Consider the following 72,089-nt stretch of genomic DNA (forward strand, 5'->3'; position numbering starts at 1 on the left):
AGTATCCCGACCAGAGCCTAGCTGAGAGAGCAAGATCCGAGGTATACAGAGGCCCACCAGGTTTTCCGAAATCCCGACGTCCAGAGGGTCCGATGTCCGCAGTTATCGAGTCCTGTCCATTCTCTGAGGCCTTCCGTTTCAAGGAGCTACTCGGTGAGTACCATCGCCGGGGAGGCGTGTTGACGCGCACATAGGTTGTGCCGGTCAAGACGGATTTGGGTACACAAATCCGGTCTGCACTGTTTAGCAGTGTATATGTACTGTTTAGCAGTATATCAAGTATTCCGAAGTATTCAGTTATTGTCAAGAATTCAGCGTGGTGATTAGTTAAGCAGACTGTCATCATTGTCGACCATTGTTATAATGTTTAATGTTTAAAGTTTAAAGTATTCAGAAATGTCTTGCATATTGTGGTATGAATGACTGTTCATTGTTCACTGTTCATTATTGTGTTTCTCGTATTAAGCAAGTTCAAGAGTAAGTATCAGATCAGTTGTAAATATGCCGCTCTTCTCGAAGTTAAGACAGATTACTACCAGAAAAGGGGTGCTTGAAGAAGCAGTTCCTATTCCTCCTAGGGATACTCCAGGGCATTTCATGTACCATAAACATGGCTTAGATGCCATATTGTTTCTTGATCTATGGGTAGATTATACCAAAGGATTACCGGAAAGTCAAAGGTGGCCCATAGCGGGAACCTGGGATGCAGAGTGCATCATGAAAGTGGAGGAAGAGTTATGGAAAAGAAAGGTCAGACAGTCACAGAAAGACGCTGTTGAGTTATGGCGTAAAGAATCTCATAGACGAACAGAAAAAGCACGTAGACAAGAAGAGAGGAGTAAAGAAAGTTCAAATAAAGTTCAAGAAAAATCTATTAATTGAGGAAGGTATCCGAGTGAAATCAGAACAAGTGAATAGACAAAGAAATGCTCTCATGAATGGTATGTATCCCCTTCTAGCCGAAGGACTACCTAAGGCTGCTCCAGAGATACCAAAAGACTTGCCACCCCCATTATTTCCAATTAAGGTACATCCAAAGGGGCATCCCAGAACCGCAGAAGATGTTTTTCTTTCCTCATATCTAGACGATGCAGCTCCCGAGTATGCTAACGCCACACCACATAGACCGCCTGGCGGAGGGGTCCAACGTCAGGATCAGGTATCTGTCCCCGTGCAACAGCGAGTCCCGATACAAGCTTCGGCAAGCACATCTGTTTCCGCATCTGTCTCCGCAGTCGACTCTACAGAGGTATCGACACCCATAGTTGCTGTGTCACGTTCAACGAACCCATTCACACCCGACGCCCCAGATAGGGCCACGGGAGGTGCTAGCAGTACTTTTACACCACCTAGAATAAATAAACTTGTCTTAAAGAACTCCTTGTAAATTGTAGATATGACCCAGTGGTTGGTAAAGAGGACGAAATGGTCCTGGCATCATTACGTATCAGGCGAGCCGCAGAATATTTAGCAAGGTTACCAGGGATGACTACGCATCTAGATAACATATATCATTTTGTTCAAACAGGACGAGATCCAGGATGTATTAACAGAGCTATGGAATTCCAGAAAGTAGAGATACAGGGGGAACTGTTACGTTTCCTCATAAACTGTGTAATCAGAAATCAAGATCGTCCGGGGGTAGACCCGAATGCAATGCTTATTCTTACAAGATGGAGTCAGAATATATCAGAAGGGAGACACGATAAGCAAAATTGTATAATAGCCATGTGCCGAAAAATACGTAAAGAAATAGAGCGTATTCATGAAGAGAGATTGGGAACAGACGAGTTTGAGCAAGATGAAGTGTCCGAATCAGGGAATTCCGCAAGACAGTCAGAGACCATAGCTTATGTAGGCAGAGGAAGATCTTGTGAAAATACTAGATGTTTTTCTGATCCCATACACTCCGTATGTCCAAATAATAGCAGAACGTATCCGACGCCTGTAATAAATCTGAAGTCTCCTGAATATTTGTTTCAAGCCGCAGATAAGATACTACGAGAACGAAGAGGTTACCACCTCCTCGATTCTATGGATGAGCAAGAATTAGCCAGATCAGCCGTTCACTGGATTGACAGTCCTGAAAAATACGGTGATGAGACCGTAGCACACACGTTTCTCAACCTCAGTACAGATGACCAACGCTTAGCTGGAATCTATATGATTCAGCAACTTCTCATATTATATAAGAGCCAACATGCTGACCCTGGTCCTTTACCTGATATATTAACGGAACTACTCACAAACAGATGGAGAGGTTCTAGTAATAAGCTAATTAAAGAGATATTAGTGTCACGTAAGCAGTACGTCCTTTTTGTAAGTCCGGATTCTCTCTCGCTGCCCCACAGAGAAAGAACGCCGTACTATATGGATAGACAAAATCCTTTACGAGAAGTGCACCCAATAAAAGGCGAAGACAATGAGTTTCACCGTGTATTTGTTTACACACCCATATCAAAAATGGAATTATTAGAAATGAAGAAAGTAGTACCTAGTCATGACAAAGACCCAGCGGGTTTCCACCGAGAAATTAAAGACATGTTACTGATGGGAGAGTACACCTTTCCTGATATTATGACGATATTAAAGGTGCTTTTGCCTGCTGGCATATATGAAAAACTGAAAGAAAAAGAGTGGGAAGTGGGAGACCAAAAGATAGACTGGACAGCATTAGCAGAGGAAGAAAGGAGCCGAGCTGCAGGTTCAGGGCTCGGGGATAAAGTTAAACTGTTACCAGGTTTACTAGTACAGGTACTGCCACGTTTATTAACTACAAAAAAGGAAGATTGGGGTGCAATCACAGCCTGCAAACAAAAGCAAGATGAAGACACAAGCGATTATTATGCTCGATTTGAAAAATGTTTTGGTATAAATAGTGGTATAAAAGCAAGTAGTGACTCATATCCACATTTATTTGTGACAAAATTGGTGGAAAATGCATTGCCTCCAGTGAAGAATAGAATATTGAAATTCGAGAGTACCTGGCAAAGTAACACTCCGTCGCAAATGCTACAAATGTTACAGTATCATCACAATAGAATTAGGGATGAACAAGAACACGAGCATAGACGCATGAAGGATACAAAAATGAAAATGCTAGTTTCTCAGACAGTACCAGCAGATGGTCACAAAAAGGGTGTGACACATTCTGGTGATTCTGCAGTTCCTGTAAAAGGAACCTGCAATTACTGTAAACAACTAGGCCATTATGTACATGATTGTCAAGTCCTGAAACGTAATATAGCTACAGGTATTGCAAAAGAGAGACCACGATTAGTTAGACAAGATCAGAATGAACAAGGAGCTATGCAGCATGGACAGTCCATGCCAGTTCAGCAACAGTCTATGCCAGCCTCACAGCAACCCATACAGTTTGTGCCAGCTGCACCACCGTTGCCTGCTACTGCCACACAAACCACAACACGACAAATGTATCAGACTGCACAGTATGAATACCCTGAGTATCAGCGCTACGCATGAACCAGCCTAGAGAGGGAAGTCGACTTACCGCTTATCGAGATTCCTGTAGATCAAGAAGGACCTTATGTACATAGTGAATTATTAGGTCAAGATAGAAAATTCTTACTCGATACAGGGGCAAGTCGAACAACCATAAAACGTAGTGAAGTTCCAGGGGCACCCCTCTCAGGCTCTCAAAATGTTTCCCTTGGTTTTTCAGGAAAACCTATTGTTAATGAAGTATCACAGCCTCTACCACTTACGTTAGGACCTTTGACACGAACTACAGATTTATTGCTTACTAAATCATGCCCAGAAAATCTGTTAGGAATTAAGACTCTGAAAGCACTAGGAGCCATAATATGTTGTTCTCCGGAAGGAGTAAGGTTGTTTTTGCGTGATTTTAAAGGTCACTATGTGTCTAGAGACATGGATCCCCGACTACAGACTTTACCAGTACATCTATGGGCACAAGGCCCTACGGATGTTGGCTGCATGAACATTACACCCTATCGAGTTACATTGAAAGCAGGAGTGGTACTACCACGAATGCGACAATACAAGTTACCGCATGATGCTGTAGTGGCTTTGTTGAAAATCATTGATGAGCTAATTGCCCAGGGAGTAGTTGTAGAAACAGACTCCAATGTATGTAATTCACCGATAATTCCGATTCTTAAACGAACTGATCCTACTGCTCCGCCAGTATACCGATTGGTTATTGATTTGCGTGAACTAAACAAGTGTATTGTACCACAATTCCCTGTGGTCCCTGATATATCATCATTGTTGACAGCAATTGATTCCGAAGCAACATTCTTTACTGTAATCGATCTCAAGAATGCCTTTTTCAGCGTCCCAATAGATCCGGAAAGCCAATACTTGTTCGGATTCAGTTTAAATGGGCGCAGTTTTAAATTCTCACGCGCTCCCCAAGGATTTACAGAAAGCCCCAGCATCTACAGCCAAGCACTGAAAAGAGAACTTGACAGTATCCACATGCCAGTCAATACTGCACTGCTTCAATATGTCGATGATCTGCTGATCACCGCAAGAAGCGAGTCAGAATGTGAAAAAGCTTCTCTGACAGTTTTACATTTCCTAGCCGACAAGGGGCACAAGGTGTCCCCTTCTAAGCTGCAATTCTGTGTTCAGCGAGTTATTTATCTTGGTCACTCGCTGTCCAAGGAGGGAAGGCAGCTTACACCAGATCGCATTCAGTTAATTGCTAACATGTCAATACCCCAGACACAAAAGGAGGTGCGAGCTTTCATAGGCCTCACTTCATATTGTAGGCAGTGGATCCCTCAGTACGCATTTCTAGCAAAACCACTTATTCAGTTAACCACACAGGAGGCAGCCACATCGACTGTTCTCCCTTGGACTCAGGAACATACACAAGCTTTTGAAAGCCTAAAGGAAGCTTTATGTCAAGCACCTGTTTTAGCAACGCCATGTTATAGCAAACATTTTACACTCTTTGTTACAGAACGCGAAGGTACTGCCTTGTCAGTACTCACTCAGGATCAAGCAGGATCATGCAAGCCATGTGCTTATTTTTCCAGTACATTAGATCCCGTAGCTCAGGCTTTGCCTGCATGCCTGAAATCAGTGGCAGCGACAGCTTTAGCAATCAGACAAAGCGATGCCATAGTATTAGGACACCCATTGACAGTTCAAGTACCACATGCAGTAGAGGTTCTTGTGAACCGAACACAAACACAACACTTGACCATAGCAAGACTTACCGGTTATGAACTGACATTGTTTCAACCACACATAGAGATCCGACGGTGTAATACATTGAATCCTGCTACACTATTACCTGTAATTGGAACAGACCCACTAGCTCATGATTGTGTTGAAATCATTGAAATAAAGACGAAACCTAGACAAGACTTGACAGACGTTCCATTGTTAGATCCAGACTTGACGTTGTATGTAGACGGATCATGCATGAGAGCAAGTACAGGAGATTTAGTGGCCGCGTATGCAGTCACAACAGACACTGAAGTTATTGAAACAAATTGTATAGATACTTTGTCAGCCCAAGCAGCAGAACTCATTGCTCTAACGCAAGCCTGTATTCAAGCCACAAATAAGAAAGTTAATGTATACACTGACTCACGTTATGCATTCGGAGTTGTACACGACTTCGGCGTGCTGTGGCGAGAGAGAGGTTATTTAACGTCCCATGGTGCCCACATTCAGCACGGACCCCTCATTCATGCTTTGTTAGACGCAATACATCTACCCACTGCTATATCGATTATGAAATGTAAAGCACACACGAAGGTTACGGATACCATTTCTCAAGGCAATGATTTAGCTGACAGAACAGCTAAACAGACTGCTCAGAATCGCACATTAGACATGACAAAGCCAATAGTTCAGACACCAACACAGTGTATGACAATTAAGGATCCCGCACTTGATGTAATTGACATACAGACACATGCCACAGCAGAAGAAATAAAGAAGTGGACTGAACTAGGAGGGATCCAGACAGATCAAGGGTGGATGACAAAGGAGAAATCTGTATGGTTTCTCCCTGATTCCATGGTTCAAGCCATTATAGCTACAGTTCACAGTCCAGCACATTTAAGAGAGAAGGCTATGCTAGACAGCATTCAGCACATTTGGTTCAACAAACATTTACGAGCAGCAGCTAAACAAAAAGTTCGTACCTGTATGATATGTTGTCAGTTTAATCCAGGAAAGAGTGTTCCCGTAGAGCAGGGTGGATTTCAGCCTCCTGACCATCCTTTTGAAGTCCTCCAGATGGATTATATTCAGATGGAACGTTGTCGAGGATTCAAATATGTCCTCGTAGTTGTCTGCGCTCTCTCCCGTTGGACAGAGGCGTATCCCGTATCAGATTACACTGCCCCGACTACTGCCAAGCAGCTAGTTCGAGAATTCTTCCCACGGTACGGTTTACCACGTGTTGTATATTCAGATAACGGTCAGCCTTTCTCATCCGAATTAATGAAACATGTCTCACTCTTGTTGGGATATCAGTGGAAATTCCACTGTGTCCGACACCCCGAGGCAGCAGGTCTCGTAGAAAGACATAACCAGACACTGAAAATCAGACTGTCCAAAATATGTAGAGAGAAAGGTGTCGACTGGATAGTAGCATTACCAGTTGCACTCTTTTATATGAGAATGGTAGCACACTCTAGAACAGGGCTATCCCCGTATGAGGTGATCTTTGGTAGACCACCGAATATGTGGGGGACGCCTATACCACGCAAAATAACTGACATTGACTGTAACATGCTGACAGATTACTTGGCTTCCTTGATGTCTGCACTACAATCTTCTCGTTCACAGGTAGCTGCAGCCTTTCCCGACAACACTGAGGCGAAACCCCATGACATTGTTCCGGGTAATCTTGTCTTTGTGAGAAATTTCGACAGGAAAAGTCAATTGGAGCCCAGGTGGAAAGCACCGAAGTTGGTCCTGTTGACCACAAGAACAGCCGTGAAGATCGAGGGACGTAAAGGGTGGATTCATTCAAGTCACGTCAAAAAATTCCATGGACTACCTTCAGATATAGACACTGTGCCCTGCACTCCCTCACAGACTGATTCAAAACTTCCTTTTGTTGAAAAGAATGACTCTCAGTGCTATAAATTAAAGCTTAGGCCCAAACAGTCGAGCAATTTGATTGTTTAAGTCCTCTCCAAGGTGAAGCGGTTGAATTGTCTCCGACATGTATCCCTTGGACCTGAGTAGAGAAAATACCCGAGAAATGTTGAAACGACAGGCGTATTGTAAATCACTGCGTAGCCACTGTATTGTGACTTTATTAATTTTGTTTTTCTTGAGTTTTTTAATAGTTGCTGCAAGTATATTGTTGCATATGTATTATCCTGATTCTAAACGTGTTTTCAATATAACTGATGAACACTCTTTTAGTGACCTACCGCCACATGAATTGTCCTATAGACTTGCGCTGCGTAATAACACATTCATTAGTATGTTACATCATTCCCATCAGACTAGTAATGCCACCAATTGTTGGGTGTGTGGCCGACTCCCTCCCTATCAGAATAACAAAGGAGTTCTGCCTTTCTTTCCACATCCATTCACACACAATGGCTCCTGTGGAGCATGGTTTAGTTTATTAAATTCCATAGACCCAGACACAGCAGTTTATCAACAACACTGGATATGGGGAAATCTGAATTTAGTTTTATTCAAAGTCTGTCACCCTAATAAGGAGGGTTACCCCAGTAGAACAGGAACTGATTTAGAAAATGAAGTGTATCAATTAGGTAATTTTACGCCTAATCTTATGATTTTGAATGTCAAATCCGAAGTTGAACTAATTCTGCCCACTATGTCAGTATTTCCAGTTAAGGGTGAATTATGTGTAAGAAAAGTTGGTTCCATACACATGGGCCATAGCCAATGCGTTACTACAATAGAATATAGTGATCAAGGTAAATCTTCATTTAGAGCTTCTCGCCATTCTTACTTTATATGTGGTCAGACGGCATATATGCGTCTGCCTCTAGATTGGGATGGTACTTGTTACATAGCATTCCTTTTGCCACCTGTTTTCCTAGCTCCCCCTGATTATTATCGAAATGTTCATTTAGTACACAATAGAGAGCAAAGAGATCTCCCAGTTGTCGATTATACTGAAACAGCATGGGACAAGTATGTAGATTTCAATAAAGGTATCTTTCCCTATATAGGTACAATATCAAATAGTAAGCTGATACGCAGACTCACCAAGACTCTTGAAGCTGTAGTAAACGAGACTATAGCCGCCCTAGGCAATCTGACAGAGGAACAATCAGTGATGAGAATTGTTGTTCTCCAGAATCGTCTTGTCCTTGACGTCATCCTGGCCGATAGGGGCGGAGCTTGACCAGAAAATTCGCCATCTGTATATAAAGCTATAACACGCCTTCATAAGATTGTAAGCCAGATACACGAAAATCCAGGCACTTGGACGTGGTCCGGGTGGTTTTGGAGTGTGATATCAGCCTGGGGATGGAGAGTTCTATCCTTCCTAGGTATTGGCCTTCTTATGCTCTTCAGTTGTTGTTTATGCCTACAATGTGGACCAGCGATTTGTGGTCTGTGTGCCACATCGTGTATTCCACATCAAGGTTTTCGTTCAAAATACCGGAAGAAGAAGGAAGAAGAAATGATGCTCCATGAGCAAATCAATGGAATGATGAAGATTGATGTCTCGTGAAGGGCAAGAAGGGGACAAGGAGGGAATGTGGAAATGTGGATTTTCCTGATCAGTTATGTCCCCTATCTTGGACCCCAACGGTTCTATATGCATGTTACAAGTACATGTATGTTCCCTCCAGTTCCAGTTTCTAAGACGCAAACATATGTGTGTCTACCGTCGACATGTTCTCTGTCAGATCCGCCATCAATGGGCTGGATATTCGATTCCTAAGTATGAAAAGCCACCGACTTTATATGGCTAAGTTACTTCATTTTTACAGTTCAGGCAAGTAGGCCCGATTCTGTCCTCAAAGCCTTTCCCTGCTCTCTGTCTTTGACAGCTTCAGCTTGAGCTCGCATCTGTATCCATGAACTTTGTCCTACTCCCTGTGCAGCTAACGGTGACTGCCTCGGCCAGTTTTCGCCTGTCTGCCAAGAAGTTGTATTTCACCTTCGAATTATCTATTTTTCTCTTCAGCCGATGCATTCCTGTCCAGTGATTTAGGTAAACATTTCCTTTAGCTCACAAGCAAAGGACTCAGCTTTCCGTCCTCCTGCAAGTGATTCATAGCCATGGAAAGTTTTCTGCCCCTCGCATCTCATATAGACAATTAGACGCTTGTACACGCACACAGTCAGTATAGAATAGATTCTGTCCGAGAGTTCTTCCTTGTGGATAACATAGTTCTTTAAACATAGGATGTTAGATATGATTTGGGATTAGGTTGACTTGACCCCAGACTTCTCGTCTCCACATGTAGAGCTAAATGTCAAGTCCCCTTCACCCCCTAGTTGCACGTCAATTACACGTCATGCTGCCGCGCGCGCATCTATGCCAAGTATTATCTTATAGATCCACCTATGTCTGATAAATTCTAACCAATCATGTTTCTTTTATTCCTTATTACGCCTAGTTTCGATTATGTCACTGTTTTGTCACTTTTCTTATCAAATGTTACGCCTTCTACATTCGTTTCATTGTAATGCACTTATTATAAAAATACATGTCTGTTAATGAATTATTGTACTTCACTTCCTGAACCCTCGTGGTGACGGAACCTGAGGACCGCGACTCGAGTCGGCCATTTTGAATGGAATAAAGCCCATTAGAAAACCTCTTATACCACGGATTCTGCCTCTTGTTATTTTGAGCTATTTACTTTAATTTAAGATTCCGCATGAAATTCAGTCCGGTAATATTTATTTTATTTACCACATTATTTTATTTACAATAGGACAAGATGGTAACAGTGAGCTAGAAATCAAGCTGTATGGAGAGTCTCAAGGGCGGGAATTACAGGCCCAAAGAAAAACGCCGACGCGCGTTTCGGTGAAACACACTCCAAACCAGGAGTACCACCTTCCTCAGGGCGTAGCAGACAAACCCCCACACACAGGCTGGGACCTATAAGGATAAGAGAAAGAATAATAATAACAAATAGAAAAGTTTTTTCCCTTTTTTTCCCCCCCCCTGCCTGGGAACCTGTTTTCTGTGGCTTATTTTTGCATTATATTTTTTTGTTTTGTGAATAATTTTGTGTATGTCCTATGTATTATTGATTTTGATATAAAAAATACATAAGCGAGCAATCTAATGCTTATGATAATATGTTTCTAAATAAAAAGGAAACTTTTTTCTATTTATTGTGATCATCTTTATATTTTGCTGCACTTGTATTGTTTCTTTATCTTTCTTTTGTTATTTCGTCACAACACCCTCTTTCTTTTTCTTGAGTGCCATACCCTTTGGGGATTTAATAAAAATATGATACGTAGTACTTTTTAAGCATAGGGGTAGAGTGACTTGTGTTTTTTGCTTGATCGTCATACCATATACTCTTAAGTGCATTATGAACCTCGCGGTTAAATGCTATCTTTGGTTTGGCTTTATCAAAACATGTCGAGTAAGGTGTCATACGAATTGGAATACTAACCCCTCGCCAATTCTGGCGACGGGGTTAGCATTCCACCCTTCTAGAGGGACACAACATGTACAGTACCTGAAACCCGGGTAAAATCAGACATAGCCTCAGCTCCACAAAATGGATGCTGCCACCACAGACACAAGTCTGCCCTCCTGCTGCTGGGAGTCCTTCCAGCTTGGGAGGTGTGGACAAAGGGTTTCCTGCCAGGGGAGGTGCGTGCACCACCCCAGACAGGATTTTGTGTATTGGTCAGGTAGGGCTTGAAAGGAACCAGACCTGCCTGAGGCTCACAAGGAGCCTCGGTGCATATGCCAGTTCAATCCGGTCCTGGGGCACACCAGTCCCGGGCCAGGGGCGAGCTGGACAAAGGATTGGGGTGTAACCACCCCCCTTCCTGGTCCCACCCTTAGGGAGGGACCTAGCAGGTAGTCCAGCCCCTAGAATCCAAATAAAGGTAGAGCTGTGTCCTAAGACTTTAGACATCCTGGAATCAACTTAACTACAAGAAGAAGACGGGAACTTCGACGCTCTGCCGCACAGAGGACTGAAGCCAATCTCCCCTGTGGTCAGGGAGTGACCACCTTGCTAACGCAAGCACCATCCAGCGAATCAACGTCTGCTTTGCTGCCGCCTCCCGCCGGAGCCCGAGCCCAGAGACTGACAAGACCTGGACCTCCAGACCTCTCACCGCCCGATCCACAGTCCCTGAAAAGAAGAGACCCGTGGAGGCACCGAGACACGTGGAGCCAGCCATCTTGAAACGACCACGACAAGCTGCAAGCGCAACAACCGAGGCTCCCTCCAAGTTGTGCTTTGGGATCTGAGAAGCCCAACCCTCGAGCAGCATCTGCACCAAAGGTGAGCCCTCCAGCATCTCCACGATCTGCGTGGGGCCCTTCTGCATTTTGCCACTCGATGCGCCTAACCGGTTGCTGGCCCGCTGGCTAGTGGCCATCTTGGCGACGAACTTCAAGAACTACACCGCTGGTCTGGTTGCTCCAGACTGGCCCTTGCTCCCCTCCAAAGGAGCAGTCCCTCTGACCTTGCTGGTCAGAACCATCAGCTTATTTCGTTTTCCACAACAATTGCTTTTGCCAAGGCTTGTTTGCTTCAATCAAGTCGCCGACACCGCCGACAGCGAGAGCCTGCGTGGGACAGCTCGTGAACCGACTCCTGGACGTCGTCGACCCTCAGGGACCACGTGGCTGCAGAGACAAGCCATACCTTCCTTCCTGTTTGCACCCGACATCGCCTGGTACCCACCTGGTTCCACGCTGGTCACTGGCTAGTGACTGTGAACATTGTCCCCTCTGCTTACAGGTCTTCTACAACTCCGATCCACTCTTGGATCCACCGCATCTCTTCTGGACCGACCGCCTGCAGCACCTTTGTCTTCAGGCTCCACTGAACAGATAGAAGAAACCCGACGCACTTCGACACCCATGCACCCGCTTCCTGTGGGTGAGGTAAAGCTGGCACTCCGGTGCCCAAGTGTAGAGTAACATCTCTATTGTCTGTGTTTCCAATCTTGAGTTCATAGTCCATCCGGAAGATCCTCTGTGCAGTAACTTTGTAACTTTTACGCACCCATTGAAAACCTATGGGAGCTCGCGTGTGACTATTTGCTCTGCACACGCAACCCGTGGACCTCCTGGTCACTAACTAAAGTTAGCTCCTTGTAGGCCCAGTGATTCTAGAGGCCCTAGGCCTTTTCCCTTCTCTGTTCGTGGTACTTATACCACTATTTTAGTATATGGTTTGAGCGGCCACCAGGGCCTATCCATATAAAGTGCAACTTCTGTGTATTCTAACGTATTCTTGTTTAACGATTTGTGCTCCTGTGCTCATAAAGAGTCTAGGGGATACTTTGAGAAATAAATACATATATATTTTCAATATATATCTGTGTGGTGTCCTTTCATTGGTATAAAGGGGGGTTACATTTGGTAAAACAGCTTGCTTAACACGTTTCACGAGTTTAGCCTCAAAGACTGCTTAGCCTACGCTACCACTAGGGCAGCTAGTCCGAAAAGGTTGACTTACAACCACACCATAAGGGTTGCTTGGCATGGTACAAGGTGGTCACTTTAACTAGTGAACATCATATACCAGGCCAACTTCTCACATTGGTGAGCAGCGGTTGGATTTGAGCTTGCTGTGTTTTACCATTGTAATCTCTTGGTTACCAATTGAAAGATCACATAGGTACCTGTAGGTACATATAAAACAAGATTAGATATACTTAAGTTCTACTGAACTTAGTGTTGTAGAGCAAAGGGAGTAGCACACCCTGACTACAACTACTAGATAGGTTTAGTAGGTAAACCCAAGTGTAGGTAGATTGCAACACATCCACCCACACTTAAGAGCAATGGCTGGGGCAGAGGGGTCCACTGTACCCATCTCTGTTGAGAGTGACCCCCAGAGGGCACCATCCATCTTTGCTACCCTTAATCAAAATGAGCTCAGGCAGTTGGCAAATATCAGGGGCCTTAAACAGCCCAAGAATCCTACTTCTGCTGAACTCAGAGAGCTTTTACAGGCTGATGAAGATCAGAAAGCTCTCAGGAAAGCCTCCCAGTTAGGCCCCTTAGGGACAGGAACAGGAGGCCCCCCTTCTGAAGATGCTACTGAAGTACCCCTTTCCAATACTCATCCCTTAGATGAGAATCATACTACAGAGGAGGAAAGTGATGAGGATACAGGAGGTAGTGAGGATGAAGGGAGAACTAGCCCAGTGCCAAGTGTTATACGTGGCCCAGCTAACTTAAGGCTACTGGGGACTGACAATGGGATCACCCCATTGGATCTCCCTAGTGGACTTAACCAGGGGCTTGGGAGGCAAAGGAATCACTCAGGTGACTCTAATGCTTCTCATGCCTCTAGAGGCTCTCAAGGTCACGCCAGGAGAAGGATGACCACCCCTCAGAGGAGGGAACATGAGGCCAGAATGCAGGAAGCTCAGCTGAGAATCAGGAAACAGGAGCTAGAAGTAGCTCTGATGGAAGAGAAACTGAGTAAGGCTAGGCGACCTAAAGAGAGTGGGTCTATACCCACTGGTGGCAGCATTGTCCCTAAGGACAAAGATAGGGTCTTTGATAATAGGAACCTGTCTAAGGTTGTGCCCCCCTACAAAAGTGGGGATGACATCCACAAGTGGATGACTGCTCTTGAGAGAGCCTGCAAAGTGCAGCAGGTTCCTGAAGACCAGTGGGCAGCAATCCTCTGGCTCTCCTTTGAAGGAAGAGGCAGAGACAGACTCCTCACTGTTAGGGAGGAGGATGTCAGAAACTACAGAGTCCTGAAGAGTGTCCTAGTTGATGGGTTAGGCTTAACCACTGAACAGTACAGGTTAATGTTCAGAGACACCCATAAGACACAGACTCAGGACTGGTCTGAATACATTGAATGTGCCACTAAGGCTTTGGAGGGTTGGTTGCTGGGAAGTAAGGTATCTGATTATACAGGATTGTACAATTTGATGATGAGAGAACAGATTTTAAATAACTGTCAAAACCAGCAACTGCATCAACACTTGGTTGACTCTGATCTGACCTCTCCCCAAGAATTGGGAAAGAAGGCAGACAAATGGGTCAGAACCAGGGTTAAGCAAAAGAACCAGAACCAGGGCCAGGGGGTGATCAGAAGAAAACAGACCAAAAGGGTGGAGATCAGAAATCTAAAGACCAGAAGTCTTCAACAGGGCCCCAAACTACTGCTAAGGAGGGTGGGTCCCAACAACAATCTAAGGGAAAGAAGAAAGAAGGTCAAAAGAAACCCTGGTGCAATCATTGCAAGAATACAACTCACTGGACTAGTGATTGTAAGAAGGGTGGAGCCCCCAACACTGTTGCCCCTAAGGCACCTGCTCCCAGTACTACTGTTAGCAGTGTTGGTCCCCAGACAAAGGGTGTAGTGGGAATCACTATGGGAACTGAAGGAGATTCTGACTTGGACAGAACCCTGACACAGGCAGTCTTGATCTGTGATGGGGACATTGATTTGTCCCTGACTGTGAGCCCCAGTAACCTGGGCAAGTACAGACATACTCCTTTCATTAATGAAAAAGTGGCTCAAGCCTACAGGGACACATGTGCCAGTGTCACTATGGTGACACCAGGCTTTGTGGACCCTGGACAGTACATACCAGGTGAGAATTACCTGGTGAGCAATGCCACTACTTCACATAGTGTGGCAGTTGTTAACTTCTCATGGGGAGGGGTAACTGGCCTCAAAAGGGTTGTGGTTAGTGCAGACCTCCCAGTAGAATGTTTGTTGGGCAATGACCTAGAGAGTTCTCTATGGTCTGAAGTGGAGTACAGGACCCATGCAGAGATGTTAGGTATATCACCACATGTCCTTGCTGTGACCAGGTCACAGGCCAAAAAGTGCCTTACTGAACCTCAGGTCTTGGATCCTGGAACAATGGACCAAGCACCTACCAAGAAGAAGAACAGGAGGGTCAAGGCTGTGCCTTCCCCCCTGCCTCAGAGTGATGATCAACCTTCCCAGGAAGCTGATCTAGAGAACCCTGAAGGAACTGTCCCTGAAGAGCTTGAACCTGATCAGGTTGAGTTTCTGGGGACAGGGGGACCTTCAAGGGCTGACTTGAGGCAGGCTCAGTTATCCTGTCCCTCTCTTGAACCTCTTAGACAGCTGGCTGCTGCTGAGGCTGCTGGGAATGCTCAAGGTACCCATAAAGTGTATTGGGATGAAGGGCTCCTTTATTCAGAGGCTAGAGACCCCAAGCCTGGTGCAACCAGGAGGTTGGTTATACCTCTGCAATTTAGGGGCTACCTTCTTACCTTGGCCCATGATATTCCTTTAGCAGGACACTTAGGCCAGAACAAGACTTGGGATAGGCTTGTCCCTCACTTTCACTGGCCTCACATGAATGAAGATACCAAGGAGTTTTGTCGCTCCTGTGTGACCTGCCAAGCCAGTGGCAAATCAGGTGGCACAACAAAGGCCCCCCTAATACCACTACCTGTGGTGGGGGTCCCCTTTGAAAGAGTGGGAATAGATATAGTGGGTCCCATGGATCCTCCCACTGCATCTGGGCACAGATTTATACTGGTGGTAGTGGATCATGCCACCAGGTATCCAGAGGCAATTCCCCTTAGGACCACTACAGCTCCTGTTGTGGCCAGGGCCCTGCTGGGAGTATTCTCCAGAGTGGGGTTTCCTAAGGAGGTGGTTTCTGACAGAGGTACCAACTTCATGTCAGGATACTTGACAGCTATGTGGAAGGAATGTGGTGTCAACTACAAGTTCACCACCCCTTATCACCCACAATGCAATGGGCTTGTTGAGAGATTCAACAAGACCCTAAAGGGTATGATCAAAGGATTACCTGAAAAGCTCAGGCGAAGATGGGACATCCTTCTACCCTGCCTTCTGTTTGCTTACAGAGAGGTCCCACAAAAGGGGGTTGGCTACAGCCCCTTTGAATTGTTGTTTGGGCACCCTGTAAGAGGCCCACTGTGTTTGGTGAAGGAAGGATGGGAGTTACCTCTCAAAAAGCCTAAGCAAGACATAGTGGACTATGTACTTGGTCTCCGCTCCAGGATGGCTGAGTATATGGAGAAGGCATCCAAAACCCTTGAGGCAAGCCAGGCCTTACAGAAAGCTTGGCATGACCAAAAGGCTGTCTTGGTTGAGTTTCAGCCAGGACAGAAGGTATGGGTGTTGGAGCCAGTGGCCCCAGCAGCACTCCAAGACAAATGGTCTGGACCCCATACAATCCTGGAAAAGAAGGGAGAGGTCACCTACTTGGTGGACCTAGGAACTCCCAGGAGTCCCCACAGGGTACTCCATGTTAACAGGTTAAAAGCATATGTTGACAGGGCAGACATGGGCTTGCTCATGGCTACAGATGAGGGACAGGAGGAAGAGAGTGACCCTCTCCCAGACCTGTTGTCTCAGAACCCTGAGGATGGTTCAGTTGAAGGAGTGACCCTTGGAGGCAACCTCACTGATCATCAGCAGACTGAATGTAGACAAGTTCTACAATCATTTCAACACATGTTTTCCTTGATACCTAGCCAAACTGACTGGTGTACCCATGTGGTGGACACTGGTGACAGTCTGCCTGTAAAGAACAAGCTTTACAGACAACCTGACCACGTCAGGGACTGTATAAAGGCTGAGGTACACAAAATGCTGGAATTGGGTGTCATTGAACCCTCAGAGAGCCCCTGGGCTAGCCCAGTGGTTCTGGTCCCCAAACCTCACACCAAAGATGGCAAGAAAGAGATGAGGTTCTGTGTGGATTACAGAGGACTCAATGCTGTCACTAGGACAGATGCACATCCTATTCCAAGGGCAGATGAGCTCATAGATAAACTGGCTTCTGCTAAGTTTTTGAGCACATTTGACTTGACAGCTGGCTATTGGCAAATCAGATTAGCTGAGGAGTCCAAGGCCAAAACAGCATTCTCAACCCCAGGTGGGCACTACCAATTTGTGGTGATGCCCTTTGGTCTGAAGAATGCACCTGCCACCTTCCAAAGGTTGGTGAATCAAGTCCTTACTGGGTTGGATGACTTTTGTGCAGCATATCTTGATGACATTGCTGTCTTTAGCTCCACCTGGGAGGATCACCTGATCCACCTGAAGAAGGCTCTTGAGGCCCTGCAAAGGGCAGGCCTCACTATCAAGGCTACTAAGTGCCAGATAGGGCAGAGTAAGGTTGTGTATTTGGGCCACCTTGTAGGTGGAGGCCAAGTTCAACCACTGGAGAGTAAGATACAATCCATCAAGGACTGGTCTCCTCCAACCACCCAGACTCAAGTTCGAGCTTTCTTGGGCTTGACTGGGTACTACAAGAAGTTTGTTAAGAACGATGGGTCCATTGTGACTCCTCTTAATGATCTGACATCCAAGAAGATGCCCAAAAAGGTTCAGTGGACAGTAAGCTGTCAAAAGGCATTTGATGACCTGAAGGAGGCCATGTGCTCTGCACCTATCCTGAAAAGTCCTGACTACTCCAAAGAGTTTATTGTCCAAACAGATGCTTCTGAGTTGGGTGTGGGAGCTGTGCTGTCACAACTTAATGTAGATGGTCAAGACCAACCCATTGCTTTTATTAGCAGAAGGTTGACCCCCAGAGAGAAGAATTGGTCAGCTATTGAGAGGGAGGCCTTTGCTGTGGTGTGGACCCTGAAGAAGCTGAGGCCATACTTGTTTGGCACTCACTTCAAGATTCAGACCGACCATAAGCCCCTCTTGTGGCTAAATCAGATGACGGGTGAAAACCCCAAACTGCTTAGGTGGTCCATTTCCCTACAGGGTATGGACTTTACAGTGGAGCACCGGCCAGGTACAGACCATGGGAATGCAGATGGTCTCTCCAGGTACTTCCACTTAGGACATGAAGACGAGACTGGTCAAGGCTAGTTTAATGTCCCTGCGTTTGGGGGGGGGGGGGTTGTGTAGGAGAGTAGGGTCTGCTATCCTATGGTCACCCCAAATTTTTGCTTTTTGCTTCACTGGTTTTTGACATATTGAGGCTGTGGGCCTGCCAATCAGACCCCCAGCCTGCTGTTCTCTCTAATAAATTTACACTATGCACCCTAGGTGCATAACCAATTGGAAGTGGATCACCCTGTGAGCCCCTGTACCAGTGTACACTAGGTACCCAGGGCATTGGTGTATCTAAGGCCTGCCAGGGGCTGCAGCATGTATTATGCCACCCCAGGCCTGGCCTAACAAATTTGACACAACTGGCTGATCACTCAGCTGGGGTTAGTTGGTGTAACCACCTCTTACTTAGGTGTAGTATACCTATACCTAACCTTAAATGGGACACATGTTAACCTATAAGTCACTCCTATGGCAGGCCTTAACAATCCTGAAGGCAGAGTGCTTGGTTCCATGTGAGATGGTGCTCTGGCATGAGCTGAGCCCGTCTGCCGTGGTCGGAACAACTTCCTTCTACTGTTTCCAGATATCGTCATACCATATACTCTTAAGTGCATTATGAACCTCGCGGTTAAATGCTATCTTTGGTTTGGCTTTATCAAAACATGTCGAGTAAGGTGTCATACGAATTGGAATACTAACCCCTCGCCAATTCTGGTGACGGGGTTAGCATTCCACCCTTCTAGAGGGACACGACATGTACAGTACCTGAAACCCGGGTAAAATCAGACATAGCCTCAGCTCCACAAAATGGATGCTGCCACCACAGACACAAGTCTGCCCTCCTGCTGCTGGGAGTCCTTCCAGCTTGGGAGGTGTGGACAAAGGGTTTCCTGCCAGGGGAGGTGCGTGCACCACCCCAGACAGGATTTTGTGTATTGGTAAGGTAGGGCTTGAAAGGAACCAGACATGCCTGAGGCTCACAAGGAGCCTCGGTGCATATGCCAGTTCAATCCGGTCCTGGGGCACACCAGTCCCGGGGCGAGCTGGACAAAGGATTGGGGGTGTAACCACCCCCCTTCCTGGTCCCACCCTTAGGGAGGGACCTAGCAGGTAGTCCGGCCCCTAGAATCCGAATAAAGGTAGGAGCTGTGTGCTAAGACTTTAGACATCCTGGAATCAACTTAACTACAAGAAGAAGACGGGAACTTCGACGCTCTGCCGCACAGAGGACTGAAGCCAATCTCCCCTGTGGTCAGGGAGTGACCACCTTGCTAACGCAAGCACCATCCAGCGAATCAACGTCTGCTTTGCCGCCGCCTACCGACGGAGCCCGAGCCCAGAGACTGACAAGACCTGGACCTCCAGACCTCTCACCGCCCGATCCACAGTCCCTGAAAAGAAGAGACCCGTGGAGGCACCGAGACACGTGGAGCCAGCCATCTTGAAACGACCACGACAAGCTGCAAGCGCAACAACCGAGGCTCCCTCCAAGTTGTGCTTTGGGATCTGAGAAGCCCAACCCTCGAGCAGCATCTGCACCAAAGGTGAGCCCTCCAGCATCTCCACGATCTGCGTGGGGCCCTTCTGCATTTTGTCACTCGACGCGCCTAACCGGTTGCTGGCCCGCTGGCTAGTGGCCATCTTGGCGACGAACTTCAAGAACTACACCGCTGGTCTGGTTGCTCCAGACTGGCCCTTGCTTCCCTCCAAAGGAGCAGTCCCTCTGACCTTGCTGGTCAGAACCATCAGCTTATTTCGTTTTCTACAACAATTGCTTTTGCCAAGGCTTGTTTGCTTCAATCAAGTCGCCGACACCGCCGACAGCGAGAGCCTGCATGGGACAGCTCATGAACCGACTCCTGGACGTCGTCGACCCTCAGGGACCACGTGGCTGCAGAGACAAGCTACACCTTCCTTCCTGTTTGCACCCGACATCGCCTGGTACCCACCTGGTGCCACGCTGGTCACTGGCTAGTGACTGTGAACATTGTCCCCTCTGCTTACAGGTCTTCTACAACTCCGATCCACTCTTGGATCCACCGCATCTCTTCTGGACCGACCGCCTGCAGCACCTTTGTCTTCAGGCTCCACTGAACAGATAGAAGAAACCCGACGCACTTCGACACCCATGCACCCGCTTCCTGTGGGTGAGGTAAAGCTGGCACTCCGGTGCCCAAGTGTAGAGTTACATCTCTAGTGTCTGTGTTTCCAATCTTGAGTTCATAGTTCATCCGGAAGATCCTCTTTGCAGTAACTTTGTAACTTTTACACACCCATTGAAAACCTATGGGAGCTCGCGTGTGACTATTTGCTCTGCACACGCAACCCGTGGACCTCCTGGTCACTAACTAAAGTTAGCTCCTTGTAGGCCCAGCGATTCTAGAGGCCCTAGGTCTTTTCCCTTCTCTGTTCGTGGTACTTATACCACTATTTTATTATATGGTTTGAGCGGCCACCAGGGCCTATCCATATAAAGTGCAACTTCTGTGTATTCTAACGTATTCTTGTTTAACGATTTGTGCTCCTGTGCTCATAAAGAGTCTAGGGGATACTTTGAGAAATAAATACATATATATTTTCAATATATATCTGTGTGGTGTCCTTTCATTGGTATAAAGGGGGGTTACATTTGGTAAAACAGCTTGCTTAACACATTTCACGAGTTTAGCCTCAAAGACTGCTTAGCCTACGCTACCACTAGGGCAGCTAGTCCGAAAAGGTTGACTTACAACCACACCATAAGGGTTGCTTGGCATGGTACAAGGTGGTCACTTTAACTAGTGAACATCATATACCAGGCCAACTTCTCACAACCAGGTACCCAAAAGCAATTCCCCCGAGGACCACTACAGCACTTGTGGTGGCAAGAGCTCTCTTGGGTGTATTCTCACGAGTAGGCTTTCCTAAGGAGGTAGTATCTGACAGGGAGCAAACATCATGTCTAGTTACTTGACTGCTATGTGGAAGGAGTGTGGAGTGAACTACAAGTTCACTACACCCTATCACCCACAATGCAATGGTTTAGTTGAAAGGTTCAACAAAACCTTAAAGGGCATGATTAAAGGACTCCCAGAAAAGCTTAGGCGAAGATGGGACATACTCTTGCCCTGTCTTTTATTTGCATACAGGGAGGTGCCTCAAAAGGGGGTTGGCTACAGCCCTTTTGAACTTTTGTTTGGTCACCCTGTCAGGGGTCCATTGTGTCTGGTTAAGGAAGAATGGGAGTTACCTCTCAAGCCCCCCAAACAGGAGATAGTGGACTAGGTACTTGGTCTTCGGTCCGGGATGGCTGAGTATATGAAAAAGGCAACCGAAAACCTTGAGGCTAGCCAGGAATTACAAAAAGCCTGGCATGACCAAAAGGCTGTACTGACCATCTACCAGCTAGGACAGAAAGTATGGGTGTTGGAGTCTGTGGCCCCAGCAGCCCTCCAGGACAAATGGAGTGGCCCCCATACAATTGTTAAACAGAAAGGGGAGGTCACCTACTTGGTAGACTTTGGAACCCCTATGAGTCCCCACAGGGTACTTCATGTCAACAGACTAAAACCATATGTTGAGAGGGCAGACATGGGCTTGCTCATGGCCACTGATGAAGGACAGGAGGAAGAGAGTGACCCACTCCCTGACCTGCTTTCTCAGAACCCTGATGATGGGTCAGTTGATGGTGTAGCCTTGGCAGGCAGCCTCACTGCCCGGCAGCAAACTGACTGCAGAAAACTGTTTTCTCTGACTCCAAGTCAGACCACCTGGTGCACTCATGAAGTGGACAGTGGACACTGGCGACAGTCTGCCTGTGAAGAATAAGATCTACAAGCAACATGACCATGTCAGGGACTGTATAAGGACAGAAGTCCAAAAGATGTTGGATTTGGGAGTTATTTAACCCTCAGTTAGCCCATGGGCTAGTCCAGTAGTCCTGGTACCTAAACCCACACCACAGATGGCAAGAGAGAGATGAGGTTTTGTGTGGACTACAGGGGTCTCAATGCAGTCACTAGGACTGATGCCCATCCAATACCCAGGGCAGATGAACTTATCGATAGTTTGGCCTCAGCCAAATTTCTAAGCACATTTGACCTGACAGCTGGCTACTGGCAGATCAGACTAGCTGATGATGTAAAGCCAAAGACAGCATTTTCTACCCCTAGTGGGCACTATCAAGTTGTGGTAATGCCCTTTGGTTTGAAGAATGCACCTGCCGCTTTCCAAAGGTTGGTGAATCAAGTCCTTACAGGCTTGGAAGATGATAGTGCAGCATATCTGGATGATATTGATGTCTTTAGCTCCACCTGGGAGGATCACCTGGTCCACCTGAGGAATGTTTTGGAGGCCCTGCAAAAAGCAGGCCTAACTATCAAGGCTACTAAGTGCCAGATAGGTCAGAGTCAGGTTGTGTACCTGGGCCACCTTGTAGGTGGAGGCCAGGTTCAACCATTGCAGAGCAAAATCCAGACCATAATAGACTGAGTTGCTCCAACTACCCAGAGTCAGGCGAGAGCCTTCTTAGGCCTGACTGGGTACTATAGGAGATTTGTCAAGGGGTATGGATCAATAGTGACAGCCCTGAATGACTTAACCTCTAAGAAAGTGTCCAAAAAGGTTCAGTGGACAGCTAGCTGTCAAAAGGCATTTGATGACCTGAAGCAGGCCGTGTGCACTGCTCCCATTCTGCAAAGTCCTGACTACTCCAAAAAGTTCATTGTCCAAACAGATGCATCTGAGTTGGGGTAGGGGCTGTACTGTCACAGTTGAATGATGAAGGTAAGGATCAACCAGTAGCTTTCATAAGCAGAAGGTTGTCCCCAGAGAGAAACATTGGTCAGCCATTGAGAGGGAGGCTTTTGCTGTGGTTTGTGCTCTGAAGAAGTTTAGGCCATACTTATTTGGTACTCACTTTATTGTTCAGACAGACCATAAGCCCCTCTTATGGCTAAAACAGATGAAGGGTGAAAATCCCAAATTGCTCAGGTGGTCCATTTCCCTACAGGGGATGGACTATAAGTGGAACATAGACCTGGAAGTAACCATGCCAATGCAGATGGACTCTCTAGATATTTCCACTTAGAACATGAAGACTCAACTGGTCAAGGTTCGTTTAATGTCCCTGCGTTTGGGAGGGGGGGGGGTTGTAGGAGAGTAGGATCTGCTTCACATGTTTACCCCCACTTTTTGCTGGTGTTTCACTGTTTTTCGACTTTAGTCTGGCTGGGACCCTGCTATTCAGGGCCCCAGCCTAGCTGCTTCCTCTCTAAAATGATTCCATGTCCTTTAGGTACATTACAGATTGGATCTGAGGTGCCCTTATAAGTCCTTAGTATATGGTATACTATGTACCCAGGGCATAGGTACCCCAGAGGCCTACCAGGGGCTGAAGCATATATTATGCCACCCCTGGAAAACCACCCAAAATGACACCACAGGTCTGCTACTGCAGCCTGAGTAACGTGGTGCATGCACCCCTTACTGAGATATAGGTTCACTATATCCCACCATATACTGCACATACAAACCTATCAGTCACCCCTATGGCAGGCCTTATCAACCCTGAAGGCAGGGTGCTTGGTTATATGTGAAGGGGGTGCCCAGGCATGAGCTGAGCCCCTCTGCAGCCTTCGGAATCTCTTCTCCAGGGTTGTCAGTAGTGCAGCCTGACCCTATTCTCTTAAGTGCATTATAACCAAACGGTAAATGCTAACTTTGGACTGCCTGCGCGGAAACATGTTGTGTTTGGTGTAAAACGCCTTGGAATCATACCCCCACACCAGTAACTGGTTTGGGAGTATGATCCCACCCTTATAGCGGGAGAGACATGACAGCACTGGTATACCCGGTAGAAACTTAATAGAGACCTAGCATCACAAAATGGATGCTGCAGCCACAGACACAGGGAGGTGTAACCACCTCCCAGACAGGATTATGTGTATTGGGGCTGGGTGGGTGCACTCTCTGAGTGCTTTGAAGTCCTGCACTCGGGGCACATTTGGTGTCCCTGTGCATAGTCCAGCTCAAACTGGTTCAGGGGCTTCCAGCCCCTGCTCTGGCATGAAACTGGACAAAGGAAATGGGTGTAGCCATGCCTCTTTCCAAACCCTCCCATAGGTGGGTCCCCAGAGCTAGTCCAACCCCTTCCTTAGGTATAAGTAAGGAACCTCTGTAACCAGAACTTTAGATTACCCTGGACAAAGCTCTGAATCCGAATCCTGGACCTTCGACACTCTGCTTAAGACCAGAGGACTGAAGAAATCTCCCTTGGGGTCAAGGAGTGACTCCCCTGCTTGGCAGGCACCAAAGAAGCAATTTGCCCGTCTGCATTATCAACGCTCCCGCCTGACTCCGAAGTATTTGCAGCCCAGGATAGGATTTCCAGACATCTCAGAGGCCGACCAGAGTCCCCAGCAAAGCTGAGACCCACAGCCCTCGTGAATAGCGTGGAACCGGAACTCCTGGTCACCGTGCATTTCTGCAAGTGCATTGACTTCTCGACATCTCTTGAAGTCGTGCTTGGGCTGACTTGTAGCCCCCACCTCGAGCACTGAATCCACTGAAGATTGTCAGCCTGGTCATTCTGAGTGACCCGTGGGCCGACATTTTGTGTTTCGTCTCGAGGTCCCTTCGCGATCCCTGGTCCGTTGACTGGTGGGTCCCTGAGGGGCTAACTTTGTATTTCCTTAGGCTTTCCTGGTTGCTCCAGACGTACCCTAACTCCCAAGCAAGTGGTGAGTCCCACAGACCTTGCTGGTCTCCACCGAAGCATCTTTCTCGTTTCTGCATGGGTTGCTGTTGCCAAGGCTTGTTGCGTCCAATCCGGGCACCGACACTGCAGCACTCGACATCCTTTGTGGCACAGCTCGAATCCAGCTCATGGTCATCTTCGACACCTCCTGGTCCTCGCGGCTGAAGAGTCAAGCTTCAACTCTTTCACCTGAAATCACCAGACATCGGTGAGCATCTGCTCATCACCTTCCTGGTCACTGGCTAGTGACCCAGACTGTGTCCCCTCTGCTTTCAGGTTCTTCTCATCTTCGATCCAGGCTTGGATCTCTTTGGACACTTGCATCTCCACGGCAGCAGCACTTCTTCGCCAGCTCCCATTGAAATCAACGACGCGACCCGACACCAAAAGACACCTATGGACCTGGCTTCCCTGGGTGAGGTAACACGAGTACTCCAGTGCTCCCGTGGGTGCTGGCCTTAGAACTTTCCAAGTCCAAAAGGGTTTGGTCCTGACTCATTTCTAAGTGTCCCTAATCTTTAAAAATCTATCCGCAACTTTCCCCATAGAAGCTAACGGGAGCTCGCGACTGTGTTCACACACTGCACACGGCCCCCTGTGTCACTACCTTGGGTGGTTCCTTGGGGTCCCAGTGATTCTACAGGCTCTAGGCCTTGTGTCTAGTTAAGTCGTGGTTCTTATACCACTATTTTAGTATATGGTTTGGCTTGCCCCTAGGGCCTGACATGTATTTGTGCTATTTTTCTGTGATTATTGAAGTGTAACTTATGTGTTTTGACCTCTAGTCTCATAAAGAGACTAGGAGGGTGTGTTTAGTAATAAATACATATATTTTATATATATATACCTGGTGTGGATATCTTTCATTTAGTGACTCAAGAGATTATAGACTGGTAAAACAAGCTGCTTTACATTCCTTCAAGACTTAGCCTGAAGGCTGCTCTCCATAGCTACCACTATAGCTTTCAATAAAGGTTGTCTTTAACCTATCACCATAAGGGGTTGTTTGGACTGATACAAGGTGCCCACTATAACTAGTGGACAGCATATATCAGGAAAACCTCTCACATCCAGGACCATCCATACTTGAACAAATACTTAGATACGTACACCTAAGTGTGAACATGCATGCATACACATATGCACACACATATGCACACACACACACACACACTGGTACATACTCACAGCCAGATAATGCCACACCTGTGTGAGTATGTAAGTACTACCTTAGGATCAGAAGAGTAATTCTTGATTTTATGATTTTTTTAGGATGAGCCCTTGGCCGATTTCAGCCCCAATATCCAAGTGCAGTGACTCCCGGCAGTATATTTATTTGGTGGGGACCATGACCCAGTTTGTAGGGTGACTCATCAGCCTCTGTGTTCTTGAACTCTGAGAGGCCACAAAAAGACATGGGCATGGACATATACAGACACACAGAGACACAGCACTCACTGCAGCCACTCACCCTCATTGTTTTTTTATTGTTCCTCTTCCTTGACTTTAGACTCCTGAAAATATTTTTCCTCTTTCTTCAGAAGACGCAGCCACTCTTGAAGTTTTACCTGCAGAGATGAAAGTGCAAGAAATAAGTGTTGATATATGGAGTGCAGTCTTTTTTTATTATTAACAAACTTTATTGACTTTAACGGTATGTAGCGGGCAGTGCCCGAAGCATATATTTTGGATACAGTTTATATGAGATTGTACCAATTATATTCAAACAACAACATTGCCTGTGAACATACAGGCCCAATAACTAAACTTGGCAAAGGTTACTACATGTTTCACTATAAGTAAAATGTCCAGGTGTACATGTTTAGATGACAGAGCGACTCATCTTACCTAAATATGGTCCAGTTTGATTTGATTGCCTGGTTTAGGGAGGGTCTGAGGGCGACAGAGGAGGCAGGTCTATGCCGTGGTATGTTGCCCAGCGAGGCCATATTTTCCTATGTTTTTGTGGACAACCACACGCCTGGTACACTGCGATTTCAGCCCCCATGCATCTGTCCATGGCCTTTGTCCACCCACCCATTGATGGCGGGGAGGTACCCTTCCACGTTTGGGCAATGCCCCGCTTGGCAAGTGTGAGGCCCAAAAATAGTAGATGTTGTTTATAGCGATTTCCTCCTATCCCCTCAGTGCTGGGAAGTAAGAAAATCTTGGCATCGAATGGAAGATGCCAGGACAGGACTAGACCTCGACAGGACGATATTTTATGCCAAAACGGTTGCAGTGCCCCACAGCTACAGACCGTGTGTAGTAAGGTCCCCTCCGATTCTCCGCATCTGAGACATGTGGGGGACTGGATAACGCCCATCCTCCAGAGGCGGGAGCGGGTGTAGTATGCTCAGTGGAGGTATTTAAACTGGATTAGGCGGTATCGTGTGGCTATAGTGGCACCTCGGAGACTAGCTAGAGCCTCAGTCCAGTCATCGTCTGTAAGGTCGGGGATGTCGGCTTCCCATGCATCCCAGGTTTTGTGTAGTGTGGTTTGGGTATGGGTAGTCAATGTCTGGTAGATTTGCCGGATCTTATGCGCGCCAAGATCCCCCATTAGTAAACGTCCCTCTAGGGGGTGAATATTCTGGTAGACCTCCCAGCAAGCAGATTAGGGGAGTCAGGGCGTGTCTCAGCAGCAGATATTTGTAAAACGGTGTCCGGTGCAAGTGGCATTCTATTTGCAGTTGCTGAAAAGATTTGAGAGTGAATCCTTGAAGAATGTCACTCATGGTAGAGATTCCAATGAGGTCCCATGCTCGGAAGCCTGAAAGTTCGGCAACAGGTTACCGGTAGGTTCCTGCTACAGAGGGGTTGTCTGTGTCAGGAGCCCGTCCCAGCCCATTTTTTTCACGATATAACACCAGAGCTGAATGACAGTTCCGCAGCGGGGGATAAGTGGTCAAGGTTTTTGCGACTGTGGAGGAGGCTCAAGAGGGGGATGAAGACCCTCAGATATTTGAAGACCTCGATTGCGTGGGATAACTGCGAAGCCCGGGAGCCGCGCCCCTAGTCTCCCCATACCGGAAATAGCACTGACTTCTCTGGATGGGCTCCAAGGCTAGAGGTCTCCCCAAACACCCGAAGTATCAGGAGAATCTAGGGTCCGGAAAATCCAAAATTGGTTAAAAAGAATAATAAGTCGTCTGCATATAGCATCATTCTGTTGGACCAGTCCTGTGACCATTCATACCCACAAATTCATGGGTTCCGCCACACCCATGTAGCTAAGGGCTCTGTGGCGAGAGCAAATAGCAATAGATACAGGGGGCAACCCTGCCTCGTAACCCCACGTATTGGGAAGGGTGCTGACCGGAAACCTGCTACCCGCACAGAGGCCGAGAGCTCTGTGTATAATAATTGTATGTAAGACAAAAAGGGACAACCAAAGTTGAGAGATCGGAGGAGCTGAAATAAATAAGTCAAACTTAGGGAATCGAACACCTTATCTATGTCGGCCAAAAGAATGGCTGCAGGGCAGCCTAGCTCTGGGGCCTTGGCAATGGTATTGTGAACCCATTGAATATTGTGCTGGGTAGACCGGTGCGGCATGAAGCCAGCCTGGCCTGGGTGGATCAGTTTTTTGATAAATGCGCGGTGGCAGTCAGCAAGGACTTACCCAAGAGTTTGGGTTCAAAATTTAAGAGGGAGATGGGGCAATAAGAAGATGGTTCTTCTCGGGCGGCCTGGTTTAAGGCACCAATCGGGAGGTAAGATGTTCCAGAACCTCATGGAGTGCATCCAATAGATGTGGGCCGAGCTGTGCCATGTGTGGCTGTAGGAAGTCACAAGGTAAGCCGTTGGGGTCAGGCACGCAGCCGGTGCATGTTGGATAAAGCGGCACCAAGTTGCTCTGCGGTTATGGGGGCATCTAGCTGGTCGTGTCGGTGGTCTGGGAGCTTTTTGAGAGGTATGTCTGTTAGAAATTCCCCTATCGTCGCGCTCGATATGAGTTCCTTCTGCTTGTATAAGGAGGCATATTAGGCCGTGAACGCTTGGGCGACTGTGTCAGGGGTAGTACAAAGGACTCAGACCGCGTTTCGCAGTGCTGGCACCGAGGCAGGAGACATCGCCCCTGACTCAAACGATGAAGTATTTTGTTTGATTTGTTACCCCATCGATGAATCCTATGTTGGGTCGCTAACCAGATCTCATGCGCCTCATTAGGGAGATTCTGATGGATTTGTTGTTGTACTTGGAGGAAGTTGCGTTGCGGTATTGGGTCTGAGGTCTCTGCAGCTTCGGCTTCAAGAGTCCTCTGGCGATTTTCTAGGTCTTCTATTTGAGCAAGGCACTTGCGCTTTTCGCATGCGTGAAAGCTAATGTCCACCCCACGGATAGTGGGTTCAAGAGCTTTCCACAGTATAACACTAGAGGGGACGTTAGATAGTCTGTAATTGCCTGTCAGAGAAGAGTCTTTGTAACTCTGGTCACGGAGGTACCAGGGTGAAATTCGCCATCCGAAGGGGGGTTTGTTTGGGTCAATGTGTAGTCTAAGTAGAACCATGGAGTGGTCGGAGAGGCCTTTGGGCAGGATAGAGACATGTGAGGCCCTACGTATGTGGCTGCATGGTAAGTAGAAGTAGTCTATTCTGGATAGGGAGCCATGTATGGCTGAAAGAAACGTGAAACCCTTTTCCATGTGGTGGTATGCCCGCCATGCGTCTGACCACCACAGCGTGGCGGCCAGCTGGTGGAGTTTAGATTCTCCTGATTGGGGCCTATGTTCTGACTCACGCCGGCGGTCCAAGGGTGACATGGTGTCATTCCAGTCGCCGCTCAGTATTATTAGACCGTCCGGGAGTTCTCCCCAGAGTTGTGTGATTTTGTCATTGAAAGAGGTAAACGCTGCCTATGGTTATTGTTTCGCTTTCTAATGTACCTGTCGCTATGGTGTATCGTCCCCCTGGATCTGATTTGGACAGAGTGAAGGGGATCCGGGGATGCACGAGAATGGCCGTTCCACGAGAGCCGCATGAGAACCCTGAGTGGTATACTGTGTCATAACCAAACCAGGCAAGACATGGGGCTTTATTGCCTAGAAGGTGGGTCTCTTGCAGTAGGAGTATATCCTCTTCCCAGCGATTGGCTTGCCAAAGGACAGCGCGTCTCTTTATTTTATTGAGCATCCCTCTAACGTTCCACATTATAAAGTTCAGACCGCCAGGCTGGGAATTACATATGTGCGAGGTCATCTGTCATCTAGGGAGGTTGCCAGCTACAGTGAGCGTGTGAAATTGTAGTGGGTTACCCGTGCCTATGAGTGAACTGAAATAACTGTAGTCCAGGAAATCTGAACGTCCCCTCCACCCTTCACCCTCCCGCCACCCTAATACCTCAACCAACAAGGAGTATCTGTTGAGGTTGGGGGGAGCCCGAGGCTCCCAACAGGGGATCCCAGGGTACCCCCGCCAATAGTACCCAGGCTTCCCACAAAACTTAAACATAATTGTTCAGGGGGTGTTAGTGGCTACAGGCCCAGGTCCCCAAGCCATATTTGCTCTCTAGGTGAGCCATAGTCTTAGGGGTGATCAATATTCCCAGTTGAAGCCATGGGCAGAAGAGGCAGGAGTGGTCCCACTTCATTCATGACTCGTTGCCCTGTGACTGGGAGCGCCAGTTGGACCTCGACCTGTGTCGCCTTTTGGAGTTGACCATCTTCAGACGATTCCTATGTGTACCCTGTGATGAGTCAGACTCCGGAGGCAGCGGGGTATGTGGTTTTAGTTGTACTGTCTCGCCGGCCCAAGTGAAGATTGCTTCCGGCGTATCAAAGAAGAGAGATTTAGAATTATATGTTATTCTCATTCGGGCTGGGTACAACAGCAGATACTGCACATTAAGTTCTCTAAGTCTGCGTTTGGCGGCTGTAAATGACAGGCGCTGCTGCTGCAGCAGGCGGGTGCAGTCTGGGAAGAGTGTTCTGTGAATCATAGAGCAGTTTATCCCTATGGGTTCTTGTGTATTGAAGGATGGTGTCCGGGTCTACATAATTCAGCAGCTTGGCTATTACTGGCCTGGGGCGTGCACCCGAAGGGGGCTTCCTAGTCAATGCCCTGTGGGCTCTCTCCACCACAAAACAGGAGGATAAGGAGTCTTCAGGCAGGAGGGATCTCAACCACCGTGTGAGAAAGCATTCCATGGAGGAGCCCTCGCACCCCTTCAGAAAGCCAATGAATCACAGGTTATTGCTTCGGGAGCGGACCTCGGCATCTTCAACGCTGGACGCCAGCTCTTGTGTTACGACGGTGAGTTTGTTCACTTTTTTTTGCAGGGTTGCCACTGTGTCCTCTACCGTCAAAAAGAAAGGTCTCTGCCTACGTGATGTGATTCACAGCCTTTCTAAGATCTTGACGCAGAAAGGAGACCTCTGAACACACAGCACTGATCTTTGCGACTAGGGTGCCACGGGCCTGAGTGCTCACGGCCAGCAAAGCGGCGTTGTCGGGACAGGGCTCCCGGTGTCCGTGTTGCTCGCACCACCAGGGGCTGTGGCAAACTGGTCCAGGGTGCTTTGCTTGGAGGTGGGGAAGGCTGGTTTATCCTTGGCCATGATGGAAAAGGAGGGTGGGGAAGGGGGAGCCAACATACAGTATCTACCCCGCACCTGATTGTATTTCCTTCTGTTGAGGATTCTGGCATGTATCTCCGCTAGACGTCCCGCCACTTAGGTGCCCTGTTGAGGACACTCTGGTATACTACAGCGGGCCGGCCTCACAGAAGCTGGCCCCCCTGGGCCACATGCCGCACTAAGCCTAGCTCAGCCTCCTCCGCAGCCCAGGCTCAGCCAGCCAAGTAGACCCCCTACTGGGATCAGACTCGCCGGACCCCTAGCCCACAGGTCTTCTCGCACCAGCTCAGTCCCATGGGCCCCCAGCCGCAGTCCCTCCAGGATGTTGCAAAACGGCTGAAGCTGGGCCCACAACCTTCAAGTGTGGATGGCCTACTCCACCAGTCCTTGATGGGGTGGCTTCAGTATCCATTCTGGGGGGGGCTCCACCTGATGTCAGGGAGATCCCCAGTAGGCCTGGTTCCCCAAGGGGATAAAAGTATATGCTCTGCACCACGGGCCTACCTGCTGCATTCAATGTGTTCAGCAGGCGAAGTTGGCTCTGTCCGGCAGCCCAAGGGAATAGTGGCATGTCTCCTCAGCAGGCCCTTTATGTGAAGCGCCACCTCTGCTGTACCACCAGCCGGGCCGCGAACCCCATCAGCACGGGCTCTGAGTCGTCGTCGATCAGCTGCAGCGTCGTCTTTTGGGCGGCACGGGCCCCAGCCAGTGGGCCCCAATGCCTGCCTCCACTACTGTGTCTTGGTCCTCTTGGGCCCCACGAGTGCCCCTTGCAGGATGGGAGGCACGGGCGGGTCCGAGCACCCCAGCGGGCACAACCCCGGCCACAAGCAGGTCTCCTCTCCGGGCCCTCAGGCCCAGCTAGCCACGAAGGTGGGTCAACAGGGTCGGCCCAGGCAGTCAGTATCACAGTCTGCTCCGGCGCTCCCGGGTTGACGGGAATCCCCGAGGTAGCACCCAGTCCCGTGGGGCACACCCACGGCTCAAGGCGTCTGCCGGACCCCTTCGAGCTGCACAGAGTTGGCCTTGAGGACTCTGCACTACCTCCCACATCTGCGGCCCTCTGATGTGGGTGAGTCTTCTGTGTGGGGGCCGATGGCTAGGACCCAGCCACCAGGGGCCCAACAGCCCGGTGCGCAGCCGCGTTAAAAAACATGACGGCCTCCACGAGCCCCGCAGGGCCTTAAGGATCTCCCAGGCACCTGCGACCAGGCCCCAGATCTCCCAGGCGCCCGCGACAGCATGATCTCGCCCTCTGGCACCGGCTTGGGCAGTAGGCCACGACTCCTCCGTTGCCTGTAGTGGCCGCCCTCGGCATCAGATAAGCCACGGTGCCAGGATAAGGATGCCTCTTGGCTCCGAGTGCAAGAGCAGTGGATTTGGATCACTCAGCAGAGGAATATCGGCGAATTATTGCGGATTATGGCTTGGGCGGTCAGAGCTTCTCTAGGATGCGTCCACCATGATGGCTGGACAAGCCACGCCCCCATGGAATGTATTCTTACTTACAAAATAATTGTCACTACAGTACCTGCGACACATGCCCAGACTGAACGTACCAGTCATACATTAATAATGTAAGTACCAGCCACACATATCCAGATTCTAAGTAACAGTCCCACATATCAGGATTGTGAGGACCAGCCCTAAGTATCATAGAGAAGGACACAGACACTTGTTTTGCCCCGTTCTTGAATATGTTACATCTACATCTCATTGACTGAATAACCATATCAGGACCTTGTCTTATACAGGTGCCGCCCACATGCAGGGTCTGTGACAGAGAACAGACACAGGAAGAGAGCAGGTACCAATACCAGGTAGGGTCTGTGACAGAGAACACACAAGGAAGAGAGCAGGTACCAACACCAGGCATGGTCTGTGACAGAGAACATACAGACACAGGAAGAGTGCAGGCACCAACCCCAAGCAGGGTCTGTGACAGAGAATAGACACAGGAGGAGTGCAGGCACCAACCCCCGGCATGGTCTTTAACCGAGAACAGATAGACAGAGAAAGAGAGCAGGCAGCAACCCCAGGAGGGTCTGACAGAGAACAGACACAGGAAGAGAGCAAGTTCCAAACCCAGACAGGGTCTATGACAGAGAACAGACGCAGGAGGAGTGCAGGCACCAACCCCAGGCAGGGTTTGTGGCAGAGAACAGACAGACACAGGAAGAGTGAAGGCACCAACCCCAGGCAGGGTCTGTGACAGAGAACAGACACAGGAAGAGAGCAGATACCAACCCCAGGCAGGGTCTGTGACAGAGAACAGACAGACACAGGAAGAGAGCAGGCAGCAACCCCAGGCAGGGTCTGTCACAGAGAACAGACACAGGAAGAGAGCAGGTACCAACCCCAGGAAGGGTCTGTGTCAGAGAGCAGACAGACACAGAAAGACTGCAGGCACCAACCCCAGGCATGGTCTGTGACAGAGAACAGACACAGGAAGAGTGCAGGCACAAAACCCAGGCAGGGTCTGTGACAGAGAACAGACACAGGAAGAGTGCACGCACCAACCCAAGGCAGGGTCTGTGACAGAGATCAGACACAGGAAGAGTGCAGGCACAAACCCCAGGCAAGGTCTGTGACAGAGAACAGACACAGGAAGAGTGCACGCACAAACCCAAGGCAGGGTCTGTGACAGAGATCAGACACATGAAGAGTGCAGGCACCAACCCCAGGCAGCGTAGGTGACGGAGAACAGACAGACACAGGAAGAGTGCAGGCACCAACACCAGGCAGGGTCTGTGACAGAGAACAAACAGACACAGGAGAATGCAGGGACCAACCCCAGGCAGGGTCTGTGACAGAGAACAGACAGACACAGGAAGAGTGCAGGCACCAACCCCAGGCAGGGTCTGTGACGGAGAGCAGACAGACACTGGAAGAGTGCAGGCACCAAATCCAGGCAGGGTCTGTGACAGAAAACAGACACAGGAAGAGCGCATGCACCAACCCCAGGCAGGGTCTGTTACAGAGAACAGACAGACACAGGAAGAGTGCAAGCACCATCCCCAGGCAGGGTCTGTGATAGAGAACAGACACAGGAAGAGTGCAGGCACCAACCCCAGGCAGGGTCTGTGACAGAGAACAGACACAGGAAGAGAGCAGATACCAACCCCAGGCAGGGTCTGTTACAGAGAACAGACAGACACAGTAAGAGTGCAGGCACCAACCCCAGCCCTGGTCTGTGACAGAGAACAGACACAGGAAGAGAGCAGGTACCAACCCCAGGCAGGGTCTGTGACAGAGAACAAACAGACGCAGAAAGAGTGTAGGCACCAACCCCGGGCAGGGTCTATGACAGAGAACAAACAGACACAGAAAGAGTGTAGGCACCAACCCCAGGCAGGATCTGTGACAGAGAACAGACACAGGAAGAGTGCAGGTACAAACCCCAGGTAGGGTATGTGACAGACAACAGACACAGGAAGAGTGCAGGCACCAACCCCAGGCAGGGTCTGTGACAGAGAATAGACACAGGAAGAGTGCAGGCACCAACCCCAGGCAGGGTCTGTGACAGAGAACAGACAGACACAGGACGAGTGCAGGCACCAACACCAGTCAGGCTATGACAGAGAACAGGCAGACACAGGAAGAGTGTGGGCACCAACCCCAGGCAGGGTCTGTGACAGAGAACAGACAGACACAGGAAGAGTACAGACACCAACCCCAGACAGTGTCTGTGACAGAGAACAGACACAGGAAAAGTGCAGGCACAAACCCCAGGCAGGGTCTGTGACAGAGAACAGACAGATACAGGAAGAGTGCAGGCACCAACCCCAGGCAGGATCTGTGACAGAGTACAGACACAGAAAGAGAGTAGGTACCGACCCCAGGCAAGGTCTGTGACAGAGAACAGACAGACACAGTAAGAGTGCAGGCAGCAACCCCATGCAGGGTCTGTGACAGAGAAGAGACACAAGAAGAGAGCAGTTACCAACCCCAGGCAGGGTCTGTGACAGAGAACAGACAGACACAGAAAGAGTGCAGGCACCAACCCCAGTCAGGGTCTGTGACAGAGAACAGACACAGGAAGAGTGCAGGCACCAACCCCAGGCAGGGTCTTTGACAGAGAACAGACACGCTTTCTGTTGTAGGGTGTATCAGAGTCTTAGCTGTAGTCAGTACCTACAGTCTCCGGTCTCTTTGTATCCTCCCCCTTCACACTTCTTCACCTACAACCTCTCTACCTACCACCAGTGCTTAATTTGAGCTGGTGGTTGCCAGTACGGGCCACCTGCAGTCATTTTTGGGGACCAACACGTATCTTTCCATCAGACATTTCCGAAGAGTAGGACAGGGAAAAACAAATAAATAAGAAAAGGGAAAAAGAGGAAGATGGAAACTCCTACTGACACTACCTTCTGACTGTGTAGTATGTCATATCTGGGCTCCATCTGAATGTATGCATGTTTTGACACAGATGTGTATAGCGCTGTATTGCCATTAGCAGGGCCTCACAGTGCTGTCAGACTCATGTACCTGTGAGGTTCCCATGTGCGGTGATGGGGCCTCGGCGTGTGTGTAAAAGGCTTTCTGTTTTAGGGAGTATCAAACTCTTGGTTGTAGTCAGTGCCTACAGTCCCCCTTCTCTTTGTCTCACCCCGGCCCCCTCAAAGCTCCTCAAACCCCTGTCCTCTATTAGAAGGTTTCAAGCCTCGTACCACTGTCTGGAATATCTGTCCTGAATGGAGGAGAGATAGTTTGTGGTTCACTCACACCTTCACAGGTCCCCTTCAAAGATGTGGGGTGAACAATGAATTTTATTGGACAGTTGGATTGCAGCCAATAATCGTAGAACCGGATATAAACGTAACACAGCAGCACATCCGGTGCTCCTGCTGACTTCAAGGAGCTCTGCACAGCACTGAAGAGGAAGACGAGGCCAGAGACAGGGATCCTGGGTGTCTCCCTTCTACAGGAGGCGCTAGACCCTAGGACTAAGGAAGAAACACTGCTGCTGATGGACCCCAGAGGCGCTAGACCCCAGGACTGAGGAGGAAACACTGCTGCTGCTGAAGGACCCCGGAGGCGCTAGACCCCAGGACTGAGGAGGAAACACTGCTTCTGCTGAAGGACCCCGGAGGCGCTAGACCCCAGGACTGAGGAGGAAACACTGCTGCTGCTGAAGGACCCCGGAGGCGCTAGACCCCAGGACTGAGGAAGAAACACTGCTGCTGCTGCAGGACACAAAAGGTGGTAGACTCCAGGATTGAGGAAGAAACACTGCTGGTGCAGAAGGACCCTGGAGGCACGAGGCATCAGGACTGAGGAAGAAACTCGGCTGGTGCAGAAGGACCCTGGTGGCACGAGACCCCAGGACTCAGGAAGAAACACTGGTGCTGAAGGACCCTGGAGGCGCTAGACCCCAGGACTGAGGAAGAAACACTGTGGCTGGTGAAGGACCCGGGAGGCGCTAGACCCCAGGACTGAGGAAGAAACACTGCTGCTGAAAGATCCCGGAGGCGCTAGACCCCAGGACTGAGGAGGAAGCACTGCTGCTGAAAGATCCCGGAGGCGCTAGACCCCAGGACTGAGGAAGAAACACTGCTGCTGAAAGATCCCGGAGGCGCTAGACCCCAGGACTGAGGAAGAGACACTGCTGCTGAAGGACCCCAGAGGCGCTAGACCTCAGGACCGAGGAAGAAACACTGCTGCTGCTGAAGGACACCAGAGGCACTAGACCCCAGGACTGAGGAAGAAACACTGCTGCTGCTCAAGGACCCCAGAGGCGCTAGACCCCAGGACTGAGGAAGAAACACTGCTGATGCTGAAGGACCCCGGAGGCGCTAGACCCCAGGACTGAGGAAGAAACACTGCTGATGCTGAAGGACCCCGGAGGCGCTAGACCCCTGGACTGAGGAAGAAACTCTGCTGCTGCTGAAGGATCCCGGAGGTGCTAGACCCCAGGACCGAGGAACAAAAACTTCTGCTGCAGGACCCCGGAGGCGCTAGACCCCAGGACTGAGGAAGAAACACTGCTGCTGAAGGACCCCGGAGGCGCTAGACCCGAGGAATGAGGAATAAACACTGTGGCTGCTGAAGGACCCGGAAGCGCTAGACCCCAGGACTGAGGAATAAACACTGTGGATGCTGAAGGACCCCAGATGCGCTAAACCCCAGGACTGAGGAAGAAACACTGCTGATGAAGGACCTCAGAGGCACTAGACCCCAGGACCGAGGAAGAAACACTGCTGCTGCTGAAGGACCCCGGAGGTGCCAAACCCTAGGACTGAGGAGGAAACACTGCTGCTGCTGAAGGACCCCGGAGGCGCTAGACCCGAGGATTGAGGAAGAAACACTGCTGCTGCAGGACCCCAGAGGCGCTAGACCCCAGCACTGAGGAAGAAACACTGCTGCTGCAGGACCCCGGAGGCGCCAGACCCCAGGACCGAGGAAGAAACACTGCTGCTGCTGTTGAAGGACCCCGGAGGTGCCAGACCCTAGGACCGAGGAAGAAACACTGCTGCTGCTGAAGGACCCCGGAGGTGCCAAACCCTAGGACTGAGGAGGAAACACTGCTGCTGCTGAAGGACCCCGGAGGCGCTAGACCCGAGGATTGAGGAAGAAACAATGCTGCTGCAGGACCCCAGAGGCGCCAGACCCCAGGACCGAGGAAGAAACACTGCTGCTGCAGGACCCCGGAGGCGCCAGACCCCAGGACCGAGGAAGAAACACTGCTGCTGCTGTTGAAGGACCCCGGAGGTGCCAGACCCTAGGACTGAGGAAGAAACACTGCTGCTGCTGAAGGACCCCGGAGGAGCCAGACCCTAGGACTGAGGAAAAAACCCTGCTGCTGCTGAAAGACGCCGGAGGCGCTAGACCCCAGCACTGAGGAAGAAACACTGCTGCTGCAGGACCCCGGAGGCGCCAGACCCCAGGACCGAGGAAGAAACACTGCTGCTGCTGTTGAAGGACCCCGGAGGTGCCAGACCCTAGGACTGAGGAAGAAACACTGCTGCTGCTGAAGGACCCCGGAGGAGCCAGACCCTAGGACTGAGGAAAAAACCCTGCTGCTGCTGAAAGACGCCGGAGGCGCTAGACCCCAGGACCGAGGAAGAAACACTGCTGCTGCAGGACCCCATAGGTGCTAGACCCCAGGACTGAGGAAGAAACACTGCTGCTGAAGGACCCCGGAGGCGCCAGACCCCAGGACCGAGGAAGAAACACTGCTGCTGCTGATGGACCCCGGAGGAGCCAGACCCTAGGACTGAGGAAAAAACCCTGCTGCTGCTGAAAGACGCCGGAGGCGCTAGACCCCAGGACCGAGGAAGAAACACTGCTGCTGCAGGACCCCATAGGTGCTAGACCCCAGGACTGAGGAAGAAACACTGCTGCTGAAGGACCCCGGAGGCCCTAGACCCCAGGACTGAGGTCCTAGGAAGCTTGTTTCCGGTCCAGGGAAGACATGGCTTGGCAGTTCGGGCTGGACTGTTCCCATGAGGCACAGGATCAGACTGATTTGCATATGGCCATGTCTGAACTGGGGTGGCAGAGTGGGCTAAAGAACGGTGATGGATCAAACCCAGATCTGTTGACTGGGTGTGAGTGTTTGATTGGTTCTGATGCTCCGTCCATCACCACCCCCTTTTGTACTGCGTTGTTCGCCATAAGTTGGCAGGGTATGCTCAGACGTGAGTCCCTTGCTCACTTTGCAACTGGATTCAAGCAAGCCTGCCTGAAGACGGCTGAAATGCCAGAAACCGGTCCTAGGAAGCTTGTTTCCGGTCCAGGGAAGGCATGGTTTGGCAGTTCGGGCTGGACTGTTCCCATGAGGCACAGGATCAGACTGATTTGCGTATGACCATGTCTGAACTGGGGTGGCAGAGTGGGCTAAAGAACGGTGATGGATCAAACCCAGATCTGTTGACTGGGTGTGAGTGTTTGATTGGTTCTGATGCTCCGTCCATCACCACCCCCTTTTGTACTGCACCCTGCATTACTGCACCTCATCTGCTGTGTCTCATGACCATGTGAGCCACTGTGTTACGCCCTGCATTACTGCACTTCTTCTGCAATGTACCATGACCATGTGAGAGCGTGTGCCGCACCCTGCATTACTGCACCTCTTCTGCTGTGTACCATGACCATGTGAGCCACACCCTGCATTACTGCACCTTTTTGTCTGCACCTCTTCTGCTGTGTACCATGACCATGTGACAGCGTGTGCCACACCCTGCATTATCGCACCTCTTCATCTGCACCTGTTCTGCTGTGTACCATGACCCTGAGACTGTTTGTGCTACAACCTGCGTTACTGTACCTCTTCTGCCATGTTCCATATCATGTGCCACACCCTGCATTACTGCACCGCTTCTGCTGTGTACCATAACCACATGAGCTCCTAAGATAACCCTGCATTACTGCACCGCTTCTGCTGTGCACCATAACCACATTAGCTCCTAAGATAACCCTGCATTACTGCACCGCTTCTGCTGTGCACCATAACCATAGGAGCTCTTAAGATAACCCTACATTACTGCACCGCTTCTGCTGTGCACCATAACCACAGGAGCTCCTACGATAACCCTGCATTGCCACATCATGTGAGCATATTTACAAGAAACGTTTGGAGCATGGTGTTAAGCCAAAATTTCTAACGCCACGCTTCAACAGTTTCAAAACGCAAGGATGCGCCGTATTTGCAGGAATTCGGTGCACGCCTGCACTTTCCCTAGTGATGGCACTAAATTTAGCTGCCTAGCGCTGCAAGGGTGCCTGCGTTGCCGGGAATGATTGTTCATTGCACATAAACAATCCCTAATGGCGGTTTCTAATTCATATGTGTGCTTAAGAATGCAGCACATATAGAAGTTGGAAAACGTCATTTTGTTAAATTAATTAATTAATTTATTTATCCATTTGTAAAGTGCTTGGTTACACCACCGCTATGTCACCGCGCTAGAAGCAGACTCTCAGTGAGGCACCGTGAAGAACTCTACGCAAAAAACTAGAGGCATTTGACAGTAGTTCTAGTGGATCTGGACCTTTTTTTGACAGGATTCCGTAACAGTAGCACATTGCCTTAAACATGATTCTCTTCTCTACAGGCAGCTAGTGCAGGCTTGCCAGAGCTTTCGTTGTGGATGTTCTTTTTGGGAGGTCCAAAACAAGGCGGGCTGCCGCGTTTTGTATCGATTGGAGTTTTGCCAGCCCTTTTTTGGATGCACCCTGATATAGAACATTGCCATTGTCCATCTGGGAGGTGGCCAAGGCATGTACTATTGTTTTCCTTGCATTGATAGGTAATTGGTCAAGCATTTTCCTCAGGACTTTCATGGTCCCGAATCATTTCCCCGTCACTTTCCGGATTTGGCTGTCAAATGTCAGTTTGTAGTCGAGGTTTTCTACTTCTGCATTCGGGGTTAGTAGTTGACCTAGCGCCTCAGGCCACCTAGCAGATCAACACCTCTGTTTTGTTTTCATTGAGCTTCAAGCAATGGTTGGACATCCATTCTGCTACCTCCTCCAAACATCGGGAGAATTGGTGGGCTGTCCTTTCCAGGTTTTGAGACAATGCGACAATTAGCTGAGTATCATCAGCAAATGACACGGTGGTCACATTATGACCTTCCACTAGCTCTGCAAGTGGTCCCACATATAAATTGAACAACATGGGGCTCAGGATGGATCCCTGTGGGACTCCCTGTGACAGGGGAATACTCTTGGATGTATGCGTGTATTGTGCGACTTGGAAACACCGCGAAGAGAGGAAAGATGTCCTCCAGCTCAGAGCATGTCTCTAATCTTTGGAAAAGGAGTCCATGGACCTGAGGGAGACGGTGTCAAAAGATGCACTTAGATCCAAGAGGATGAGTACAGCGGTCTGTTCATTGTTCCCATATTGTCTCAGTGTTTCGGTAGCCAAGAGCAGCGCTGACTCTGTTGAGTGCGCAGCTCTGAAACCCGATTGTGAGGTGTGAAATAGGTCATGCTTGTTGATATGATTGGTTAGCTGCTTATTCGTTACTTTCTCTGTGATTTTTGCAAAGAAGAGTAGTAACGAAATGGGGCGTAGATTTTCTAACACAGAGTGATCTATTGACGGCTTTTTTTTTATGGCGTACTATCGCTTGCTTCCATTTATGGGGAACTTCCCCCAACTGAAAGGAGAGTGCAATTAGCTCAGAGATGTACGGCATAATGACGTTTCCTCCCTGCATTAGGAACTCTGGGCGGGCTGGGTCTAGTGGAGATCCGGATTTAATTCCACTAGCTATGTTCTTCAGCTCTTCTAACTCAGGCACCTTGAATTCATCCAGGGTTTCTCCCTTAAATGCTGTATCCGGCCTGCAATCTGGGCTCCTGCCCTGACGTGCTTCCACTGGGAATGCGCCATATATTTTTGCTACTTTTCCTACAACAAAATCGGCCACTTTATTGCAGGACTCCTCTGAGGAGGTTATTGGGTTGGTTCCATTTTCGAGTGATTTGAGGGATTTCAGTATGGAGAACAATTCTTTGGAAGAGTTACAGGCCCTTTCAATCTTTCCTGAATAGAAATCACACCGTGTTTTCTGAATAAGCGCGTGGTATTTTTTTAGTTCTATTTTATATTCCTCCTTTATCTTGATACAATAGTCCTTATGCCACCTGGGCTCCAACCGTTTACACTTTTAGCCTTTATTAAGGATTCATTAGACCATAGTGCCGATGCTTTAGACCTCTTAGTGTTCATTGTGGTCTACGGTGCTATCTCACCCAGTGCGTCTGTTATCCATGTCTCAATTTCCCAATTAGCTATGTTTATCTCTTTATCAAGTTTAAGATCATTTTTCAGCAGTGCCAGTAAGAATGTCTCCGGGTTGAATCTGGTCCATTTCCTACGTGCAATTTTCTGCTTAGGCCTCTCAGCCTAGGGACCATGGGAGGGAATAGAGAAGGGGACTAAGTAGCGGTCTGACCAAGGGACTGGCCATGATGTCTCCACTTCGATCTCTGTTAAGTTGGTGAATATTGGGTCTAGAATATGACCCACTTGGTGTGTTGGGGCATTCACTTTTTGCAATAGGTTAAAAGTCATAAGGTCTTTACATACAGATTGTACTTCCAGGTTCTCCATATCATCAAAATATATGTTAAGATCGCCTAGTATGAGGTAATTGTTGTGACATAGAGCTGGTTGCACCACTTTCTCCCCCCAGGCTCGCCACAAATGGAGTTGCTGGGCCAGGTAGACGGTAAATCAGAAAGCCCGCTATGGTGTTATTTTCTGCTGCAGAAAGGGTGAAAAAGAGAGCTTTGCATTTCTCTAGATTAGCTTCATCTATACAGCATTTAATTGATAATTTATAGATTATCGCGATTCCTCCCCCTCTTTGTCCTACCCGATCTTGTCTCATTATCCCATAGCGTTCCGGAAGTGCGTCCAGGATATCTGGGGTAGAGCTCTTGTTAAGCCATGTTTTTGAAAGAAACAGGATGTCGGGCATTTTCTCCCTCATTATTTCAGAGATCTCGTACTTATGTTTTGTTAAAGACCGACAATTCAGTAGGAGAAAATGCAGTTTTGCCACCTGCTGCTTTGTGTGTTTTCTCGGTGTAAAATCCTTGTTACAGTTTCCACATATCAGCAACTCAGTATCTACATTAATGTTGTGCCTACAAGACTTAGGCGGCGACAAATTAAATAACTCATCCGCTGAGTATTTGATACTTTGTTGGGACCTCCAACCGGCAGGGGTTCTGGCCTCTGGTCACAGCCTGGCGCGGACGAGCTTGCCTTTGACGCGCCTTCCGTGTGCCAGAGGCGCCCCCGCTGCGCGTCTGCTGCAGCATGCTCCTGAAATAGGCAGATAGCCGCAAAGGCTGGACCGCCAACTTCCGTAACTGGAAGGGAGTGCTGAGGCTAGGTCCCGCCCTCCGCTCAAACGGCACAAGCAGCCGCGGCAGACCAGGGCGCGGACCGAAGGTTAAGGACTTTGAGCCAGCACTTGAAGGTACGTTGAAACTGCTTAAACACTGAGGTCACGTTAAAAACTGCTTAAAGTCAGTGGTCAGTGCAAACAACTAAGTAATCCTGTATTTAAGGAGTCTGTGCAAATATGCAAATACGCAAATTCAAACTTAAAAAAAAAATGTCACCATAGAGCTAGCATCTACCTGTGCCTTTGTTTGGTGTTACTGCTTGCTAAAGATGTTTATGTGCAGGAAGGGACACCTTTCTGCACATGAACAATCACTAATGGCGAACTGCTGTTTCTGTGTGTGCTGCAGAATGCAATCATTCCTCCTCGTTGCATCTGTTTAAGACCAGGTTTTCACTGGTCTTATTTTTGGTGCTGCCCCATATTTACACCACACTTATAAATAAGGGGCAGCGTCAAAAAGCAATGGGTTTTGTGGTGGAAAGCCCACAGCAACTCAAATAGCCCCTCCCTTTGCTGCAGCGGACTGCCGCGGTAAGGGGCATATTTACAAGGTGACGGTACGCCACATTAAGTGGCTTTAGGCCACCTCGTAAATATGGAGCAGGGCATTGCGCCACAGGCAGGTCATTAAAGGTGACTTTCCTGTGGTGCAATGCCCTTCTAAATATACCTCCAAGTCTTCTAAAACCGACAAATGTGAGAGCCCAGGCGCTACACACTGCACTACCCATTAAACCCTATCAGTATGTCTTGGTATCCTAAAACACCCACATACATAGGACTTCTGATTATCTGCAGCTGCTTATGTGGTGCGAGGTGAAAACCTCGGGGCTCTGACAGACACCCAGTGCGATCTTCTGCAGTTTCTTACATGGGTCACACTTTGAAACTCACTTAAAACTAACACACTTACCTAATGTGAATGGGCAGCCTTCTCCAGGGACCCATGGAGACCCACAGAGTGAACTGTGATCCCTGAATGATCACAGATGTCCCTTCTTCAGGGACCCATGGAGACCCACAGAGTGAATTGTGATCCCTGAATGATCACAGATGTCCCTTCTCAAGGGACCCGCGGAGACCCACAGGGTGAACTGTGATCGCTGAATGATCACAGATGTCCCTTCTCCAGGAACCCATGGAGACCCACAGAGTGAACTGTGATCCCTGAATGATCACAGATGTCCCTTCTCCAGGGACCTGCAGAGACCCACAGGGTGAACTGTGATCCCTGAATGTGTAGGATGGATTAAGCCACGCCCTATTTACAACACTAAGTTAGCATAACCGAGATAATTGTTAGCAAGCCAGCTTGTCGTTTCTGCTGCACGGCACACGACACTGTTGTTATGTGTTATTCATTTTAGAAATGCTGACTCGACTTTGCCTTACAGGATAACAAACTGTTGTTTCACATTCTTAACAGTGAAATGTGCCCTTGGTCTGTACATCATGTAAAGAACGAGTCTGGGTCACTAGACGGTACAGAGTGTTGTGATTAGATTGATCGTACCACTTTTTAGACATATCATACATGCAGCTGCCAATATCTGAAGGACAAGCGTCTTTAATATTGCAGAACAGTTTGAGTTTGAATACATTCGAACAGAAGAGCTGATGCATGAGAGAGCTAGCTGATCCTTTGATGTGATTCTACTAAGCTGATCTATACGGTATGGGGTCCCCCCTGTTAACCTAAGAGACCTTCTAATAGTCTAATAATAATGTATTAGATTCTAGAGAAAGGAGTGTGGCTGTATACCACTGTCATTATTAGTATGATTGCTCCGTTCATTTTGTATGGTATTGTAACAATGCTTATGGTTCTGATCTGTACCGTTAGTCTGCTAGTGTTAGCCAAAGTACTGCATCTTATGACGCAAGGTTTATAAAATAAACTCTTTAAACCTTACCGTGTCTGTATTATTCTGTTGTGGACTAACAAATAGATACGAACAGGTATTTCGGATTCCCACCACTCCTGAGAAATATCTAAGTCGCTTGTTCTGGTTTGTCTATACATTGGGACCGCCTAGCTAGATCTAGGCTAACGAATGGGATACTAAGCTAGTCGGATAAGGGGTTCTTGGTTCTGAGGTGAGTTTCTGGTACACCACAATTCTCTGAGGTCCTGGTCTCCTGCGCATAGTTCTGTGCATAAGCAGAATCCCTGCAACAAATGATCACAGATGTCCCTTCTCCAGGGACCCATGGAGACCCAAAGAGTGAACTGTGATCCCTGAATGATCACAGAGATCCCTTGCCTTCTTCTAGGAGGCGCGACTAACCTGTGATCTCTAAAATCTGATTTAAATACTGTTTATTCCTTTGTGGGAATCATTGTGTGTCTTCGTTAGTGAACTCTGAACACCTACGCACATACCTTGTGCTCTTGGGTGCCTTTGATCCCTTGACACCCAGAGACACTGCATATTCTATGAGCCTCCAGTAGTGTATTCACTTGTGAATCCTGAACACCCACACACATACCTTGTGCTCTTCTGCAGCGTCCTATATGGTTTACACTGAATGAGTTGTCACCTCTGAACACTTGCACACATAGCTCCCGCTCTCAGGCTGCCTCCCTGATGGGGCTCACAGAGGGACTTTGTGATCCCTGAATTTCCACAGACATACCCTTTGGTCTTCACTTGTCATACCAGAACACACACACACACACACACGCACGCACACACACACACACACACAAACACCCCACATACCTTGTACTCCTCTGCAGCCTCCTCTACAGGACGTGCTAAGTGAGTTCTATGGTCCTTGGACTCCCGGCAGACCACACATATCATCCTCTGATCCTCTGCACAGAACAGCCTCAGTTTCTCTTCATGTTTCCCACACAGATTCTCCTCCGGGGGCTTCACGGGGGGTAGATGAAGCTTTTTTGCAATTCCCACCATGTTCCCCAGTTTCCTGTTGAGCCGGAGGTTTCTCCTAGAAGATGTTCCCCTGCACTCAGGACAGGGGAAGTTTCCATCCCTTCCCTCCCAGCTCCGAGTGATGCAGGAGCAGCAGAAGTTGTGTCCACAATCAATAGTTACCGGATCAGTGAAATATTCCAAACAGATGGAACAAGAGGCCTCTTCCTGGAGGTTCCCGAGCTGAGCTGCTGCCGCCATGATTCAGAAATGCAAGAAGTAAAGGTAAGTTTCAGTTCTCTCTCTTAATGATGTGGGTGTGTCTGTGCGTCTGTCCCTCTCTGGCTGCGTTGGGACTTCCGGGCTCATGGTACAGTCACAGAGCAGGAGGACTGCCTCCTCTGCTGCCTGTGATATACCTCTGGGGTTGACACCATTTACGGTCATGTGATTATATATGGGTTTCTGTAAAATCCTCTGTCTTATTTTTTTACATGCCAACTCTGCAAGTTCGCTTTTTAAAATCTTTTAAGCCTCTCATAAACATTTCTAAAATACTTTCTAAAGTGTTTTCTTCCTGTGTAGCACGTACGTACCTTCAAGCAGATGATATCTTGTGCCTACAAGAGACGTGGGCTACTGAACCCCTAATTATCCCAGGTTTTTATGAACTTCATGTTGCAGCCATAAAACGTAATATATTTGGGAGAGCATCCGGTTGGCTCTCTATTTTCATTAACCACGTTCGTAAAATAGAGGTAACATCAGTAACAACACACACTTCTAACTTGCAAGCAGTACTGATCGGCGGACTTAAAAATAATAACATCTCGATCCGTCTTTTGAGAATCAACTGCTACGTCAACCCCGCCACTCAGCAAAAAAAACAAGTAATAAAAGCACTAACAAGAGAAATGGACCACCTTATAAATAAATATGCCTCACATTTCCCAATTATCGTCGGGGACATGAATACCAGGGAGTTGGGGCATGCAACACGGGACCCTCTAAACAATACACTTTCGGCCCCGCTGCAGCGGCTTCTTATCACGCAAAACATGGTTTCTAATATCAAAAAAGCCTCGGACCCTCTCTGGCATCCACTTCCAACCTTCAGGGACAAGTCAACAATTGATTACATCTTTATATCGGACAACTTGCTTACCTATTTTAACAACTTTGAAGTGGGAAACAGAGATGAGAGTGACCACAGACCTCTGAGGGTATCTTTTGAGCTAAACGGGAAACCTGCTAAACAACTGGAAATATTGGGAGCTTCAACCGGAGAAGAGCATCATGAAGTCCTGAGCAGAATAAAATGGACCACAAACTTAGGCCCAAAGCTTTTGGAGTGGATTTTATACAAAGAGTCAAGTCAAACAGACAGAAGTACGGTATCCCCATTGGAGCTCTGGAAAACACTCCTTGATGACCTAAAAAAAAATTTCGGACGAGTTACTGGAATCCCTAAAGCACAGGTCTCCTACTCACAAAACCAGTTGTCACAATTAAAACCATGGGCCTTAGCGCAAACCAAGTGGAATCTTTCAAAGGCCTTGAAGGCAAGAAGAACAGGAGCCATAAATTCCCATCTAACGGATATAAAAGCGCTTCGTAGGGAACACAGGAAAACTATATGGGAAATCCGATCAAAGAAAATCGAGGCAGAGTGGCTGAAAATCTTTAATTTTCTCAAAGAAAAGGGTCACATCCAACTTTGGAGATACATTAAACAACAGAGCCATACCGGTCAAAGTAAGGAAAATGGAGTGGCAGCTTCCGAGTGGGTCAAATATGCAAAACAACTATATACGATACAGCAGAATATGACTGATACTCAAATACAACAAAACACCCCAGTTCCTTATAATAACGACAAAATACCGGTTATTACTAAGGCTGAGATCACCAACCTGATTAAAACAAGCTTTGGCATAGCCAATAGGTCTCGCTTTTGGGACCTTATAAGTATTTAGTTATGCAGCACAATATCCTTGGTGCAACAACAACTGTTGCATGGCAAAACACTTATAAGGTCCCAAAGGCGAGACATATTGGCTATGCCAATGCCTGTTGCTGTTTTTGTGGTCCTGCAATAGATTGGGTTGTTATTTGTCACAGTTTACAGTTTGGATCAGAACATTGATGACACTATTGTTCATAAGATCACGATGTCTCCAGTGACAACTTCTTGCTGCCCAGGTCGTGCCAAGGGGTTCCTTTTCCGGTGGTTCTGCTGTCCTGATCGAGCCGAAGGTCCTGCTGCAGTTGTGTGGTTGTGTGTGTGGTTGTGTGTGTGGTTGTGTGTGTGGTTTTGTGTGTGTGGTTGTGTGTGTGGTTGTGTGTGGTTGTGTGTGGTTGTGGTTGGTTGTGTGTGTGGTTGTGTGTGTGGTTGGTTGTATGTGTGGTTGTGGGTGTGTGTGGTTGTGGGTGTGTGTGTGGTTGTGTGTGTGGTTATGTGTGTGTGTGTGGTTGTGTGTGTGGTTGTGTGTGTGGTTGTGTGTGTGGTTATGTGGTTGGTTGTGGTTGTGTGTGTGTGTGTGTGTGTGTGTGTGTGTGTGTGTGGTTGTATGTGTGATTATGTGTGTGGTTGTGTGTGTAGTTGTGTGTGGTTGTGTGTGTAGTTGTGTGTGGTTGGTTGTGTGTGTGGTTGTGTGTGTGTGGGTTTGCCAATGCTTGCTTTAAATTGCTTTGCACTGCAGCCAGCATTTTATATAGCGTTTGTCAATGTTGGAGTGCGAGACTCAAACCTACGGGCTTTGCCAATGCTTTTGTGGTAAACTCTAGTTTGGGAGCTAGAAAGCTACATCTGATAAAGTGTATAGCGCCTTTTCTGTGCGGCTACATTTATACTGGACTAACACTAATTCCGCACTATAATTTTGTAATTTTATTTTACAATGATTGTAATAGGGTTCCCTAGTAGTGTGCTCGGTATACTAGCCCGTAATCGTATTGATTGTTTTCGTTGGTGCCAATCTGCGATAATCCACACAAAGTTTGTCTATGGTTCGTTGTTTCCTCTATGCGCCTAGAAGTTATTAAAATAATTCCTATCTGTACGAAGTTAGCTGCAGATCTATTTAATTTACTCAGAGCATAAAATACCCCAAACAGGATTTGTGAGGGCGGTGCACCACGGAAACAGCATCGAATGACCCTGCCGAACGCCGTGCTGTGTATGGCACGCACTCTGACGTAAACTGTTTTCTTTTGCAGGATAAAGATGGCTGGACTCTGACCTTTGCCCTCCACCGATCTTGACGTTTGTGGAAATAACCAGGAAATAGAGAGCGAGGGTCCCTTGCATTTTGCAAGATGAAGCTGCACTTTTTGTTGAAAAGCAGATCTTGGTGCAATGCATCAGGACATTAAAAGCAATAGCAGGTAAATTTGAAACCGCAGGACGTCAGGATTATAATGTCGTTGCATAATGCACCTGTCAGAAAATGCTCTTTAAAGCTGCGTTGATTTATCCCGCATATGTTTTGGCTACCAATGCATCTTGCAGCCCTTCGAGGTACATATATATTAGTGATAACTGAACTGGGTCACTTGCAAATAACTCTATTTTCGGCGGGCCAGTAATTGCCTTTTCCCTGGGTATGCTGTCCAGAAGGCTGGCGCTGCCGGAATGGATGTGCAGCGGTAATTTCTGACACAGAGCCTTAGCTCTGTACGTTTGCAGCCCTTTGAGCAAATCGAATATGCTCAGAACCCTGAAACAAAACGTTAATAACAAGGGTGCGGGGGAAAAATGCTACCGCCGGCCACAGCTTGCAGTGCATGTGCGCTATTGGTGCGCGAGCCGCCTCTGCTCAAGCGCGCGTCCGCGCACATGCACTGCAAGCTGCGGCTGGTGTAGGAGAGTAGGGTCTGCTATCCTATGGTCACCCCAAATTTTTGCTTTTTGCTTCACTGGTTTTTGACGTATTGAGGCTGTGGGCCTGCTAATCAGACCCCCAGCCTGCTGTTCTCTCTGCTAAATTGACACTATGCACTTTAGGTGCATGACCCATTGGAACTGGATCACCCTGTGAGCCCCTGTACTAGGGTACCCTAGGTACTCAGGGCATTGGTGTATCTGAGGCCTACCAGGGGCTGAAGCATGTATTGTGCCACCCCTAGCCTGGCCTAGCAATTTGACACAACTGGCTGATCACTCAGCTGGGGTAAGTTGTTGTATCAACCTCTTACTTAGGTGTAGTATGCCTATACCTAACCTTAAAAGGGACACATGTTAACCTATAAGTCACTCCTATGGCAGGCCTTAACAATCCTGAAGGCAGAGTGCTTGGTTTCATGTGAGATGGTGCTCTGGCATGAGCTGAGCCTGTCTGCAGAAGTCGGAACAACTTCCTTCAACCGTTTTCAGATATCGCCATACCATATACTCTTAAGTGCATTATGAACCTCGCGGTTAAATGCTATCTTTGGTTTGGCTTTATCAAAACATGTCGAGTAAGGTGTCATACGAATTGGAATACTAACCCCTCGCCAATTCTGGCGCCGGGGTTAGTATTCCACCCTCCTAGGGGGACACGACATGTACAGAACCTGAAACCCGGGTAAAATCAAACATAGCCTCAGCTCCACAAAATGGACGCTGCCACCACAGACACAAGTCTGCCCTCCTGCTGCTGGGAGTCCTTCCAGCTTGGGAGACGTGGACTAAGGGTTTCCTGCCAGGGGAGGTGCGAGCACCACCCCAGACAGGATTTTGTGTATTGGTCAGGTAGGGCTTGAAAGGAAACAGACATGCCTGAGGCTCACAAGGAGCCTCGGTGCATATGCCAGTTCAATCCGGTCCTGGGGCACACCAGCCCCAGACCTGGGGCGAGCTGGACAAAGGATTGGGGGTGTAACCACCCCCCTTCCTGGTCCCACCCTTAGGGAGGGACCTAGCAGGTAGTCCGGCCCCTAGAATCCGCTTAAAGGTAGGAGCTGTGTCCAAAGACTTTAGACATCCTGGAATCAACCTGAAACTAAGAAGAAGACGGGAACTTCGACGTTCTGCTGCACAGAAGACTGAAGGAAATCTCCCCTATGGTCAGGGAGTGACCATCTTGCTAACGCAAGCACCATCCAGCGAATCGACGTCTGCTTTGCCGCCGCCTCCCGCCGGAGCCCGAGCCCAGAGACCGATGAGGACTGGACCTCCAGACCTCTCACCGCCCGATCCACAGTCCCTGCAAAGAGGGGACCCGTGGAGGCACCGAGACACGTGGAGCCGGCCATCTTGGAAGACACTCGACTAGCTGAAAGAGCAACAACAGAGGCCCCCTCCAAGTTGTGCTTGGGGTCCTGAGAAGCCCAACATCTGAGCAGCATCTGCACCAAAGGTGAGCCCTCCAGCCTCTCCACGATCTGCGTGGGGCCCCTCTGCACTTCGCGACTTGACGCGCCTAACCGGTTATTGGTCCGTTGACTAGTGGCCATCTTGGCGACCATCTTGAAAAACTACAATGCTGGTCTGGTTGCTCCAGACTGGCCCCTGCTTCCCTCCAAAGGAGCAGCCCCTCTGACCTTGCTGGTCAGAGCTAAAAGCTTTCTTCACTTCCTGCGACTCCTGCTTTTGCCAAGGTTTGTTTGCTTCTTCTGAGTCGCCGACACCGCTGACAGCGAGAGCCTGCGTGGGACAGCTCGTGAACCGACTCCTGGACGTCGTCGACCTTCAGGGACCACGTGGCTGCAGAGATAAGCTACACCTCTTCACCTGTTTGCACCCGACATCGCCTGGAACCTACCTGGTGCCACGCCGGTCACTGGCTAGTGACTGTGAACACTGTCCCCTCTGCTTACAGGTCTTCTACACTTCCGATCCATCCTTGGATCCACCGCATCTCTTCTGGACCGACCGCCTGCAGCATCTTTGTCGTCAGGCTCCATTGAACAGATAGACGAAACCCGACGCACTTCGAGCCCTATGCACCCGCTTCCTGTGGGTGAGGTAAAGCTGGCACTCCGGTGCACAAGTGTAGAGTAACATCTCTAATGTCTAGGTTTGAAGTCTTGAATTCGTAGTCCAACCAGAAGACCCTTCTAGCAGTAACTTTTGAACAATTACGCACCCATTGAAAACCTATGGGCGCCCGCGTGTAACTTTCCTCACTGCACACGCGACCCGTGGACCTCCTGGTCACTAACTAAAGTTAGCTCATTGTAGGCCCAGCGATTCTAGAGGCCCTAGGCCTTCTCCCTTTCCTGTCCGTGGCACTTATACCACTATTTTAGTATATGGTTTGAGCGGCCACCAGGGCCTATCCATATAAAGTGCAACTTTCGTATATTGTAATACTTTCTTGTTTAACGATTTGTGCTCCTGTGCTCATAAAGAGTCTAGGGGATACTTTGAGTAATAAATACATATATATTTTGAATATATATCTGTGGGGTGTCCTTTCATTGGTATAAAGGGGGGTTACATATGGTAAAACAGCTTGCTTAACATGGCTAAACGAGTTTAGCCTCAAAGACTGCTTAGCCTACGCTACCACTAGGGCAGCTGGTCCGAAAAGGTTGACTTACAACCACGCCATAAGGGTTGCTTGGCATGGTACAAGGTGGTCACTTTAATTAGTGAACATCATATACCAGGCCAACTTCTCACAGCCGGCGGTAGCATTTTTTGAAGCCCTTACATAAAGTCTCTTTGATGTCCTTTCTTTAGGTCTCGCCTGAGCCAGCGCTTTAGCGCTGCTCTTGCGAGAGCTTTTGTAAACGGGGGATTTGGAAGTGCAAACCAGTGCTTTTTAGGCCTCCAAATGCAGTGCATGTGCGCCGGGTGCGCGCACCATTTGTCAGCCTGCCTGATCACTTTCGCGGCCGCTTTGATGTTCTCAGTGAGCCGCGCGGCCACTGAGAACATCAAATCGGCCGCGAAAGTGATCACCATTTGCCACCCCATCCCTTATCCCACTTCTCTTCTCCCTCGCATACTTGCCTCGTTCCTCCGTTGTCCCTTTGTAGCCCTAAAGTCACAGGGAGAAATTACGTGATTTTCCCAGAAACACAAGATCTTATGGAGCAGAGACTCGAGCTGGGATCTCCCGCTCTCGAGTCAGCAGCGCCATAGCCTCGCCACTAATACTTGTTTAACTTTACTTCCTGGAATGACTCGCTTAAATTGAAATAAATGAGCTCGAGAAAGAAACGTGTTTCTGTTTTCTGTTGAATCTAATCTAACACCTTCACACATGCATTTTGGGGCAGCTGTCACTTACGCAATGGAAGTCCACAAACCCTCGCTCTTCCGTGTGCGATAGATAGCTCGAGATGTGAAAGCACGCGTGGTGGTGACCTGCGGGTGTGAAGACCCCAGGGAGCTGAGTTAGTACTCGTGGACGGTGCGGGGTCCGCTAAGGTGCATGGGCGCTGCTCCAGGGTACGGAGGCAATCGGGCTGCATGCTGTAGCGCTGCTTGGTCAGCGCTAACCTAACCCACCTCAACCTGCCCTTTCACTCCCCGTGCTCAGCCGCCGCTGCTGCCTGTTCCTGCCGCACTCTGTCCCTTGTCAATCCTGCCTTGATCCCTCGGGTTCACCACCCTCCTACCGCACTCTGTCCCTGGTCGCCCTGCCCTTGATCCCTCGGGCTCACCTGCGCCACAAGCCGCCGTTGATGCCTGCTCCTGTCGCACCCTGTTCCTGGTCGTCCTCGCCTTGATCTCTCGGGGTCACCCGCGCTGACCACCCTCCTGACGCACCTCTTCCCTGGCCATCCTGCCCTTGATCCCTCGGGCTCACCCGCGCTGACCACCCTCCCATTACTTGCGGCTGCCACCTGAACCCCCAAGCCACCTGGTAAGCCCATATACGATGCCTGGGTCAGCGACAAGCCACTCCGGCGAAAGGACAGAAAAGTCAACGTTCATGGCCAGGAGGGACGGTGGAGAGACTTGGGAAGGCAGAGTGAGCGGTAAGAGGAGACACATGGTTTAATCGGCGCAGGGCATTTTGCACAAGTAAATAAATAATACATCTCGGGGTTAAACGAGCTTACCTGCACGATATGAGTGACACAAACTGCAAATATTAGCTCGACAACACATAAAAGCATCCAATAAAAATCAAAGAACGACAAGACCAATTAAACAAGGCACAAGTAGGGCAGTAAGAAATGTGCATTGTTGTTATATTAGCTTCAGAGTTGCTTTGTGCGCAGGCTACACCAGGCTAAAGAACACTTCTAGCTGCTTAGGAGTTAAGAAAGAATTACCTAAATCCATAAATTCACAAACAGATGCGCAGAGAAACAGCCTGAAGGTGGCGCTCGTATCTCGCATCCGAGCCGAGAGCCGCTGTGCGAGTTCGAGTTCGTGTACTCAAGGTGTCTGCACACCGACCTCTCGCCCATAAGCACCCTTCCCCCTGCAGGCCCCTCCCCAGCATTAAACACACACTCTGAAAGGAGATGCTCGCAGAAACGAGAAGGGTGGGGACAACTCTTTAACACGTTCTGCATGGGGCCTCATCAGCAGCGCCCACTCGAATGCCCCGCTTCTCCTGTGCCAATCACTCACGGGTTGGAAGAAGGAGACGAGAGGTGGTCGATGACAGCTAGAGGGGAGGGCTTCAGGAAGGAGGCGGATCGTGTGTTTCCGATGCGTGTCATGCCCCCTTGCATCCAAATCCAATAAAAGCTACAGTAAACGCAGCTGGGGATGGTACATTGCAGGGTTGGATTGGGATTAGAAATCGGCACGGGCATGCAAAACAAAACAAGCATTGGCATAGCCAATAGGTCTCGCTTTTGGGACCTTAGAAGTGTTTAGCCATGCAACAGTTGATGTTGTTGCACCAGGGATATTGTGCTGCATAACTAAATACTTATAAGGTCCCAAAAGCGAGACCTATTGGCTATGCCAATGCTTGTTATAGTTGAATACTTGGAATGGGTCAAATACCTTTACATTATGGAGAATTTAGGAAAATATTTGTGGTTCGTGACTGGTTTTAAAGAGCCTAGTATTAGAGTGATTTAAGATAACTCAAGGATTGAAAGTTACGCAGAGGGTATGATGGAGTAAACAGCCTCTTTCGCAATGCAGCCATCAATCCTATATACCGGGGGGGCAGATTTATGAGCCCTTTGCGCCACTTTTGCGTCACTTTTAACATGGGAAAAGTGACGCAAAAGTGGCGCAAGGGGCTCATAAATCTGCCCCCGGGATTATAGTTAGACAATAACGGCAATAAGACTCACTGGAGGTTCTCTGTTCCTCAAGGACATGCAGAAAACCCACTGTATGAGAAGCCACCTTAGCCTAAAAAAGTTGACAGAACCATATAATTCTCCCACCGCGGACAGGGTAACAAGAATCTTCAATCCGGCACATTGCTATGCCCTTATGGGGCCGACATGTTATCGTTAGAAGCTTCATGTCTATGGAAGACCGTTCCTGTCCTATAGCAGTGTGCCAACATCACTGCACTCGATATGCCACGTGGTACAGCTGGTTTCTGGAACCTGCAGTGTTAGTTCTAGGAGCCACTGAGAAGCAGCGTGAAACAAAATTCGGAAAATCTAAGTCCCAAGACTCGGTTTCCAAAATGTTAAAGTGGATGGAATAAAACTGCAATAATGACTCTTATGTGGGTCCCAGGCTTTACAAAGAATAGCACTCAACAGTTTGTAAAAACACAAAAAAAACACAAAATCAATTGAGAGGCATGTAAGCATTGCAGCCATTGGGAAGCTGCTGCTGTCTTAGCTTTCAGTGTACCTCATTGGGTGTTTCATATCATAATATTGGAAATAATAAATAGAGAAATCAATGGATCCAACTTCCAGTGTATTTTACGGAACGACTGCTTACCCGAGTGTGTTCTCAGTTTATGGAAAACAGGAAGACAAAAGCTATCGGAGATTAAGAGACCAACTAAAATTAAGATTGCCTGGTGAATTCTAACAAAAAAACATGAAGGCCATCCTTATGCAGAAATCAATTTGAAATTACTCAAAATGAAAGGCTTTGTAGAATTACGAGTATGTAATCAATTGAACCAGACTGTATAATGGTGTCATTTTACATTTTTAAATGTATTAATAAAATTGAATAAAAAGTTGTAAAAAAATTAATCATTTATAATACTGGAAATGGTGCGAACCGCCTTTTACAAAGATTATTATTATCATCTGAAATTACAGAAGTAAAACAATTTAGCAGTTTGTAAATTTTGCAGCAGTTAACAGTCATGAGAACTGAAGCTACACTGAAAAGCAAGTCCAGTAATATATATGCACGTGCATTATCAATGAACACAAAGGACCTTCAAGGAGCGGGGATCCGATAACGATATGTGATTAAATAACAAATACGTCTAGCAAAACGCCCTTTCAGCATATGGTGTCTTGAGGAAAATCATTCGGTAAACGCTGCGTGAATGCACGTTTCAGTTTCATCCAATGGAAGCAGGGCTGAAAGATCTCCCGCCACGCCTTCTCGACTAAGTCTTATTGTTTTAATAAAGCGAGTTACATGATGCGATGTTGAGGCATTTGTACTATCTGGCACTTTCCATCACCGGGGCTCTCCTCACAACAGCATTAGGTTACCTTGTGGGTGACAGGCCAGGAATGGAATGCGGAGAGCATGAACAACAAGCATTGGCCGCGCGGCCGTAAAAGTAACGACCGCGCGGCCGTGAAAGCGAAAGTAATCGCGATCGCAATCAAAGTTGAAAGTGATCGCGAGGACGGGTGCACGCAAGTGGTGCGTGCGCAGCCGTAATTGGCTGCTGCGTGCGTGCACACTCGCGTGAACGCAAGCGTTAGGCCAGCGCTTGTAGCACTTTGAAATCCCGTGTACAAAATGTCTCGCCTGAGACAGCGCATGCGCTGGCTCAGGCGAGACCTAAAAATGAAGGTAGATGGGGCCCCTGGTCCCAACGGAGTCCCAGCAGCAGTGCTCAAAGCTTCCCACAGATTCTGGGCGGACCATTTAACACCACTCTTTAAGTACGCGTTCGTCACGTCTACAGTTCCATCCTCGTGGAAAGGCTCAATACTTGTTCCGATCCACAAAAAAGGCGACCGTACCAAACCTGAAAATTATCGCCTGGTTGCTTTATTCGATATAGAAGCAAAAGCATACGCCAGACTATTGCTGAAGGAACTAGAAACCTGGGTAAAAGATAATAATATCCTTCCATTTTTCCAATCTGGATTCAGGCTCCAAAGCTTCACCATAGACAACATTCTAGTACTGGGACACTTGTCATCACGTGCGACCCAGACATCACAGCTACCGTTGTTCTGCTGCTTTGTGGACTATAGCGCAGCTTTTGACCGAGTCAATCGCGGCAAGCTATGGGAAAAACTTAGCAACTGGGGGATATCACAGATGCTTTTAAAAGCAATAATTGCCCTGTACGAGGGGACCTGGGTACATATTAAAACCAGCCAAACGTCCGTAACGAACAAGGTTCCAACCAATAATGGCTTCAAACAAGGGTGCGTTTTGGCCCCCTTACTTTTTAACATCTACACTGCTGATCTGGGGAAAGCCCTGGAGGTGGCATATCTACTAACACCAAGGCTGGGGAATGTGAGGCTCCAAATCCTCCAATATGCCGATGACATTGTCATCATGGATCATACTAGGACAGGCCTACAGAAAGCCTTAGAAGCGCTGCATTATCGCCTGGTTGCTTTATTCGATATAGAAGCAAAAGCATACGCCAGACTATTGCTGAAGGAACTAGAAACCTGGGTAAAAGATAATAATATCCTTCCATTTTTCCAATCTGGATTCAGGCTCCAAAGCTTCACCATAGACAACATTCTAGTACTGGGACACTTGTCATCACGTGCGACCCAGACATCACAGCTACCGTTGTTCTGCTGCTTTGTGGACTATAGCGCAGCTTTTGACCGAGTCAATCGCGGCAAGCTATGGGAAAAACTTAGCAACTGGGGGATATCACAGATGCTTTTAAAAGCAATAATTGCCCTGTACGAGGGGACCTGGGTACATATTAAAACCAGCCAAACGTCCGTAACGAACAAGGTTCCAACCAATAATGGCTTCAAACAAGGGTGCGTTTTGGCCCCCTTACTTTTTAACATCTACACTGCTGATCTGGGGAAAGCCCTGGAGGTGGCATATCTACTAACACCAAGGCTGGGGAATGTGAGGCTCCAAATCCTCCAATATGCCGATGACATTGTCATCATGGATCATACTAGGACAGGCCTACAGAAAGCCTTAGAAGCGCTGCATAGATTTAATCAAAAGAACAATCTCCTGGTGAATCAGGAGAAGACTAGGATAATAATCTTTGGGAAGTACCATCGAAAGAGGACAGCTCAATGGCGCCTAGGAGAACTGCAAATTAAAACTTGCAAAAGTTATAATTATTTGGGTCTCGGGATATCGGAGAGGGCCACAACCTCAGCCCATTTGAAATATTTGAGAATTAAGGGGACTGGCATTATCTATTGCCTGAGAAATCTCAACCGAAAACTACATTGCCCGACTGTAGAACCAATTCTGAAAGTCTTAAAAGCAAAGTGCCCTCCCTTAATTATGGCCGCTTGGTCTTTCCTGGTGCCTTCAATAAACTTCTTACGAGCCACCAAATTTCTGTATATAAGAAGGTATTAGGTATTCCACGTCAGGCAAGGAAAGCAAGAGTAAGGTTGGAGCTGGGTCTTACTCTTCCGGATATTAACTGCTTAGGGGACCCGGTAAAATATTACATTAGCACCTTGCGAGCTCCAGCAACATCTCTAAAAACGCATATCAAAATAATTTTTTAAGAAAGTGGCTCCCCATGGCAGGTGCAGCTGACAGCAGGCACAAAATTGTTGGGAATAGACAAGCAACATTTGCATAATTCAAATATTCCAGTTGCTGCATGAAAAAGATCAGTGAACAGACAAGTCAAGAAAATGTCCTATGAAAGAGATTTGGACAGTTTACACCATCAATCTAGTCTCTTAGCACTGGATTCCTCCTACATAGTGGGTAAACCACAGCCTTACTTTGCGCAAGCACTGTCAGTCCCGGCCTGGAAAATAATTACTTATATGAGACTTCTTGCACTACCCCTTGCGGATTTTAATTAAGCCTGGGCCCGGCAGGACAATCTTGTATCATGTCGTCTCTGCAATTACTATCGCGAATCCTGGTTTCATCTGCTGTGTTGTTGCCCTAAGTTAGCTAACGAGAGGTATCGATTAGTCCTTCCAATCTGCAGAACCCATGGTCTCGTACGATGCAGTGAAATTTCCGACTTGTGTTTTTCTGCTAAAACAGCTCAAACAGCAGCGTGACTGGAGAAATTTATAGAACTAATTCGAGCCGCTTTGAGGCAGAATATAGAGTTACAAAAAGAAACCAGTTGGCCATCAAGCAAGAGAGACCTTGACAAAAAGTTCCTTTAAGCCTAATGCATCTGCACTTTATAGCCAGGGTCGACATTAATTTTAAGGTTTTATGCTTCATCAATTTGTAATAATATGCACAGGATTTTTAATTATGTCCTTTTAACAATGCTAGTATATTGTAATGATTTTAAGTAATTGAACAATAAAACTTAATTCTCTTCCTGTATTTATATTTTAATTTCAGTTTAAAAGGCTGAAAAATACCAACTTTTGCTTGTTTCTCAATGTTTTTACTGGCCTTACCATAACATTGCTGGTCAGGCCGGTAAACTAGTAGTTTTGTGTGTAACAAAAGAATATATTGCTGCCTGTTATTGTCTGTTCTGTACGTAAAGGACACTTACAATACTATTGCCTGCGCTGTATCTGTGGAGAGGTGTGGCTCACTGGTTAGAGGCGGCCGACCCGCAAGCAGAGAATCGGCCAGGGACCAGGGTTCAATTCCCGACGCGGCAGGGTCGTGGACCAGGGTCAAAACGGACTCGATAATTCTCGCCTCGGTACCTACTCTAACCAGGAACACACTCGGCAACTCTGGGCATTAAGCTTGCCTCATCTCTACAACGGCCCCCCACAGACGCTGGGGATGCCTGGTTTCACCTTGGAGATACCCAGAAGGGACCATCTCACAGGGAAAACCAGGACGGGTTCCCCAGCGGTCTTCAGCGCCATGATACTCCATGGAGTCACAGTGCGCTTTACAAGTACACCTACATTTACATCTGTTCTGAGAGCCAGGGAAGCTTGCACTGCTGATGCCCCAATGTACCTGTTCTGTGTGTGAGGGAAGCTTGCACTGTTGATGCCCCAGTATACCTGTTCTGTGAGTGGAGGAAGCTTGCACTGCTGATGCCCTGATGTACCTGTTCTGTAAGTGAGAAAAGCTTGCCCTTCTGATGTCCTGATGTACCTCTTTTCTGTATGAGAAAAGCTTGCAATCTAGTTGCCCTGATGTACCTGTCCTGGTTATAAGGAACATTTGCAGTGTTGTTACCATGATGTACCTATTCCATTAGTAAGGTAAGCCTGCACTGTTGATGTCCTGAAGTACTTGTTCTGTGAGAGTCACGCTTAGACTGCTGACACCCCGATGTACCTAGTCTGCGAGTGAGGGAAGCTTGCACTGCTCATGCTCTGGTGTACCACTCTGAGAGAGGAAAGCTTGTACTACTGCTTACCATGATGCACCTTTTCTGTGAGAGGGAAGCTTGTACTCCAGATGCCCTGATGTACCTGTTCTGTTTTTAAGGGAAGCTTGCACTGTTGATGCCCTTATGTACCTGTTCTGAGGGAGGGAAGCCTTTACTGCTGCTACTGTGATATAGCTGTTCTTTGACAGGGAAGCTTGCACAGTTGATTCCCTGATGTACCTGTTCTATGAGTGAGGGAAGCTTGCATTGCTGATTACGTGATGTACCTGTTCTGTCAGTGAAGCAAGCTTGCACTGCTGATACCCTGATGTACCTGTTCTGTGAGAAGGAAGCTTCTACTGCTGGTACCGTGATTTACCTGTTCTGGGAGCGGAAAGCTTGCACTGCTGATACCCTAATGTGCCTGCTGTGTGAGGGGTAGGTTTCGACTGGTGAAGCGCTGATGTACTTGCTCTGTGAGTCATAAACGCTTGCACTGCTGATGCCCTGATGTACCTGCTCTGTGATTGAGGAAAGCTTGCACTGTTGATGCCCTGATGTACCTCTTCTGTGAGTGAGTGAACCTTCCACTGCTGATTCCCTGATGTACCTGTTCTGCGTGTGAGGTAAGCTTGCACTGTTGATGCCCTGATGTAGCTGTTCTGTATATGACGGAAGCTTGCACTGCAGATACCCTGATGTACCTATTCTATGAGTGAGGGTAAACTGCATTGTTGATGCCCCGATGTACCTGTTCTGTGAGAGGGAAGCTTGTACTGCTGCTACTAATATGCACCTGTTCTGGGAGAGGAAAACTTTCACTGCTGATGCCCAAATATACCTATTCTGTAATAGAGGGAAGCTTGCACTGCTGTTGACCTGCTGTACCTGTTCTGTGAGAGGCAGCTCAGACTGCTGTCGCCCTAATGTACCTATTCTGTGAGTGAGGGAAGCTTGCACTGCTGATGACCTGCTGTACCTGTACTGAGATAGGAAAACATGTACTGCTCCTACCATGATGCAACCTTTTTTGAGAGGGAAGCTTGTACTGCATATGCCCCGATGTACCTGTTCTTTGAGTAAAGGAAGCTTGCACTGATGACATGATGTATCTGTTCTGTGAGAGACAAGCTTAGATGCTGATCACCAGATGTACCTGTTCTGTGAGTGAAGGAAGCTTGCTCTGCTGATGACCGGATGCACTTGTACTGTGAGTGGGGGAAGCTTGCACTGCTGATGCCCTGATGTACCTGTTCTGCCTGTGAGGGAACCTTGCACTGCTGATATCCTGATGTACATATTCTGTGAGGAAGAGAAGCCTGCACTTCTGATGTCTTAATGTACCTGCTCTGTGAGGGGCAAGCTTCGACTACTGCTGTTTTGAAGTACCTGTTCTGTGAGTGAGTGACGCCTGCACTGCTGAAGCCCTAATGTACCTGCTCTGTGAGTCATCAAAGACTGCTCTGCTGATACCCTGATGTACCTGCTCTATGGGTGAGCAAGCTTGCACTGCTGGTACCATTATATACCTATTCTGAGTGAGGGAAGCTTGCACTGCTTATACCCTGATGTCCATGTTCTGTGTTTCAGGGAAGCTAGCACTGCTGATGGCCTGATGTACCTGTCCTGTGTTTGAGGAAAGCTTGTACTGCTGATGCCCTGATGTAACTGTTCGGTGAGAGGGAAGCTCACACTGCTGATGGCCTGACGTACCTGTCCTGTGTTTGAGGAAAGTGTGCACTGCTAATGCCCTGATGTACCTGTTCTGTGAGAGCGAAGGTTGCATTGCTGATGCCCTGATGTACCGGTTCTGCCTGTGATGGAACCTTGCACTGCTGATATCCTGATGCACGTATTCTGTGAGGAAGAGAAGCCTGCACTTCTGATGTCTTAATGTACCTGCTCTGTGAGGGGCAAGCTTCGACTGCTGATGTTTTGAAGTACCTGTTCTGTGAGTGAGTGAAGCCTGCACTGCTAAAGCCCTAATGTACCTGCTCTGTGAGTCATCATAGCTTGCACTGTTGATGCCCTGATTGTTGTCCTGAGTATGTGGGGAAGCTTGCACTGCTGACACCCTGATGTGCCTATTCTATGAGTGAGGGAATCCTGCATTGTTGATGCCCTGATGTACCTGCTCTGTCAGAAGGACGTTTGTACTGCTGCTACAATGATGCACCTGTTCTGGTAGAGGAAAGCTTGCACTGTTGATGCCCTAATGTAACTGTTCTGTGGGTAAGGGAAGCTTGCACTTCTGATGTCCTGAGGTACCTGGTCTGAGAGTTAAGGAAGCTTGCACTGAGGATTCCCTGGTGTACCTCTTCTGTGTGTGAGGGAAGCTTACACTGCTGAGGCCCTGATGTACCTGTTCTGTGAGTGAAGGAAGCTTGCACTGCTCATGACCTGATGTAACTGTTCTGTCAGTGATGGAAGCTTGCACTGTTGATGCTCTGATGCGCCTGTTCTACATATGAGGAAAGATGGCACTTCTGATACCCTGATGTACCTATACTATGAGTGAGGGAAGCTAGCACTGATGATATCCTGATGTACCTGTTCTGTGAGTGAAGGAACCTTGCACTGCTGATGCCTTGATATGCCTGTTCTGAGAGGGAGGCTTGAACTGCTGTTATCATGATGTATCTGTTCTGTGAGAGGTAAGCGTGCACTGCTCATGCCCTTATGTGCCTGTTCTGGGAGTGAGGGAAGCTTGCATTGCCCATGTCCAGATGTACCTTTTTATGAGGTAAGCTTGCACTGATGATGCCCTATTGTACTTGTTCTGTGAGTGAAGGAAGCTTGCACCCCTGATGAACTGTTGTACCTGCTCTGTCAGTGAGGTAGGGTTGCACTGCTGATTTCCTTGTGTGCCTGTTCTACATATGAGGAAAGCTTGCACTGCTGATATCCTGATGTACGTATTCTGTGAGTAAGAGAAGCCTGCACTGCTGATGCACAAATGGCCCTGTTCTGTGAGGGGCAAGCTTAGACTGCTGATGTTTTGAAGTACCTGTTCTGTGAGTGAGTGAAGCTTGCACTGCTGATGCCCTGATGTACCTCTTCTGTTTGTGAGAGAAGCCTGCACTGCTGAAGCAATGATGTGGCTGCTCTGTGAATCATCAAACCTTGCACTGTTGATGCCCTGCTGTACTTGTCCTGAGTATGGGGGAAGCTTGCACTGCTGACACCCTGATGTACCTAATGTATGAGTGAGGGAATCCTGCATTTTTGATGCGGAGCTGTACCTGCTCTCTGAGAAGGACGTTTGTACTGCTGCTACTATGATGCACCTGTTGTGGGAGAGGAAAGCTTGCAATGCTGATGCCCTAATGTAACTGTTCTGCTGGTGAGGGAAGCTTGCACTGCTGATTCCCTGATATGCCTGTTCTGCATACGAGGAAAGCTTGAACCGCTGATAGCCCAATGCACCTATACTATGAATGAGGGAAGCCTGCACTGCTGACGCCCTTATGTACCTGCTCTATGGGTGGGCACGCTTGGACTGCTGATGTAACTTTCTGAGAGAGAGAGGCTTGTACTGCTGTAATCATGATGTACCTGTTCTGTGAGAGGCAAGCGTGCAATGCTCATGCCCTGATGTGCCTGTTCTGAGAGCGAGGGAAGATTGCACTGCTGATTTCCTGATGAACCTTTAGTATGAGGTAAGCTTGCACTGATGATGTCCTGACATACCTGTTCTGTGTGTGAAGAAAGCTTGCACTGCTGATGCTCCGAAGTACCTTTTCCGTGAGTGAGGAAAGCTTGCACTGCTTATGCCCTAATGTAATTGTTCTTTGGGTGAGGGAAGCTTGCACTGCTGATGCCCTTAGGTACCTAGTGTGTGAGTTAAGGAAGCTTGCATTGCTGATGCCCTGATGTACCTGCTCTGTGATTGAGGGAAGCTAGCACTGGTGATGCCCTGATGTACCTGTTCTGTGAATGAAGGAAGCTTGCATTGCTGATAACCTGATGTTCCTGCTCAATGGGTGGGCAAGCTTGGACTGCTGATGCCTTGATGTACCTATTCTGAGAGAGGGAGGCTTGCACTACTGTTATCATGATGTACCTATTCTGTGAGAGGTAAGCGTGCACTGCTCATGCCCTGCTGTGCCTGTTCTGAGAGTGAGGGAAGCTTCCACTGCTGATATCCTATTGTACCTGGTCTGTGGATGAGAGAAGCTTACACAGCTGATGCCCTGATCTGTCAGTGAAGGAAGCATGCACCCTGATGCTCCGAAGTACCTGTTCCGTGAGTGAGGAAGGCTTGCACTGAAGATGCCATGATGTACCTATCCTCAGAGAGGGACGCTTGCACTGCTGCTACCATGTTGTACCTCTTCTGTGAGAGGGGAGCTTGCACTGCTGAAGCCCTGTTGTACCTGTTCTGTGAGTGAGGGAAGCTTGCCCTGCTGATAACCTGATGTCCCTGTTTGAAGGAAGCTTGCACTGCTGATGCCCTGATGTCCCTGTTCTGTGTTTGAGGGAACCTTTTACTGCTGATGGCCTGATGTACCTGTTCTGAGAGAGGAAAATGTCTGCTGCTGCTACCTTTATCTACCTGTTCAGTGAGGGAAGGTTCCACTGCTGACGCCCTGATGTACCTATACTATGAGTGAGGGAAGCATGCACTATTCATGCTGTGAGGTACCTGTTCTTTGAGAGGCAGGCTTAGACTGCTGATGCCCTGATGTATACATTTCTTTAGTGAGGGAAGCCTGCACTGCGAATGTCCTGGTGTACCTGCCCTACGGGGGGGGGGGGGGGAGCTTGGACTACTGATGCCCTGATGTACCTATTCAGTGAGTGACGGAAGATGCACTACTGATGCCCTTATGTACCTTTTATGAGAAAGGGAAGCTTGTACTGCTGTTATCATGATGTACCTGTTCTGTGAGAGGAAAGCATGCACTTCTGATGGCCTGATGTACCTATTCTGAGGTGAGGGAAGCTTGCATTGCTGATATCCTAATATACATGTTCTGTGAGTGAGGGAAGCGTGCATTGCTGATATCCTAATAAACTTGTTCTGTGAGTGAGGGAAGCTTGCACTGATGATGCCCTGCTGTACCTGTTCTGTGAGAGGCAAGCTTAGACTGCTAATCCTCTGATGTAGCTATCCTGTGAGTGAGGGAAGCCTGCATTGCTGATTCCCTGATGTACCTGTTCTTCGAGAGGTAAGCTTGTACAGCTTCTAGCATGATGTACCTGTTCTCTGTAAGGGAAGCTTGCAAAGCAGAATGCCCTGATGCACCTGTTTTGTGTGTCAGGGAAGCTTGCACTGCCGATGTACCTGTTCTATGTTTGAGGAAAGATTTCACTGCTGATGCCCCTGTGTACCTGTTCTGTGAGTGAGGGAAGCTTGCCCTGCTGATGTCCTGTTTTACCTATTCTATGAGTTAAGCTTGCACTGATGATGTTCTGATGCACCTCTTCTGTGTGTGAAGAAAGCTAACACTGCTGATGCTCCGACGTACCTGTTCTGTCAGTGAGGGAAGCCTGCACTGCTGATGCACTGATGTACCTATTCTTAGTGAGGGAAGCTTGCACTGGTGATGCCCTAATGCACCTGTTCTGCGTATGAGGAAAGCTTGCAGTCTTTGATGCCCTGATGTACCTGTTCTATGAGTGAAGGAAGCCTGCACTGCTGATGCCCTTACATACCTGCTCTGTGATAAGCAAATTCAGACTGCTGACGCTCTGATGTACCTGTTCTAAGAGAGGGAAGCTTCTACTGGTGCTACCGTGATTTACCTGTTCTGTGAGAGGGAAGCTTACTCTGCTGGTACCCTGGTGTACCTTGTCTATGAGTGAGGAAAGCTTGCACTGATGATGGTGATATGTACCTGTTCCATAAGTGAGGGAAGCTTGGTCCGCTGATGACCGGATGTACCTGTTCTGTGAGTGAGGGAAGCTTGCACTGCTGATGCCCTGATGTACCTGTTCTGCTTGTGATAGAACTCTGCACTGCTGATAACCTGATGTACCTATTCTATGAGTGAGGGAAGCCTGCACTGCTGATGCCCTGATGTACCTGTTCTGCTTGTGATAGAACTCTGCACTGCTGATAACCTGATGCCCCTATTCTTTGAGTAAGGGAAGCCTGCACTGCTAATTCCCTTACATACCTGCTCTGTGATAAGCAAAATCAGACTGCTGACCCCCTGATGTACCTACTTTGTGAGTAAGGGAAGCGTGTACTTCTGATACCCTGCTGTACCTGTTCCAAAATAGGGAAGCAAGTACTGCTGCTACCATGATGGACCTGTTCTGTGAGAGGGAAGCTTGCACTACTGATGCCCTGATGTACCTGTTCTGTAAGTGAGGAAACTTGCACTGCTGATGCCCTGATGTACCTGTTTTAAGAAAGGGAATTCTCTACTGGTGCTACCATGATTTACCTGTTCTGTGAGTGGGAAGCTTTCTCTGCCGGTGCCCTGATGTACCTGGTCTTTGAGTGAGGAAAGCTTGCACTGATCATTGTGATATGTACCTGTTCCGTAAGTGAGGGAAGCTTGGTCTGCTGATGACCGGATGCACCTGTTCTGTGAGTGAGGGAAGCTTCCACTGCTGATGCCCTAATGTACCTGTTCTGCTTGTGATAGAACTCTGCACTGCTGATAACCTGATGCACCTATTCTAAGAGTGAGGGAAGCCTGCACTGTTAATGCCCTAAGTTACCTGTTCTGTGAGAGACAACCTAAGATGCTGATCAACAGATGTACCTATTCTGTGAGTGATAGAAGCCTGCACAGCTGATGCCCTAATGTACCTGCTGTGCGAGGGGCAAGTTTAGACTGCTGATGTCTTGATGTACCTGTTCTGTGAGTGATTGACGCTTGCACTGCTGATGCCCTGATGTACCTGTTCTGTGTGTGAGAGAAGCCTGCAATGCTGAAGCCCTGATGTACCTGCTCTTTGAGTCATAAAAGCTTGCACTGTTGATGCCCAGATGTATCTACTCCGTGAGTGAGTAAAGCTTCCACTGCTGATACCCAGATGTACTAGTTCTGTCTGTACGGGAAGCCTACACTGCTGAAGCCCTGATGTACCTGCTCTGTGAGTGAGGAAAACTTGCACTGTTGATGCCATGATGGACCTGTTCTGTGAGAGGGAAGCATGCACTGCTGATGCCCTCATGTACCACTTCTGTGAATGAGTGAAGCTTGCACTGCTGATGCCCTGAAGTCCCTGTCTTTTTTTGACGGAAACTTGCACTGATGATGCCCTTATCTCCCTGTTCTGTGTTTGAGGAAATCTTGCACTGCTGATGCCCTGATGTAGCTGTTCTGTGAGAGGGAAGCTTGCACTGCTGGTGCAACTTATACCTCATCATCGCGAAGTATACTAAGGCTCGAAGAGGAACGATCCATATGGCGTTCATGGATCTTTCCTCGGCTTTCGATTGTGTGAGCCGGGGGAAGCTCTGGGACGCCATGCTAAAAATGGGTGTGGATCCAAACTTAGTTGATTTGTTAGATGATATGCACTCGGACACCAATGCAAATGTCAGATTCACCCAAGACCTGAATGTGACCAAAGACTTTGGGGTGCATCGTGGTGTCCGACAAGGCTGCATCCTGGCCCCATTCCTTTTTAACTTATACATAAATGATCTGGAAGAGCATCTTTTAAGCACCAATACGGATTATCCGTACATAGGCCGTAGGGGGCTGCCAGTCCTTTTATATGCGGATGACGCAGTTCTCCTATCAAGAACAGCAAACGGACTACAAATCTTACTAGACTCCTTCCATTCTTTCATGACCTCAAGAGAGTTAAGCATTAATAACTCTAAATCATACATAATGAAGGTCGGACAGGGAAATAAAAAAGTAAACTGCCTAAATGTAAATGGTGTACGTATTCCTACTACACATACATTTTCCTATCTCGGGGTCCTCTTTGACAGTCAATTAAATTGGGGACCCGTGATTGAAAAAAAGAAGGGAGAAGTCACTAGGGTAAACGCGGCAATAATGGACTTTTCTAAGAAAGTGGGCAATAGTCCAGTTGCCGCCTTGCTCCAACTTTACCAAGCAAAAAGTGTCTCCACAGCGTGCTATGGAAGTGAAATTTGGGGTTATGTTCCTCCGGATCCCTTACAGACTGTTGAAAATAACTTCTTGAAATTAGTATTAAGGGTTCCCAGGGGCACGGCCAACTTCTCCGTGCACGAGGAACTGGGGGTTTCCTTCGTAAGTGACAAGATTGCTGTTAATCCCATGTTATGCTGGATGAATTGTTGGTTAAATGATAACATTCCACTAACCCAGCTTATTTTAAGAGAGTCACTCACATGGGACAACAGGATGAAGGTTCCCTGGTTAAAGTATCTTTTTAAGTGCTTTGCTGATCTAGGTCGCCCTGAACTCTTTTTATCCCCTGAATCGATCACTAAACAGGATGTTATAACGGTCAAGAAAGCTTTTATTGATCTTAGAATCCAAGATAGGGAATCACGTGAGCTAAAAAAAGAAAGTGTTCGTAATCATGTATTAGTAAAAAGCACCTTGCTCATGGAACCCTATTTATCCTGGCAATTGTCCAGTTATGACCGTTTCTTACTGATCAGGTTCAGGTTTAATCTGTTTCATTTTCTGCTGGCTGTACCTAGGGGATCTCATCGTGGACAAGTGTTGCCGGCTTGCGGCTGCGACGATATGTCTCCGCAAGACCTGGCACACTTTCTTTTCTTTTGTCCCTTTTATACTGTACCGAGGAATCTATATTTAAAACCCTGTCTGAAAAAACTAAATTTTATACAATATCGTCCTGCACTGCACTTTCTACAGCTATTAAGTTGTGAATATACCTTGTATCTATGTAGTTTTTTAAAATTGGCAGTAAAATTTAGAAATAGTATGGAAGGATAAAAATAATATATGAATTGCTATTACCTCTTTTTTATAATGGACTCCACAAAATACTCTGAATGCTTGTTGTATATTTGTCTTCACCTGCTTATCTTACAACTGTATTTTATCTTTATGTATTAATGTGTTCTTTTTAAATGTAGTGTAAATGCTTTTATGGTTGTCAATTCGCACAACCGAATAAAGTTTATTGACTTGACTTGACTACTCCGTGAGTGAGTAAAGCTTCCACTGCTGATACCCAGATGTACTAGTTCTGTCTGTACGGGAAGCCTACACTGCTGAAGCCCTGATGTACCTGCTCTGTGAGTGAGGAAAACTTGCACTGTTGATGCCATGATGGACCTGTTCTGTGAGAGGGAAGCATGCACTGCTGATGCCCTCATGTACCACTTCTGTGAATGAGTGAAGCTTGCACTGCTGATGCCCTGAAGTCCCTGTCTTTTTTTGACGGAAACTTGCACTGATGATGCCCTTATCTCCCTGTTCTGTGTTTGAGGAAATCTTGCACTGCTGATGCCCTGATGTAGCTGTTCTGTGAGAGGGAAGCTTGCACTGCTGGTGCCCTGATGTATCTGGTCTTTGAGTAAGTAAAGCTTTCACTGATGATGGTGATATCTTCCTGTTCTGTGAGTGAGGCAAGCTTGCTCTGCTGATGCCCGGATGCACCTGTTCTGTGAGTGAGGGAAGCTTGCACTGCTGATGCTCTGATGTACCTGTTCTGTGATGGAGGGAAGCTTGCACTGCTGATGCCATGATGTACCTGTTCTGAGAGAGGAAAGCTTACACGGCTGCTACCATGATGTACCAGTTCTGTGAGAGGGGAGCTTGCACTGATGGTGCCCTGATGTATCTGGTCTTTGAGTGAGTAAAGCTTTCAATGATGATGGTGATATCTTCCTGTTCAGTGAGTGAGGGAAGCTTGCTCTGCTGATGCCCCTATGCATCTGTTCTGTGAGTGGGGGAAGCTTGCACTGCTGATGCTCTGATGTACCTGTTCTGCGTGTGAGGAAACCTTGCACGGCTGATATCCTGATGTACCTATTCTGTGAGTGAAAGAAGCCTGCACTGTAGATGCCCCAATGTACCTGCTCTGTGAAGGGCAATCTTAGATTGCTGATGTCCTGATGTACCTGTTCTGTGAGTTAGTGATGGTTGCGCTGTTGATGCCTTGATCTACCTGTTCTGTGTATGGGGGAAGCTGACACCCTGATGTATGTATTGTATGAGGGAGGGAATCCTACATTGTTGATGCCCAGCTGTACCTGTTCTGTGAGAGGGAAGTTTGCACTGTTGATGCCCTAATGTAACTGTTCTGTGGGTGAGGGATGCTTGCACTTCTGATGCCCTGAGGTACTGGTCTGGGAGTTAAGGAAGCCTGCAATGATGATGCCATGGTGTACCTGTTCTGTGTGTGAGGGAAGCTTACACTGCTGATGCCCTGATGTACCTGTTCTGTGAGTGAAGGAACCTTTCACTGCTAATGAACTGATGTACCTGTTCTGTCAGTGAGGGAAGCTTGCACTGCTGATGCCCTGATGTACCTGCTGTGTCTTTGAGTGAATCTAGCACTGAAGATGCCCTGATGTACCTGTTCTGTGAGTGAAGGAAAGCTTGCACTGCTAATGCCCCAATATGCCTGTTCTGCATAGGAGGAAAGCTTGCACTACTGATAGCCTGATGTACCTATACTATGAGTGAGGGAAGCCTGCACTTCTGACGCCCTGATGTACCTGCTCTATGGGTGGGCAAACTTGGACTGCTGATGCCCTGATGTACATATTCTAAGAGAGGATGGCTTGTACTACTGTTATAATGCTGAACCTGTTCTGTGAGAGGTAAGCGTGCACTGCTCATGCCCTGGTGTGCCTGTTCTGAGAGTGAGGGAAGCTTGCACTTCTGATCTCCTGATGTACCTTTTCTATGAGGTAAGCTTGCTCCGATGATGTCCTAATGTACCTTTTCTGTGTGTGAAGAAAGCATGCACTGCTGATGCCATGATGTACCTATTCTGAGAGAGGAAAGCTTGCATGGCTGCTACCATGATGTACCAGTTCTGTGAGAGGGGAGCTTGCACTGCTGATGCCCGGATGTACCTGTTCTGTGAGTGAGGGAAGCTTGCACTGCTGATACCCTGATGTCCCTGTTCTGTGTTTGAGGGAAGCTTTTACTACTGATGCCCTGATGTACCTGTTCTAAGAGAGGAAAACTTCTACTGCTGCAACTTTGATGTACCTGTTCTGTTAGAGGGAAGGTTGCACTGCTGATACCCTGATGTCACTGTTCTGTATTTGAGGGAAGCTTTTACTACTGATGCACTGATGTACCTGTTCTGAGAGATGAAAACCTCTACTGCTGCTACCTTGATGTACCTGTTCTGTTAGAGGGAAGGTTGCACTGCTGATACCCTGATGTTCCTGTTCTTTGATTAAGGGAAGCTTGCACTGATGATGATGTGATGTACCTGTTCTGTGAGTGAGGAAACCTTGCACTACTAATTACCAAATGTACCTGTACTGTGATTGAGGGAAGCTTGCACCGATGATGCCCTGATGTACCTGTTCTGTGTGTGAGGGAACCTTGCACTGCTGATACCCTGATGTACCTATTCTATGAGTGAGGGAAGCCTGCACTGTGGATGCCCTGATTTACCTGTTCTGTGAGAGACAATCTTTGACGCT

General features: G+C 48.2%; 1 protein-coding gene across 1 annotated transcript; it reads right to left on the reverse strand.

Annotated features, from left to right (window-relative positions):
• Positions 1-26,171: 26,171 nt before the first annotated feature.
• Positions 26,172-46,277, reverse strand: LOC146870429 (E3 ubiquitin-protein ligase TRIM39-like). The gene is made up of 2 exons (XM_085643091.1): positions 45,864-46,277; positions 26,172-26,255 (listed from the first exon to the last, which is right to left on the reverse strand). Exons 1-2 carry the CDS (start codon positions 46,275-46,277, stop codon positions 26,172-26,174), a joined length of 498 nt encoding a protein of 165 aa, XP_085499217.1.
• Between the last annotated feature and the right edge of the window lie 25,812 nt (positions 46,278-72,089).

The sequence above is a fragment of the Triturus cristatus genome, chromosome 1_1 (assembly GCF_964204655.1).
Source record: "Triturus cristatus chromosome 1_1, aTriCri1.1, whole genome shotgun sequence".
NCBI classification, from domain to species: domain Eukaryota; kingdom Metazoa; phylum Chordata; class Amphibia; order Caudata; family Salamandridae; genus Triturus; species Triturus cristatus.

Bases quoted from the DNA above. Each gene is read 5' to 3' on its own strand.
- LOC146870429 (XM_085643091.1), bottom strand. From the start codon at position 46,277: ATGGCGGCAGCAGCTCAGCTCGGGAACCTCCAGGAAGAGGCCTCTTGT. The intron at 26,256-45,863 runs GTATGTGGGGTG...TCATCTCTGCAG, and splicing joins AGGCTGCAGAGGAGTACAAG to GTAAAACTTCAAGAGTGGCT.